Source organism: Dreissena polymorpha, chromosome 4 (assembly GCF_020536995.1).
Source record: "Dreissena polymorpha isolate Duluth1 chromosome 4, UMN_Dpol_1.0, whole genome shotgun sequence".
NCBI classification, from domain to species: Eukaryota; Metazoa; Mollusca; class Bivalvia; order Myida; family Dreissenidae; genus Dreissena; species Dreissena polymorpha.
Genome location: NC_068358.1, coordinates 26,791,197 through 26,863,285, shown reverse-complemented (window position 1 = coordinate 26,863,285; position 72,089 = coordinate 26,791,197). Strand labels below are relative to the sequence as shown.

General features: G+C 36.0%; 1 protein-coding gene and 2 long non-coding RNA genes across 5 annotated transcripts in view; 1 reads left to right on the top strand and 2 right to left on the bottom strand.

Annotated features, from left to right (window-relative positions):
• Positions 1–17,841: 17,841 nt before the first annotated feature.
• Positions 17,842–53,411, top strand: LOC127878038 (asparagine synthetase domain-containing protein 1-like). Of its 3 annotated transcripts, none has more exons than XR_008048720.1 (16): positions 17,842–17,959; positions 19,295–19,495; positions 19,993–20,115; positions 20,466–20,585; positions 25,584–25,740; positions 26,270–26,418; positions 32,559–32,588; positions 33,060–33,183; positions 42,910–43,057; positions 44,084–44,167; positions 45,128–45,268; positions 47,763–47,907; positions 50,096–50,163; positions 51,587–51,670; positions 51,891–51,995; positions 52,808–52,865. XR_008048720.1 is itself a non-coding variant. In XM_052424431.1 (16 exons), the coding sequence occupies exons 1-16, from the start codon at positions 17,912–17,914 to the stop codon at positions 52,982–52,984; spliced, it is 1,890 nt and encodes a 629-aa protein (XP_052280391.1). In that variant the 5' UTR covers positions 17,842–17,911; the 3' UTR covers positions 52,985–53,411. The 3 variants fall into 3 exon arrangements, 2 of the variants coding, with proteins under 2 accessions (XP_052280391.1, XP_052280392.1); XM_052424431.1 differs by having other exon boundaries at positions 51,905–51,995; positions 52,808–53,411; XM_052424432.1 differs by lacking the exon at positions 32,559–32,588 and having other exon boundaries at positions 51,905–51,995; positions 52,808–53,411.
• LOC127878039 (uncharacterized) lies at positions 45,106–57,451 on the bottom strand. The gene is made up of 3 exons (XR_008048721.1): positions 57,045–57,451; positions 47,736–47,917; positions 45,106–45,254 (listed from the first exon to the last, which is right to left on the bottom strand). It is a non-coding gene; the product is annotated as an uncharacterized LOC127878039 (long non-coding RNA).
• A 14,298-nt stretch (positions 57,452–71,749) lies between these two features.
• The window catches only part of LOC127876063 (uncharacterized), a 2,678-nt gene continuing 2,338 nt past the window's right edge, over positions 71,750–72,089 (bottom strand). The window contains exons 3-4 of the long non-coding RNA XR_008047630.1: positions 72,039–72,089; positions 71,750–71,943 (exon numbers count right to left, since the gene is read on the bottom strand). The exon at positions 72,039–72,089 is cut by the window's right edge and continues 94 nt beyond it. This is a non-coding gene — a long non-coding RNA (uncharacterized LOC127876063). The remainder of the gene's footprint in view (positions 71,944–72,038) is intronic.

The window sequence follows — 72,089 nt, the reverse complement described above, 5'->3', positions numbered from 1 at the left end:
TAGTGTGAATATTAAGACTCTTAAGTATTAGCATAATTAAATTTCCGGGCTCAAAATGAAGCCGTATGTTTTACAGAAAGCAGAAAATACTTAATTCGCCCAATTATTTCCAATTTTCAGTGTTTGTGATTATAGACTCGTAGCAGAGACTTTATAAATTGTTGGTGCTTATTAGGTTTTAAATACTGTTTAAACGCTCATTGGCTTTGACACCAGTTTTTTTAATGAGTGTTTATGCATGTCAAGTTCTTTCATGCTTTTTCCATTGAATGGCAATCGATCACAGCAAACAATAAACATCTGTAGCACACGTTTACGTCAATATGTTTAAGCTCATGGAATCGAACGGCTTGTGATAATCCGGAATCGTTTGTTTGGTTTTGCGGATGGAAGACGTGGGCTTCATGGGTATCTCTCTGACCATGGTTTTTTAGCAGTTTTGCATTTTTCTGATCGCTGTATTTATTGCAAGATTTTATGCATTTCTATTAATCTTGCGATTATCATGCCTTTGTATGGATAGTTGTTAACGAACATTGCACATTTTTACGTAGAGAGCCCGCGGACAAAAATCATACTAATGATAACATAACACTCGTCGAATTTTCGCGCGACTGGTCTGATTTACGCATTAATCTGTCTGAAGCCACACTAATTCCGTGCGACATAATTCTGTAGGAATGGAGACGTTTGCCACACGATCATCCCACGATATTCCTATTTAACGCGATCGCACATGGACAATGTTACTCAAGATATGCTTACTGGTTACAAATCCAAGATTGTTTTATGGAGATATATATGTACAACTTTTTGTAAAAGGCGCCAAAAGACGTAAGTGCATACAATACATGTATGTTCGTAAGGTCTTGTTTGCAAACGCATGACAGTCTTAAGTTTGTTTTAACACCACTGTAAAGACTACATGATTTGTGTTGATTGATGGAAAATTCCAATTGTTCAGTAATTCCGGTAATTATCACTATTTGGTATCTCAAAATCATTGAAACGCATGTTTTAGTTAAATGCGAGCTACCATGAAATAAGTACGGCATTGCTCTACATCAGGACGGAAAACATGAAATGTAATTAAGGCATCATCCGAGGAAAATGTTGTAACATCAGATCAGATTAAAAGCCCCAAGACAATACACACATCATAAAAGTTAAAATACTTTCTTTTTAGCTTTATGCTTTTATTACCTTTAAGTCACTGTGCGCAAATACTGCACTTTAATTTAAAGTAGGGAACGGTTGGTTTGGTGGTCTTATTTAGCAAAACAACAAAATGTGCACGAGGTATATCGCTTCTATCGTTACTATTGTATTATTCTTCTTGCATAACTAAATTAAATCAATATATATAAAGTTTAACGAAGTTTAATAGACAAACAATACAAAGTTAGATCCAGAGGCGTTTCGTGATTTTTTTAATTTTTTTATATACAAGGTATAAGTTAACAGCAAATGTTTTTCTATATTTCATCTCCTCTTAAAGATGTTTTAATTGAGTATAATCGAGTAAACAGATGCTTTTATAGTTTGTAATCGAATTACAAACACGTAACTATTTGTGTGTACTTAGACCTTTTATCTTGGAAAATGGATAAGTTGTCATGGACTGGTTACTCGTATAACGGCTGATGATATTAGTATTGTTTTTATGTTTTCGACATCCATTAAAAAACCTCCGTCTCTCGATAACAAAAATCTGCAAAGGTCAGTGTCGCAATGGATGATCTATGGTCATAAGAAAAACCAATTGTAACATTAAGTTGTTAAAGCAAAAAGAAATTATTGACTGTCATTTTAGGTAAACAAGTCCGTAAGCAAAACAATACACAAATATATACAGGCATTGTGTTTATTTTCCGCCAAACATTATAACCTCGTCAGGGCGTTTTTATATGTAAAAAGTCACAAAAAGGTAATGATTACTCTAAATCATTATTTGACGAAATGCAGGTTTGGTCCGTACAGTTATTTAATTTATTACGAAGAACTTATATTATTATTAATTTTCAAATAAAAGAAACCATTACACATTGTCTGTGTTGCAGATGGATATGTACATGTTACTTCATCTTAAAAGTTTTTTAAAAATCAGTACAATAGCGTTTCTTGCAAAAGCCAAGTAAAATAATCACGCGACTCATGTTAATGAAGGTTTACGCAATCGGGTGATGTAAAATGTATCGGGTCCGAATCAAGACCGCAACATAAGTAACAATATTTGTGCAACTATTAGTACATATGTGCATTTAAGACACAAAAATATTGATTGTTTAAAATATAACAATTATGATCGAATTGAAATATTTGAGTGAATTGAAGAAGAAAATGAATCAAGCCTATAAAAAGACGAAGACATGTCACAAATATGTCGTTCACCTTAAAAACGATAATTTTATGTATATGTAGACATGAAATGGTTTGGTTCCTTGACAGCAGTCTCAACATCGCTACTGATCGGCACTAACAAATAAGTTGTATGCGGTTGTAATTTATTATTTTTATCGGTGCTAAGGCTTCGAGTCATTTGGAGAACCCGTTCAAGTTGCATGATTAAGTATATTGCCCTTTTCTGACGAAGACTTTCGCGATTCAAGTTACTTTTTAAGTTTTCCTTACTTTGGTAGACACAACACGATGTTAATTCACTAATTTGACAAACGGGATACAAAACCTAACCGAAAAACTAGGATTAATAATAATTTGAAAGTGATTTAAATCTAAAAACACTCAGGCGTTAAGTATAGATGTAGTAAAGATGGGGGTCATCATTCGAAGAGAAACTGCATCTACGAACTGTTTGTCCTTTAATTGAAGATAGTAAACAATGTTCTATACAAGACATGACAAAATAAATTACACACAAGAATAAATGTAAGTACCAATAACAATTGAGTTTATACCATAGAATATATTTATTTATTGAATTAATGAGCTTATTTATAATAATTACGCGGCATTTGTCGATTTATTATTTTACTTGCCATATATTATTCTATAACATATTCAGAGAGGTCTCCTTAATGAGTATTTAAAATAAATAATCCCAACGTCAAGCGTAACTGTATATGTAACTTTATTAGAGATATTGTAATCTTTTTTTAAAGTATAGGTAATCAAAATGCATTGGTAAAACGTGCAATCAACAATGACAGTACTTTCACAGCGTTTAAAAAAAACGGATTTGCTTGAAAACTGCACACAACCGGTCAACAATGAGAGCCCAAAACTGAAATTGATGTTTTTCAATGTAATGGTGTGTTATGTGGAAGGCTTGGGAGTAAAGTGACTAATCTTGACCTGCAGCATATCTTATTCTTTTTTTGTGGTAGCACCTTGAGCAACACGTGTTTTCATTTGATATTTTGTTAATGTCTTTGACAGAACATGGTGAAGGTAATACTGTGCCAATGTTAGATTATGTTTTCTGTTTTGCCCTATTCACACATTGTGTGCAATTTCAATTGTTCGAATAATAGCTGTCCAGTTCAACCCCCAAAACATGATATGTTTGTGCTCTGTTTAAACTTTCTACACAGTGAAACACTGATATCGTATTGCTGTGCAACAAGGAAACGGTTAGGTCAATCGTAATTTTAATTTCTTACTTTTGCATGCTCGCTTGTAACATCAGCGAACCGACCGGCGATGTGATGATAATACAAATACATGTTGGAATCACTTATCTTTTTCGATATATTGTATGTTTTATTCCAGCAACACTAACAGTTCCATGTGTTTCGTTAAAGTCAATGTCTTAGACGCTTACAACGTGAGAAAAGTGCACATTAATTACACATGACTTAAAGCCGTGTTTCGACATACTATAACTTTGTAATATTCCATAGGACTTAACATAAGAGAAAACAGTTTTTATAATAAAGCGTTATACGCATCATCTTTATTAGAACTCAATTGCATTAACATCGACAGTGATGTCAATGAATACTGTTTATAGATATGAAACGCACACTGCAATATATTACAAACATACGCAGAGGAAATGCATGTCAAGAACGCTTGATAGAACAGTTTTGTCACAAGCAGACGTCTGATTCTATTAAATACAAGCCTTATGCCTCTCTAACTGAACATGCAATATATTTCATGTTCCAAACATGTGTAAGCAAATGTCGACGCGGAAGTACTGTGAGAATTCATGTCGTTCCATTGGATTCTTATTTAGATGTTATTTCTATGTTGTCATATTAAAAGTCTTGAAGTGCTTCTATTGCATCGCTAGAGCTGCATTGTTCTCGGATATTACCAATTTAGTTGAACAACACAATTCACTGTGTCTGAAATACAAAGAATATGAGCTTGATAGTACAACTGGCGCATTTGGTTATCGGACAAAGGCATATCCGAACATTATTCCGGATGACGGAGAAATCTTTGTCACCGGCAACAACAAAGTTGGTATATTTAGAAAGCAAAATCTAATTTAAAAAGACGAAAATGAACACTCCAATTAAAGGTGATTCGTTTATACCACACGCAGCATGTACTGATAAGGAAAACACACAGATCAGTTAACAAACCTTCAAGAAATGGAAATGGAGCGCATTGAACGTGAGGACGACGACAATGAGGACTTTTCTATATTTATTGAATGTATGCCCGAAGTTTGACCAATTGAAAACGTTTTAAAAAATGTGATTTGGTTGTTAATAAAACATTTCCATTTACTAATATAGAATATACACAATCTTTGGGTAACAGTTAGTCTATATGTAGATAGTTAATATTACCAATTGAACAGTTCTGAGCAGGAAATAACGTCCACATCTCAGCATGCCATTTTCCATTGTCTAAGCCGAATACATGAGCATAATTTTATTTTCTTAGCCGTTATCATGACAATCTAATAATTAGTCACGGCCGTCAATATGAGGCGTTTTTCAAAACCCACTCGAATGTAAACGTTGTTAAAAAATGTAGTTTGTTCATGTGGGATACTGTAATTTGGAATATCCGAAGAAAAATGATTAAAGATTTCAATAAACTGTTTTTCATATATATATTTGGCCTTAATCTTGTAAAATTAGAGTTTGACTGAGAGAGTTGTGAATTTTGTTTTATTTTTGACCACGCTCTAACGGACTTCTTGAATAGTAAGCAACTAGGAAGGGAGGGAGGGATTACTAAGGCTCTCAAAGAACATTCAAACTTTACAACTTCAATCCACTTTATTTCTACACTTAACAGCTCTATTTCCAAACAATCAATCAAAATGCAATTGTATGTCTTGATTTGGGAAGGAAATATACTGTTTGCAATATCGAGATGACCAAATAACTAATATGAAATTAGCAAATAAAAAAAATATTACGTAGCCTTCGTAAGTCAAGTCAATTGTTTCTGATAAACGCCGGCCACTCATATTTTCCCCTATAAACCACATTAATTTCAAGTTTAAGGGCACCAGCTCAATCTGATCACTATACCCGATTGGTTTTTCTAACTTTGTATTTTTTTCTTTTTCCAGCTTCCTTCGCGTGCATGAAATGAATCTTTCTCAACAAAGGTCACCATAACATCCATAAATGCGAGGATCTCTTATTTATAAAAGGACAGTGTAATAAGATCTCTTATTCCAATCAACCGATTGGTATATGGCATCAATATCCATCATAGTGCAACGTCCCAAACACTTATTAGAAAAATCTGCCACAATTCCTTTCAAATATCATTTAAAAGAACGGCCTTGTGAAATATTTCAAGGTTTCTTCTCTTACTTTATGTCATCTGATGCGGGACATACATAATCCCCCAATAACAACAATTTAAAACTTGTTCAATATTTTCTAATTAAATGCGCGTCTTTCGCAGCTATTTGTTTACTACCGAAAAAGCGATTACAGTGCAGGTTATCTAGAAACCAAACTTAAATATATTTTAAAGGCGTTTTTTTGCCTAGCACTGTTCATTAAATAAAATAATTGAATTCCTAGTGTATTACTTAAACAAAAGAAATGTTTCTGGAATTAATTTACTCATTAACAAGCCGTTACAGAACGAATAAACATGCAAATGTCATAAGATAGACTCCTTTGAATAAATAAACACTTTGTTAACATGTATAGTTCAAACATAAAACTAGCGATAAAAAACAACCACACAATCAATCGGCCCAGATGAAATTAAATAACAAATAATTGTCATCCCAACGTTAAAATATGACTGTATAATTTAGTATTTACATATGTAAGCGCGCGTGTATAATTCGTAGCTAATAATTTATAAACAATAGATTTACAGACGATAAAATATTATTAAACTGTAAATAGACTGTAATATTACACATTACATGTCCGAGGTAATTGTAGTGTTGTCCCTTCATTACACCTGAAGCTGGGGAGAAGACAACAAAAACCAACACGTCTCGGATAGCAAATTTATTTTAAAGCAGTTCTTGATAGTATTCAAATAACCTAGACTTCCAGAAGCCGTTACAGACAAGATTTTCACAATATCTTAACATGACCACAGCTTAAAACTAGGCCAAGTATATCCCATGGTATAAATAGTTCCGCAAGGCAATGGCCAATTATATCCCATGGTATGAATAGTTCCGCAAGACAATATTTTGGATGCAAAACAAAAATAATTCGTTTGTCTTCCAAATTGTTTCCTGTTTTAGTCTTATTGCAAACCAAAGCAGGACAAAGATCTATTGTCTGGTAGCAAACAATAACTCACGAACGTCATGGCGATGAGGCGTATCTTTGTCCCAGATAACGTTTGATTATTGAGACTCCAAAGAATGATCATGAATAGATGGCAGTAACCCAATCGAAAAAAAAAACATATTTAATTGTCGGTATTTCAGTGAAGTCGTATGTTGTAAGTAAACCCAATGAAAAACTTACTTTGCCAAATTATCTCCTGTGTTTAGTATATGTGATAGTATACTTGTAACAGAGTTTCTAGAAATTGATGCTGCTAATTTTGTTCAAAATGCTTCTCAACTCTCATTTGTTTTGAAACCATTTTATTCAATAATGTATGAGCGTCTCATGTTGTTTCGTTCTTAGTCCAAGTGTGTTGCAATCGCACTGCCAATTAATAAACGACCTCGTAGTCATGACTTTAGGGATCTTGGAACTTCGCTGATGCCTTTCGTGGCTTACTTTGTGTATGTATAAAATATTATCCATTTTATTTATAACAAAATATGAAAAAATAAACAATTTCTTCATATTTAAACTGATATTTAAAACATGTATTTACAAAAAATGCTTTATGCAATACAAGCGACTAAATAACCCAATTATATGAATAATTAAACACAATAAACATTATCAGCAGATACAGTTCTGACTCAATCATCTAGTGTCTGATTTCAGAAAAGTAACGAATTGTCCATACACGTACAATACATGGGCATCACTTCGCAGAACATACGTCTGAATCACATTTCTTTTCGATCTTATTGGCAAATACACTGAAGTAATTTGCTGCCTATTTCATAAAATGAAATCACTTCGCAGAACACACGTCTGAATCACATTTCTTTTCGAACCCGTAGGCAAATACACTGAAGTAATTTGCTGCCTATTTCATAAAATGAAATCACTTCGCATAACACACGTCTGAATCACATTTCTTTTCGATCCCGTGGGCAAATACACTGAAGTAATTTGCTGCCTAATTATTGAATATACTATTGAGTTGTATTCGTTTCAAAATGCAGTGCGTTTTTAATATATATTGTAAATAATCAATTGTAGCACACTTTTACTTCAATAGTTGTTTGTCTATAAAGTTTCTGTGCAATAACCGTACTTGTGCGGCACTAAGAAAGCGTTACTTGGTATCTGAAAGACAAGGCGGAAAGCTTATCCGCTCTTACATTGAAATTAAACTGTGCATGAGGCACGAGAGTAAAAAAATGCCGACACTCATTGACAATTACAGGAGTATGAATATATTTTTTCAAAATTCACGCAATACTTACAATCAGGCTATTTCAGTTGTATTTGTAGGCGTCTAAAAGTTTGATTCAACAGAGCCCGTATATGCAGAGATTTGACATCCAAGTGTGTACTTTACATGCAATAATAAGAAATAATCGTGATTGTTTTATTGTAAGCGATTGTGATAATTTTGCAGCCGATTGTTTGATTGCTTCCAGATATAAGCACAATAACATTATTGGCAACGTATATTTATTTATTTATTTATTTATTTATTTTATTTTTTTATAATGTTTAATAGAGGTATAATGAATTAATTTAATAAAGAGGCGTTTTATGATGTTTTCTTTTTTAAATACACAGTGTTTGTTATCATCAGATGTTTTTAACCAAGTTTATGTCCGCTTTAAGATGTTTTAATAGCTAATAATCGAGTAAACGGACGCTTTAATAGTTTCTATTCAAATGACAAATACGCAATGACATTTGTTTACTCACGATTTCCTAGGAAAACTAATATAAAATGGAATCTGACAAATATCCATTCTAGATATCACGATAACGAAAAGCTGCTAAGGTCAGTGTCTCAGTTGGTTATCAATTGACAAACGAATTAGCGATTATAAAAGTTAATTTTTTCTGGATAATATATTATTGACACTCCATTACAAGTAAAACAGCCAGATAAAACTCAGATACGTAAGGGAAATTCGTGTGATAGTCAGAATTCGCGCTAGAAATGATGTGTTACTCGTTAAAGTCTGACTTCTCGAAATACAAGCATTGAAAATGAAATTACTTCAAATATATATAATGTTCCAGACATTTTTAAGCGAACAATGACACAGAAGCACTTTGAAATTGAATGTCGTACCATTATTGTCTATATAACTTGACACTTTAATATGGTTACATTTCAGAATTCAGAGGATGTAAGCTGAAAAGCTAGTGTTTGTTATTAGGAGACATAATCACGATCGTTCGTTATCCCTGTTTGTGTGACAAATCGTTGCTTGATTGCTATAGTGCTCTAACTACCAATTTCATTTCTTGGAGAAAAAAACATTAAAAGGTTTAACCTTTATTTTCACACTTATTTATGCACGTATGTGGACAAAAATATACCGGAGTGTTTATCAGCAAACAGACAATATGAATATAATTAAATATTTACTTTAGTAAATTATATGTTAATGCTATTTGCAATTTGATGTATGGAGATAGAGCATTCTGCTATAAAAAATATAAAAGATCATTAATTACTTTGCTCTTAGTCCCGGAGATGGTGCAGTACAGCATTCACCCGTTTGTGAAAAATGTGGGAGATGGAGCAAAATAAAATCGGAAAACTTATTCTGTATTCTATACAAAATGTGGGAGATAGAGCAAATGGAATCGAACAACTTCTTCTGTGACGACTGAATCTTGAATCCGATTACGTCATATTAAAGATCTCGTTCTCACGAACACAGCGATATAAAAAAAAAACTCATTTTTGAAAAAAATTGAGATAGAGCACTATAGAAATAAAGCGACGAAATTTCGGTACATTAATCGCTTACTAGGCAGTTTAATATCTTTTGTAAGTTTACCATATTTCATTGCAACATATTACTTGAAAACAAATACCTTTTTCATTTTAAAAGATCCTATACTTACCGCACTGGGTCAGTTAAATAGGTAATATTCGATTCGGGCAGAACGTTTTGGAGTTCATGTTTTCTTTCATCTTCTGTCTGTACAGGTGTCTTTAATTAAAATCGTTTTACACTGCTCATGGTTTGTGATTAATGTTGAGGTAAGTGTGAGGTTCGGCTAGTCCCCAAACCGGTTGAACACCGCCCCCTCCACCCTCATGCTTTTAATTGATCGTTATAAGAGGGTGATCCCCTTTGTCATCTTTATATATTTATAGCTTGTGTTCTCTGATAAAAGTAGTGGATAAAACGAGAATTGATGTCAGGTATTATTTTCTTCAGTTTCTTTTTTTCATATATTATATTTCAGAATTCAGATTATGTATGCAGAAAAGCTAGTGATTGTTATTAGTAGCCATAATTACGATATTTTGTCATCCTAGTTTGTTTGACAAATTTCTGAAGATTAATCGCTAACTAGACAGTTAAATATCTTTTGTAAGTTGACCATATTTCATTGCATAATATAACTTGAAAACAAATACCTTATTCATTTTAATAGATCCTGTACTTACAGCAATGGGTCAGTTAAATAGGTAATATTCGATTCGGGCAGAACGTTTTTGAGTTCATGTTTTCATCTTCTGTCTGTACAGGCATCTTTGATTAAAATCGTTTAACACTGCTCTTGGTTTGTGATTAATGTTGAGGTTAGTGTGAGCTTCGGCTAGTCCCCAAACCTGTTGAACACTCTCCCCACCCCTCTACCCTCATGCTTTTAATTGATCGCTATAAGGGGTGATGCCCATTGTGATCATTATATACTTTAGCTAGTGTTCTCTAATAAACGTAGTGGATAAAGCGAAAATTTATGTTAGGTATAATTTCTTGAGTTTCATTTTTTCATATATTATAGCAGATTGTTATGATGTTAAATTGTTCATCCTATCTTCAGTCAAAGTGTTTGGCAAGACCTTCCATGGTGCACATGCTCATTTGTGTCGTTCTTATTAAATAAAGTCATTTCCAGATTATGCCAGGATATTTTAATGTTCGGTTATGACGGCCTGCAAACAAAAATAGCTTCAACAAATATATTCGAATATTAGTTTTCTATAACGAAATCTTAAATGCGTACGACATTTATAATTGTTTTGGGAAATTATGTGTAATTTTATATTGAGGTGAATTGTAAAGTCAGTTTGACACTAGCCTTAAAATAGTCTAGCGGTTGGTACAAGAATTAACGTTTGAAAATGTGTCTGTATTCCTATATTGCATATTAGGCCTTTAAATAATAAACTTATATTTTCAGTTATGTAAAGAATAAAATATAGCCATGATCTTGTACGAAATTTTTAAAATATACTTTTATACTTAAGAATACTGATTTATTTTATACTTAATGATAAAATATGACATTTCTGTAGTGAAATAAAAGCAGTGAAGAGAAACAAATTGTTATTTTCACCGGTGAAAAAAACATATTTTCGGAACTACTTTTCTATTTTTAGATTATCAAATCAAGATTTTCTATGATAACGAGTGAATTTAAAACGATATTCCACCGATTCTTACACATTTTCTTTTCATTTTATGCCTTTTTTCACCGTTTATTTACATTGTTAAAGAGTTTAACTAAGGAATTTCGCTGAGATAATATATATATTAATGACGTCGCTGTGTGCATTGAAATGTATTGAGGCACGCCAAGGGAGAAAAGGTAACTTTTCAGCGAAAGGGAAACAGCTGTTAATTGTTTTCTAGAAAAAGGGGCATAAAAGAAACAAAAAGTGTGTTCATGTCAGTGTAGGATCGAGCGCCACTCGTGAAAATATAATTTATGTGATCACTCGTGAAATAACAAACGATCTTACGCCGACATGAACAAATATCCTCTATTTCTTCCACCATTGTTTGATTCTATTATTTAATGAGTGTTTGTGTGTTACAGTTTATGATATAGGAATAAATTTGACGTCAATTTCCGACACAGATAAATTCGTAATCTAGATATACAAATGATTTATTATCTCGTAATACGATTTCCGCAAACATTGGATTTGTCACTCTTATATATATGAGATTAACACTGTCTCGCATTGTCTTAGAATAACGACATTCATTTCCGATGCAGATTGTTCCGAAATCTTCGTCGAATATTCTAACGAAGCACCTAAGTATCATTATATTACATTTATATACGCCTCAAACATCTATCATCGATTGCGAACTCGCTTGCTTCAATAAAATTATGTGTTCTAAGTATGAGTAACGTGACAGCTTACTATGATGCGATTGTTAGAACTGTATCGGTTCGGTTTAAAGTCTCTATAACGCTCAAAATCAACGAAAATTTCGTGAAGTATTTCGTAAAATAAAGTTAAAACCTAAACAATCAGTGTTCCTTATAGCAATAGCCACAATTTCAACGCTAGATGTGGTATGATTACATAGATTTTTGTAAATACAAAATGCTCGTTTTTATTTATTTGTGAGCACAATAAATTCAATGTTAATTTCCTGCGAATATATCTATTGATACGACACACGAACACTAAAATGGTACCATGTTAAAAGCATAATAAAAACGAGCATTTTGTATCCACAAACATCTATTTTACCAGACCACATCTGGCGTTGAAATTTCGACAATGGCCATAAGGGACAATGATTTTTAATTGTTCAGCTTTATTTAACGAAATATTGTTCGAAGTTTTCGTTGATTTTGAGTAGTAATGTTACTTTAATGTATGCCTGTAACTTTCTTCAAAATACTGTATTAATGGTGATCGATATTTCCAACCGATACATTATCATTGATATATATAGTACTTTCATGCGAATATTTGTTTTATCAAGCAATCTTCTTAAGCGATCAGCGTGTCCACAAAACTTCAGTATAGGATTACACTCTACAGTGTACGAAGTATGGAAGGGAATATCTGCCTGTACATGCATGCTAACAATTACATTTTGCTGTGTTGCATTTGTTCCAAAATAACTGCCTCTTCCTTTCGTCTTTTTTTTCATCAGTTAGAACAATATTGCTTGCATGGTTCGTTATGATGTTTGCTCGAAATATATGTGAACCCTATATTATTGAGAGTTCATGTGGCTCTCTTGTTGTACCTATGCACAAACTATTCAAGGGAAAACAATAAGAATGTTGCTTTTAGCGCAAATTATTATACAGGGAGGCAACCGTGGTAAGAGTATAATAATGTCCTTGGTGTTGACTACTTTTGTCGAAACAGTAATATTTGCGACCAAGCTAGTTTAGCTGAGATATGTACGTTAAGAGATGTATTCGTGTACAATGAATAATATTATCTATTAATGTGTAACTTGCAAAACATCGGTACGCTTTGAATACGACCACGTTGTAAGTATGCGATATGTGTGAATGTGTGTGTGCGCGTGTGTGTGTGCGAGAGTTTGCGGTGTTAGTTGTTATATACATGTGTTATTTTCGTTCATGGAAATGTATTGCATCTGAAGAGCTGTTGATGACAAAAGCACCAGATCAGAAAGCGAACGGACTTATGTGTATGTCCTAGTTTATGAGGTACTTCAGCATCTGAGAATTTATTATGTTAGGATCCAGATTGTGTCCAAGCACGACCTTTTTAACTAACTAGACTCACGAAAGTTGGGACGAATATGAATATGAATTATAGCTCATATTTTAGCTATACATATTTACTAGAATATTTTGTGTTTTGGTGTATTCATGTGCTGTGTGTGGGGTGAGTACCCGGAAACAAAACCTTTTTGGTGTTGCGACCATCAACCATGCTCACATGCTCAGTAAGTGGGCATTTAACCCGGTCGCCGAGGAGATAATCGCGGGTTTAAACCGCTGCAGATCATAAATGTTTCAATTATTTTTCTAGTGGAGCATAACAATGTTCATATCATTGTTAAGAGTCCTCTGCTGATTTTTTTTTCAGTAATACTTGCGTTTATTCTTTCCATATATGTGTGTTTGTAAAGAACGTGTGTGACTAACGTCCATCGCATGTTTTATTGTCACTGCTTCGGTCCGCTTGACATTCAAACGTTCGCTCGACCAGCGGTGATTGAAGATTGTTTTCCAATAAGCCTCTATAAATAGTGCGCACACCGTCATAATGCAGTCAATATTTCTTAATAGATCTTGGAAAACATTTAAGTGCAACACACTATCTGTTTGCGATTCCAATTCGCTCATCTGTGTAAATAAATAACGTGATTTGTGACTGACAAGTTAAGGCGGACGGAGACGAAAGTACTGACATATGCATCGATTTGCTTGTGCACACAAAACAAGCCTGCTTCAGGCGTTTTATTGACTCGCATAGAAGGGTTTTTTCGACAAAAATAGCAAGTGTAATAATAGTTTTTAAAAGTTTGATGATCCCGACTTTTCCGGTTCCGCGTTTTTTATTAATCTTAGATTAGAAAGTGTCATGTCGCATTTGATTAACTTTAAGTTACGTCTTGCCTTTCAACATGCTTAGTGCTTATTGCTTGCGTCTTGTTGATTTGCTAGCGTAATTACGAGTACAATGCTAATGTACCGTAATTACTATTCTAAAATTGTAAGGTACTAACGATAATGCGATATAAACTCCAATAAAGATGTTACTTAATGATGCATTTTTAATACGCAAGATTTGATTTACGAGTATAAAAAACGACCGTTGCATTAATGTTTCATGTATATGCAACGAAGTGATGCAAAGAAGCACAACATAAGAATTAAAAAAACTCCAGACGCATCATGTTTTATCTTGAAACCATAAACTTGTAGTTTATTGAAGGAACGTAGCCATCAGCCAATACAATAAAACACAACACATAATACACAATAAACACAAACAAAGATTAGAACTGGGGTCAACGCTATAGAGAGGTCAATAGCATAAGTGAATGGCAAGAAATCATTAAGGGAATGCCCTGAGGCTCTATACTTGGTCCCCTGGTCTTTAACATCTTTATAAATGATATTATTTTATTTTATAGATTGAGATTAGTCAACCCTGTTTAACTATGCAGATGACAATACCATCTCATTCAGTCACAGAAACTTAAATACTTTTAAGGAAACTATTGAATCAGAGAGTAAATCCCTGATACACTGGTTTAATATTAACCAAATGCAAGTAAACCATGATAAGTTCCAGGCAATATGTGTAGGTAATAAGACTAATACAGAAGTAAAATCATTTACTACAGGTCAAAATGAAATTGAATGCGAACAAGAAGTAAAACTCTTAGGTGTGGAACTTGATTACCAGCTAAACTTTGATCTCCAGGTTACAAAATTTGTGCAAATAGGCAGCCAAACAATTAAATGTACTCCAAAGACTCAGCAGACTCCTAAATGTAAGCACTAGGTAAGTCATCTTTAAATCATTTATCCGGTAAAAACTTTAACTACTGTCCCTTATCTGGCATTTTTGTAGTAAATCCAACACAGAGAAACTAGAAAAGATGCAGTTTAGAGCCCTTAAAATAGTTTTTAATGATTATGAATCCACTTACGATACTCTACTAAAAGGTTAACCTTACTAGCCTTCACTTAAACACGTTGCGCTTCATTGCGTCAGAAACATTTACATGTATCTACAATCTTTCCTCAGAATATCTTCAATCTATGGTTCAAGTTAAATCCTCTACTTATAATTTTATGTATTCAATCATCCTAGAGACCCCACAAGTAAGGACAACAAGGTATGGCAAAAATTCCTTTCGTTTTGAAGCTGTCCGGATGTGGAACAGCCTCCCAGAGGACTTACGCACAGTCGACAAATATAATGACTTCGTCCGGCTGATCCGCACCTGGACAGGTCCAAAATGCAAATGCGCCATGTGTGAGTAATCTGCTTCTCACGTTTTTGCTTGTTCTTGTTGTCCTGCTTATATACATGTATATTTTTTCAGTTATATATATATATATATATATATATTTATATATATATATATGTATATATATATATATATATATATATATATATCAGTTATATATACTTTTTCAGTTAAACCCTAGTTTTGCTTGTTCTCCTTGGTTACTCTTTCCATGTTATATATTTATGCAAGCTTTTTCTTTGGTGCTGCCTGCCTATATGTTTCAGTTGAGTAGTAGCAGGTACTACGACACTTATGCTTTGTTCTAGTAACAGCAATTACTAGAGAAGCATATCTGTTGTAAAATTTGATTTGTTCACCTTTTTTGGACAGATTTAGACATTCTAACGTCAGTAAGAACCTAGTGCTCAACTTACTGCCAATACCTGCTTTATTGTTTGTTTGTGTTTTGCACTATTGTCTTATGTTCCTTATTATGCTTTAAATCAGTCATATCTATGCGCTAAAATGGTTCGTTTCTTGTGTGCTTTAAAATGTTTTAAACATGTATATATGTGCTATGTAGTTGTTATTCATGTGCTTAAATATGCTTTTGACATTTATTTATGCAAATGCATGTTGTTGTGTTATTTTGCACTGCTTGTTTTATGTTCATTATTATGCTTTGAATCAGTAGGTTGAATTAAACGTTTGAAAGATGCGCCGAACCCCATATCTTATGGCAGAATTAATATCTAAACACATACCCTTACAATTAAATACACAGCAGGGCCGTACCCAGGATTTTTTTACTGGGGGGACCCAACCGGGGAGGCTTTGGGAGGGGTCCCCCCTCCCTATATATATACTTTTTTAATTTGGCACTTTGCAGGTGAATTTTAATGCTTATAAAAAACGTATTTTATGATATGAATTAATGGAATATAACAAGTAAATCAGCACATTTCGGAAGTCTTAAACTTTAAACATTGGTGTGAATTCACAACAATATTAAAAGCTTTAGATTTCCGAAACTTACAGGTTTAAACTGACGATTATCCACATCAACTCTCGTATTGCTTCCAACATTTTTTTCACAAATCAATAACGTCACAGGTTTTTTTAAATCTGATTTTTTGGGAAAGACCTTGCCATTTTTGAGGAAAAAAATTGCGCGAAACGCCTAATTTTGGGGGAAATAATGAAAGTCTTAAATAATCAATTTAACATATTTTACTGTTTTCCAACAAATTCAAGGAAAGAGATAATTTAATTATACAATATTTTTCTACACCGGATCAGGTTAACTTATATAATGAGATCGATTTGTTGTTTCAATTTTCATTTTTTACCAATGAGCCATTAATAGGTTGATATTACTCAATTCTCGGTACTCAATTATTTTAAATACTGAATTCTGCCAAATTCTTATCTGTTGCTCGGCAAATTTATGAATCCGTTTTTCTTTTAAACAAACATGTTAACTATCTTATCGTAGTCTTTTTCAGTAAATTTCCTTTAAAAATGATAAATACTCAGTTTTAATACCTTTGTCAGTGTTTTTGTTCCGGTTCAAATTCAGGGCCCTATTCTCAATGCAAAAAGATTGGGACCTAAAAATTCCCCCAAAAAGGTTTTTTTTTTTTAAACAATCAAACTTTAAGAAGGGAAAAATACGTCTATGGCCTTCTCAAAGAAGGAAAAAACTTGCGACGGCAAACATCAGACCATAGTCTACGAACTCCTATAGCATTTGCTTCCATTCGCTGCACGTATCAAAATACATGTTACACCAACCATCGATAGATGAGGCATTCATGATCACAATGGGGGACTGATCGGGGATGTGTGTACAAGGCGATAAGAAAATATTGCCTAGAGGCTTATCTCGATTGGCGAGCATTAATCCCCTTGTTTATCAGGGACAACAAAACATAGCTGCTCTTTTGTTTTGAGAGAAAGTGTACTGTGGGCATTTGCACGAGAGAAAAATTGCAGTTGGCCGATTTTAAAAAAAAATCATAGTTCGACAGCCAGCTGGGGGGCCCGGGCCCCTGGGCCCATCAGTAACATCATATTATTGAAATTCTAATGACAAATTTGCAAAAAAAAAATAATTTAATGACTAAACTGTCATGCCGAGCAATTTTAGAAAAGATATCAAGATCAATGTATGCAATACATAACTTTGGTAAACCGTGTTTGCGGAGCTAGAATCTTTGCGTTCTATAAATAATATATGTTATATAAATAGATGACGACCTTTAAGTAAGACTTGTGTGCATACGTTGTGAGAAAAAAGTAAAACCATTTAAAAGGAACCCATACTATAAAGGGCAAACAAATGTCATTAATATTGACAAAGTATATTAACCACTGCTTCCCAAATGTGCTCGTTTGTCCATGGGCCTTTATTAGACCGAACTGACTTATGTAGTAGTGGTTAAACAATGACAATTTTATGATTGGGTTACACTACAACAAGCTTCTGGTTAAATCATCGAGACTAAAATGTGTGGCATTTGCTGTGTTTTCTCTTCAGTTGACGGATCAGATCAGGTTTATAATTGATGTCTTGTACAATTTGATTATCTGTGTTGTTTTCACATCTATTCAGGGCTTTTTATGTCCATTTTGGGTAATACAATACATGTACAATGTATGACCAACCTGTCAAATTTCTTTGATTTGCATTTACCCGCATTTTACCATCAATTTATTTCACATTAATGTAATTTGAAAAATGTACAAATGTGGGGTTTATATATACCTTTTGCCTATTGCATTATCAGACATTACCGAATAACAGTTATACAATCAGCCAATATATGTGCCTTTAGGGCCTCTTACATAATATTACATTACTTGAAAAAAGTTGTCAAATTTTCATATTTTCAGTATATTCAGTAATAAATTTTACTGGGTATGTCTACCAGGTAACTTCCAGTTAACTTTAAATAACGCCAGTAGATTGATCATCATCGCCACGTGGTAAATCCAGGAATGCAAATTGTGCATGCGTAGTGAATTGTTTATATTTTATATATTAAATGATCAATCTACTTGCGTTATTTATAGTGTGTATACCGTTATGTCACCTATTTGCGCAATGTACTTTGATTTCACATCGCAAAAGTTTATTACCAAATATACTTAAAATATTATTGTAATATACCAGTCATGATATTTTAATCAATATAAACTTATAATTGTAAACAAATACGGTATTTTACAACTTTTCTTTTCTTTGTCGTCGTGGTTGACAGTCCCTTTAATTTACTTATTTTACTGAATTAATTAATATTAGTATTACCGAAACAATCCATCACAATCACAATATTAAATTAGTTCATTTGATAAAGAAAGAAAAACATCTCAAATAGGTTCATCATACTCTTGGATAGTGAAATTATTTATCACAATCTATGTCTGAATATTAAATAGGTGCCGTGTTTTTTTTCATTAAAATCGGATCGATTTCAAATAATCCCGAAATTCCCAATAGAAAAAAGTATATATTTTCTCTACATGGGAGCTAAATATTCCTAATGGAAGTTTTCAAAAAAAAATGTTCATCTCCAATCCATATTATTTCAACCTTAGTAAATATAATTCTGAAAACACTTGTATTCAATTTTGAAGCATTTTTTAGAAAAACAACAACTACATTAATTTCCCAATTTTAGTAAAAAACACCACACATTTTCCCAATCCAAAGGGATTCAATTATTAACATTTGTGTGTTTGATTTGTACCTGCAAGTTAATGTATGTTCAAGCACAATTCATGCTGAAATACAAATTCTGTTATGCAGTATTCATTTCAGGAAACACACAATCTATGATGATTCTGTATTCATTATCATACTAAAGATCAGATGCTTCAATATTTCAGCATACCCATGAACAGAGCAGGCTGGCACACAGAGGTCCGGACAGAAGTCACCAGTGCAGTCTCAATCTAGCCTGCGGTTTAAAGGCCACCTTCATTGGGCATGTGCTACATCTCCGTGGCAACTGCCTGGCAACACAACCTGCTGAAGATGCATATGGAAACTTGTTGCTTTGGAATGGGGAAATATTTGATGGAATCGAGGTTACCTTATTTGTGTTTGAGTTGTTTAGTAATAGCTTAAATATAATTACCTATCTATTTGAATGTATACACACAGTTTTTCCACTGCTGAATTTCCCGTTCTATTTAAAATAATATAATTACAATAGAAGGTCTTTACAATTACATGGTGTATTTGAGCAATGAGCATAGCCCATTGGGTCATTGTCGACCTGAAATGGCTTGAAGTCACCCGGGACTAGAAGCCAATTCTTGTCACCGTAGGGTGACTTCAAGCCCATTCATGTCACTCTGGGGTGACCTCAAGCCGACCGGGTGACTAGAATCAGCTTGAAGTCACCCCAGGGTGAAATGAATTGGCTTCTAGTCACCCCAGGGTGACTTCAAGCCATTTCAGGTCGACAATGACCCAATGAGCAATATTAATTAATATTAATATGTGAATTTGCAAAACCAATGATAGGAAACATTTTTTCCTATATTCACAGAAATACTGAAATGTGTAGAGTTGGTTATAGGTACCTGATGGTGAAAGTGACACCGATGTCTTGTTGGCAAAGCTTGGATGTTGCAAAAATGAGGATGAAATACTGGCAACAATGGCACAAGTTCATGGCCCTTGGTCCTTTATTTACTGGCAGGTAAGGTTTGAGCTTTAGTGTATTTGTATGTTTATAAAAAGACTTATGAAACAAAAATTACTTATTGTCATGATGATTAAAGGTCAGCGTTACTTATAGATGTATATTAAGTTTTCACTATTTACAATGTACAGTCTAACCTGACCAAGTGGTTACCTGGTTTAAGCTGTCAATATGTATTCCTTGAAACTAGTTTGAGTGGTAATTACACCTGTACTTAATAGTCACTGGCTGTCTGCTACTAAAAGGCAGCATATTTTGTAACAACATTGACTTTTTCAATCTATTAAGCATTCAAGAGTTCAATTATGCTGCCCAATTATGGTCTTGTTCTATTTCCCTGAACAAAGAAAGACAATCAGAGCCTGTGGTTTGGGCGAGACATGTTTGGTAGGCGTAGTCTTCTGTGGCATCTACCATCTGATTGGAAGGATGAATTCTACCTTTCCTCTGTGAAACTTGACAACAAGGTAAGTAAATGAGAGCCTGCGCAGAGTCTTCTATTTTGATGTGAATATTCAAAAAGGGATCCTCCTCTGGGGTCACTTGAGGTATAGAGACTTATTGAGAAACAAACTTTAAACATTTTTAGCTCATCTATTTTTTGAAAAAAAAATATGAGCTATTGTCATCACCTTGACGTCGGCGTCTGCGTCGGCGTCGGCGTCCGGTTAAGTTTTGCGTTTAGGTCCACTTTTCTCAGAAAGTATCAATGCTATTGCATTCAAACTTGGTACACTTACTTACTATCATGAGGGGACTGGACAGGCAAAGTTAGATAACTCTGGCGTGCATTTTGACTGAATTATGTGCCCTTTTTATACTTAGAAAATTGAAAATTTTGGTTAAGTTTTGCGTTTAGGTCCACTTTTTTCAGAAAGTATCAATGCTATTGCATTCAAACTTGGTACACTTACTTACTATCATGAGGGGACTGGGCAGGCAAAGTTAGATAACTCTGGCATGCATTTTGACAGAATTATGTGCCCTTTTTATACTTAAAAAATTGAAAATTTTGGTTAAGTTTTGTGTTTAGGTCCATTTTATTCCTTAAGTATCAAAGCTATTGCTTTCATACTTGAAACACTTACTAACTATCATAATGGGCCTGTGCAGGCAAAGTAATGTAACTCTGACTGGCATTTTGACAGAATTATGTGCCCTTTTTATACTTAAAAAATTGAAAATTTGGTTATGTTTTGTGTTTAGGTCCACTTTATTCCTACAGTATCAAAGCTATTGCTTTCATACTTGCAACCATTATTAACTATCCTAAGGGGACTGTGCAGGCAAAGTTATGTAACTCTGACTGGCATTTGGACGGAATTATGGGCCCTTTATACTTAGAAAATTGAAAGTTTGGTTAAGTTTTGTGTTTTGGTCCACTTTACCCCTAAAGTATTATAGATATTGCTTTCATACTTGGAACACTCGCAAACTATCATAAGGGTACAGTAAAAGGACAAGTTGCATAACTCTGGATGTCATTTTTACGGAATTTTGGCCCTTTTTTGACTTAGTAACTTTGAATATATGGTTAAATTTTGTGTTTCGATCCACTTTACTTCTTAAGTATCAAGGCTATTGCTTTCAAACTTCAAATACTTTCATGCTATCATGAGGTTACTGTACCTGGCAAGTTGAATTTTACCTTGACCTTTGAATGACCTTGACTCTCAAGGTCAAATTATTAAATTTTGCTAAAAATGCAGACGTCTGATTCTATTAAATAGAAGCCTTATGCCTCTCTAACTGAACATGCAATATATTTCATGTTCCAAACATGTGTAAGCGAATGCCGACGCGGAAGTACTGTAAGAATGCATGTCGTTCCATTTGGATTCTTATTTAGATGTCATTTCTATGTTGTCATATTAAAAGTCTTGAAGTGCTTCTATTGCATCGCTAGAGCTGCATTGTTCCCGGATATTACCAATTTAGTTGAACAACACAATTCACTGTGTCTGAAATACAACTTCTTTGTTTATGATTAGATTTGATTGATACTTTGACAAAACTACTCTTACCTGACATACCATAATAGACTCCACCCAAACCATCGCCCGTGCCCCCCCCCCCCCCTCCCCCCCTTTTTTTTTTTAACGGTTAAAAAACTAAACTATTTATTTTTGATTATTTTATGTTTGAAATACCATCCAACCATCGCACCCAAGAAACACCCCCCCCCCACCCCCCCCACCCCCCCACCCGAATCCCCCCCCCCCCCCCAAAATTTTTTTTTTTTTTTTTTTTTTTTAAGATCATCTCACAAATTACCGCCACACCCTCACACTATAACCCCCCCCCCCCCCCCACCTCACCCCCCCCCCCCCCCCCCCAATTTATGTTTTTTGAAACGGTTACAAAACACAAATATTTATTTTTATTATTTTATGTTTTAAATACCGTCCAACCATCGCACCCAAGAATCCCCACCCCCCCCCCCCCCCACCACCCCCCCCTCCCCGATTTTTTTTTTCCTTTTTTTCGCATTTTTGGAAGATAATGTAATAAATGTCCACACCCCCACACAATGCACCCCTCTTCTATCCACCCCTCCCTCCTTTGTGATTGAAAATGATAGTCCCTTCACCTTTAAAAAGAAAATAGATGAGCGGTCTGCACCCGCAAGGCGGTGCTCTTGTTTTTCTCTGAAATCACAAAGATCAGTGTTAAAATATAAAGTGCATGAAATCATGGTGTACTTATTATGCTCCAATCATGTCCCAGGGTTCAGAACAGGCCCTGTCCCTTCTAGGACTTGTAGAGGTGTCTCCTGTGCAGGGTTGGCACCAATCGACCGCCCCCGGTTTTAACCCGCGGTTTTTACCGGTTAAAATCGCCCCGGTCAATACTCCAAAAGTGGTCTTACTGGTCAATACTGGTCGATTGAACTTAGCCCCTTAATTTTGATTAATATTCCATGCTTAATTAAACAATATTGATAATATAAATTAAACAGACATGTTGCCAATAATGTCTTAAGCTATTAATACCCACTATTTTATACCTGTTCATACAATTTGTAGGCCGAACTCTTAAAATTTTGCAAATGAGTCAAGTTGGTCAATTGGATTTTTCTGGTCGATTGAATTTTTTTTCAATTCTAACGAATTATGAATGCTCAGAAAGTTTTGTGCTTGATTCAACAAGAACCTGTCAATTACTGTGTATTAGTTGTTCCTCATGCCCCACTGTCTCCACAGTCTTTCACAGTCTTCTCGCCTATACAGGTTAGGGCACCCAAAACTGATAGTAGAGCCTTACATGTCACCTTTGACACAACCCTTACTTGTCATGTATTCTTGCCTGGATTTCTTTAACAAAATAGTGAAAAAATATTTTATTTTCCACTGATATAAAAAAAACATAATAAGAAATGATTATTAAAAGGAAGAAATAATTGAAAAGAAAAGTCTAGAGTAGACCCACAATTGGTAAACATTATATGTTGCCAAAATCAAGAACTTTGATTGCTTATTCATTTGACGACCAATTGAACTTTAAAACATGAAAACCCTCTTAATATAGAAAGGAGACAAGTTAGAAGTAACTATTAAATTAATAACATTAATAGCAAGTTATCGTATTTCTTTTGAGTGAAATGAAATAGCCTAAGGGCAGATTTGCTTCATTGTCACTATCAGAGACATGCCAGTGCATGCATTTTATTACCAATTAAGGCTTAGGGGCCAGATTTCTAATGACCCTAGAAACCACAAGAGTTCTGTTTGTCCATCAGCTTATCAACTAGATATATCAATAGATCAGTGAAATACTATGGTAACTGCAATAGTAATAATACTTCAGTAACAGATGTGATACACTGAGATAAAGATATTGCCTTAGTTCTTTTGTATTTGAGACCGTTTCCATAAATAATAAAGAAGTATTTTTTACAGCTTTAAAGATTTTTTTACAATAGATAACTCAATTTTTTTTATCAATTACAGAATAATGATTGATTTAATATAGAATAGCTGAAATTCTTCCTTTGTCATGTTTAAATGCTACAATTTTCGACCAGTATTGACCAATAATGACCAGTATTGACCGGTTTTAACCGGGTATGGACCGCCGGCCAGGTTAATACTCAATTGACCGGTCAATATGCCAACCCTGCTCCTGTGAGGGTGAGGGTAAAATGGTATTTTTAACCTTTGCATGCTGGGAAATTTGTCGTCTGTTAAAATGTCGTCTGCTGAATTTCTAAAATTAGCATTTTCTTCCATTTTTTTCAAAGAATACTATCAGAATAGCAAACAGTTTGGATCCTGATGAGACACCATGTTCTGTGGCGTCTCATCTGGACTTGTAGCCATGTTCTGTGACATCTCATCTGGATCCAAACTGTTTGCAAAGGCCTTCAAAATTTGGTTCCAGCACTGAAAGAGTTAAATTGTGTAGCAAAGTAACTTCTTTGAAACCACACAAAACACATTTTCCTTAGCCCACTTTTAGTATGATTCTTTATCATAAAACAAGTGCACTATTCTTTGTCATTTGAATGCATAGGCATTCAACCAAATGTTATAAGAATTTCAAATAGATGTTTATTTAGTTGATACGCAATAATTAATCAAACAGTATTTTCAAAGTACTTCAAGTTTTTATGCCCCCGGTAGGGTGGCATATAGCAGTTGAACTGTCCGTCAGTGTGTCAGTATGTGTGTATGTCAGTCAGGCTGTCCGTTCGAATACTTTAATGGCCATAACTTTTTCAATATTGAAGATAGCAACTTGATATTTGGCATGCATGTGCATCTCAGGGGGCTGCACATTTTGAGTGGTGAAAGGTGAAGGTCAAGGTCATCCTTTAAGGTCAAATGTCTAATATAATGGCATCTGTACGTCCGTCCAAAAACTTTAACATTGGCCATAACTTTTTCACTATTGAAGATAGCAACTTCATATTTGGCATGCATGTGTATCTCATGGAGCTGAACATTTTGAGTGGTGAAAGGTCAAGGTCAAGGTCTTCCTGCAAGGTCAAATGTCAAATATAGGCGTCTGTCTGTCTGAAAACTTTAACATTGGCCATAACTTTTTCAATATTGAAGATAGCAACTTGATATTTGGCATGCATGTGTTTCTCATGAAGCTGCATATTTTGAGTGGTGGAACTAGGTCAAGGTCATCCTTCAAGGTCAAAGGTCAAAAAAAATAATTCAAAGCGGCGTTCTCATGAAGCTGCACATTTTGAGTGGTGGAAGTTCAAGGTCAAGGTCATCCTTCAAGGTCAAAGGTCAAACAATTTTTTTATTTTTTTCAAAGCGGCGTTCTCACGAAGCTGCACATTTTGAGTGGTGGAAGTTCAAGGTCAAGGTCATCCTTCAAGGTCAAAGGTCAAAAAAAAATCAAAGCGCGCAATGGGGGGCATTGTGTTTCTGACGAACACATCTCTTGTTTCAAGTAATTCTAGGAAAGCAATTGAAAGTTTTGTACCTGCTTATCATTTTTATTAACAGGTTCACACAGAGGTTCCTGCAATAGGCATCTTTAAGTTGACTCCCCCAGCCTCACAGACTGGTTGCTATAGCATCACAGTGTTTCCATGGAGACTTGCAGTGTGGCCAGGGACACTAGAACCCGTGCAACAGGATTTCAGCAATAGGCTTTCTGCTGGTTAGATTTAGAAGCTTTCCTTATTGAATTGTTTTTGTACGATGTTTACACAAAAGTCTATGACTATTGAATATTCAAAGTCAGTTTAATTCAAGATTTTCAGTCATAAGCTAAAGTCAAAATTCTCACCTTTTCTTCTCCTAGTATTTTGATGGCTTAGCTTCCAATTCCCTTACTTCTTTGTCTGAAGAACATGTAGCATGCGAACAACAAACACAACTTTTATTTATAACTATTCAAAGGTTGAGTTTAAAACAATGGTATAAGTGTCATCGATAAAAAAATGAGTCTTATACTTATGCCATATGCAGCCAGGGTAGCTCCGGACAAGGCTGTGCTGTAATGCAGTCTGGTCCAGAACATCCCTTTCTTCTATACGTTCACACAAGATTTCGTGGTCTCATTAGCCGACAGGTTAACTATTGTGGACTCATATGGCATATGACCCATTTTGCACGCCATGCTGCTCGTATTCAATAAGCAGACACAACAGTTTATCACTGAACTCTCAAAATGTACATATCTGTAGGTCAGAGCCTGTCAGAAGGTTATGTTCAGGTAACACTTTCGTCGAATGAGGTTCCTTCACACCGACCTACTATCAACAGAACCTTTCCACCTGATGGACTGTCCCGGCCACCTGCTCTTCCAGGACAGAGTCACCTAGAATACCTGCAGGTGAGGACAGGGCATTGATAAGAATTTGCATTTAAAAAAACACTAAAATCAGCAATACCCTTCTAAAAAATCTGATATGCCATTACTTGTTCTGGCCCCAATAGGTTATTTGTCAGAAAATAATAATCAAAATGAAATAAGTTGAACACTTACCGTTACAAATTCTGATGGGAGTCAACTTCAAATAACAAATTTTACTTTATAAGACCATATTGCAGACAGGTTTCAGTTATTTGTCACACGGAATGCAGATTTTCTCATTCTATACATGTACCATATTACAACATTTCTATAAACTGTGCTTTAAATGATGATGCTCATTTGCATACGCATTCTGATTGGCTGACTAGTTGGATGTAGAAAAACTTATTCTGCCACCTGTAGATTTTGGCAATGATTTTCACACAGATTTAAAATGGGTGCAATTCTTGTGATTTTGCAATGATGTTAACAATATTGCAGAAAATGATTAAACAATATTCACAACATTTTTTGTCGAACTTTCCATGATTAATTAAAAACTGGCTACCAGAGGCGTCAAAGTTCAGGATTATGCCTGAAATCAGGATTTTGGCCCGTAAGGACCAATTTTCATTTTGATTGAAATCAGAGGATTTTTTTCTGTAATTTTAAGATTATTGTCACAAAATGTCATCTTAAACACAAATTATTTTACTTTGAAATAATGTAAACAAAGTTATATACAATAGTAAACAAAGATATATGAATTATTAACCCTTTTTTGCTCTGGCCCCAAAACGATAGGCCTATTTTCAGGATTTTAGATTTTGGCCAATTGACACCCCTGGCTACACATGTATTCACTTTTTCAATGTAAAATTCACATTATATGATTTTTACACAGCTTGCTAAATATAAATGCATGTTTTCTTGTTTGGTTTGTCTAAGTCTGATTGTCATCTGGTTGATGGGGAATGAATCATGCTGAACCCATTTTTTTTGTAATATTGAAACAGCAGAAGCAATTCTAAGGTTTCAGTTAATATGCCTTACAGTGTGCAATCTTGAAGGAAATTCAAATATAATGTCTGGTACACTGCAACAATGAAATTAAAACAAATCAGTTTCAAATATAATATAGTACCATGTGCATATATTTTACATGAAGAACATTAAATGATAACATACAAAATCCAAAACAGAAACACTTATAAAGTTTCATTACATTTGCGTTAATTGCAAAACAAATCAGATTTATTGAGAAAATATCATGCGTTTTATGCCCCAGAAGGAGGGCATATAGTGATGGGACGGCCTGTCTGTCTGTCCGTCTGTCCTTCCGTCACACTTTGCATTTAGGTTTCACGTTTAGGTTTTGAAAAATGATCATAACTTCTATGTCCCTTCACATAGCAACTTGATATTTGGTATGCATGTGTATCTCATGGAGCTGCACATTTTGAGTGGTGAAAGGTCAATGTCAAGGTCATCCTTCAAGGTCAAAGAACATGTATCAAAGCGGTGCAGTAGGGGGCATTGTGTTTCTGACAAAAATATCTCTTGTTTTTTTAATGCTTATTTCTAAACTGGTAAATAAAAAGCATACTTGTATTCTGTGAAACTAAAATTAAAAGTAACTTATTATATTTTAATATCCAAGCATCCATTCTGGAAAATCAAGTCCACCATATTGTGTACCCAACAAGGCAATTATTGTCTGCCTTATATTAAAATATCATATTAATGATTAATGAAATTATAATCTGACTTATTAAGAGATATCCCATCTTGGAAAAATATGTTTTTTTTAGAGATATTTTCAGGTAAATCAAACCATCCTTGTATATAAATTTCTCAATCAGGAAATGATAATCTACATTATTTTGAGATATCTCCTTAACAAATCATAGTCCACTTTAGAACATGTTTCAAACCATGTAACTATTGTTGCCAATTCTCTCTCTGTCTTCTCAGAACATGTTGCAAACCATGTTACTATTGTAACCAATCCCCTCACTGTCTTCTCAGAATGTGTTGCAAACCATGTTACTATTGTTACCAATCCCCACACTGTCTTCTCAGAATGTGTTGCAAATCATGTTACTATTGTTGCCAATTCTCTCTCTGTCTTCTCAGAATGTGTTGCAAACCATGTTACTATTGTTGCCAATTCTCTCTCTGTCTTCTCAGAATGTGTTGCAAATCATGTTACTGTTGTTGCCAATTCTCTCTCTGTCTTCTCAGAACGTGTTGCAAACCATGTTACTATTGTTGCCAATCCTCTCTCTGTCTTCTCAGAATGTGTTGCAAACCATGTTACTATTGTTGCCAATCCTCTATGTCTTCTCAGAATGTGTTGCAAACCATGTTACTATTGTTGCCAATTCTCTCTGTCTTCTCAGAACGTGTTGCAAACCATGTAACTATTGTTGCCAATTCTCTCTCTGTCTTCTCAGAATGTGTTGCAAATCATGTTACTATTGTTGCCAATTCTCTCTCTGTCTTCTCAGAATGTGTTGCAAACCATGTTACTATTGTTGCCAATCCTCTCTCTGTCTTCTCAGAACGTGTTGCAAACCATGTTACTATTGTTACTAATCCCCTCACTGTCTTCTCAAAATGTGTTGCAAACCATGTTACTATTGTTGCCAATTAGGGCTGTAACGATACATTCGAATTACTTGAATACGGCTGTGGACGAATCGTATTTGTTATTTGCCACCTCCCACACCGAATATTTGACGAATACAAACAACGTGGATTCGAGTTTGAAAGTTTAATCATCTCATCTTACCTTACAAATGAAGATTCATAAATAAACCCCTATATTTAAATGTTCTTTCCCTTATTCCGGCGTTTTTCATCATGTTTATCCCACCCACTATGTTACCCAGTGAGAATATCAAAAAAAATGGCGGGCACCGGTTGAATATTTGAGTTGTGGTCAGTATTTATGGGGTAATGAAAACTATTTCTTGTTCAATACTTTTTCTATTGTCACACTGTTTCTATTCAATATATCAACATACATGTATGTCAGATAGGACTGATAGGTGACATTGAAATATCATCTACATCACCTATCTGGCATATGCTCATTAAAAAAATGTGAATAGGGTACTGTCACTAATGTGTCAACTGTTGACTCATAATTGTTTTACTCAAGGATTTTATTGGTACTAGTCATGTTTTCAAAACGGTGTTCAAAGTTTAAGCAGTTCTAGTCAGTGTTTTGTGCTTTCAAAGTGTTATATTTCATATTTTCAGTATGCAATGATACTCAATCAAAATTTTGACAAAAACTCATAGTTTGAACTTTCATACTATATAATGTCATGTCAAGTTGTCAGTATTACTTTTGTTCATTGAAATTCATATTTGCAAATAAATATTTGTATTCGCAACCCTGTATTCGTGATGCGTATCGTATTCATCACCTAGTGTATTCGTTACAGCCCTATTGCCAATCCTCTCTCTGTCTTCTGTGAATGTGTTGCAAACCATGTTACTATTGTTGCCAATTCTCTCTGTCTTCTCAGAATGTGTTGCAAACCATGTTACTATTGTTGCCAATCCTCTTTCTGTCTTCTCAGAATGTGTTGCAAACCATGTTACTATTGTTGCCAATCCTCTCTCTGTCTTCTCAGAATGTGTTGCAAACTGTTACTATTGTTGCCAATCCTCTCCGTCTTCTTATAATGTGTTGCAAACCATGTTACTATTGTTGCCAATCCTCTCTCTGTCTTCTCAGAACGTGTTGCAAACCATGTTACTATTGTTGCCAATCCTCTCTCTGTCTTCTCAGAACGTGTTGCAAACCATTTTACTATTGTAACAAATCCCCTCACTGTCTTCTCAGAATGTGTTGCAAACCATGTTACTATTGTTACCAATCCTCTCACTTTCTTCTCAGAATGTGTTGCAAGCCATGTAACTATTGTTACTAATCCCCTAACTGTCTTCTCAGAACGTGTTGAAAACCATGTAACTATTGTTACCAATCCCCAGTGTTACAAATCCCCTCATTGTCCTCTCACAACGTGTTGCAAACCATGATACTAGTGTTACAAATCCCCTCACTATCTTCTAAGAAAGTGTTGCAAACCATTTTACTATTGTTACCAATCCCCTCACTGTCTTCTCAGAAAGTGTTGCAAACCATGTATTTAGTGTTACCAATCCCCTCACTGTATTCTCAGAACGTGTTGCAAACCATGTAACTATTATTACCAATCCCCTCACTGTTTTCTCAGAATGTGTTACAAACCATGTTACTATTGTTACTAATCCCCTCACTGTCTTCTCAGAATGTGTTGCAAACCATGTTACTATTGTTATGCCCCCCTTCGAAGAAGAGGGGGTATATTGCTTTGCTAATGTCGGTCTGTTGGTATGTCGGTCTGTCTGTCCGTCCACCAGGTGGTTGTCAGATGATAACTCAAGAACGCTTGGGCCTAGGATCATGAAACTTCATAGGTACATTGATCATGACGCGCAGATGACCCCTATTGATTTTGAGGTCACTAGGTCAAAGGTCAAGGTCACGGTGACTCGAAATAGTAAAATGGTTTTTGAATGATAACTCAAGAATGCATACACGGCCAACAGGGCACACTCTGAACAATATAACTGAAGCAACTGGTCTGTAATCCTAAATCTATAATTATCAGTCCAATGAAACATCATCCTTTTAGTAAAATACAGTGGATCAGTAAAAATATTATCAGAATATGAGATTTTTTGTATATTTTGTATATTTATGCCCCCCTTCGAAGAAGAGGGGGTATATTGCTTTGCTCATGTCGGTTGGTCGGTTGGTCGGTCGGTCAGTCCATCAGGTGGTTTCCGGATGATAACTCAAGAACGCTTGGGGCTAGGATCATGAAACTTCATAGGTACATTGATCATGACTCGCAGATGACCCCTATTGATTTTGAGGTCACTAGGTCAAAGGTCAAGGTCACAGGTGAAGGTCACAGTTACTGGAAATTGGCATTTTAAGGATTTAGCATGGTTCAAACAAGGGAAACAACTACCGTTTATGCATGTCCTTTTTATTACAGCATTTGCCTCCCTTTAATTCATTTAAAATCTCATTTTACAGCAGAGATTCCAAATCTGACCTGTAAATGAGCCCCATATTTACTGCCAGTGCTAGGTTACCTTTTCCCATTTGATCATTCTTAAGTATTGGTATTGTAATGCTGCTGCTACTGCTACTGCTACTTCTGCTTCTACTTCTACTTCTACTACTACTACTACTACTACTACTACTACTACTACTACTACTACTACCACTACTACTACTACTCCTCCTCCTCCTCCTCCTCCACCACCTCCTCCTCCACCACCACCACCGCCGCCACCGCCGCCGCCACCACCACCACCATCATGACTCGCAGATGACCCCTATTGATTTTCAGGTCACTATTTCAAAGGTCAAGGTCACAGTGACCCGAAATAGTAAAATGGTTTCCGGATGAAAATCCAAACACGCTTATGCCTAGGATCATAAAACTTCGTAGGTAGATTGATAATGGCTGGCAGATGACCCCTATTGATTTTCAGGTCACTAGGTCAAAGGTCACGGTCACAGTCGTCGAAATTCGCACTAGTCCGACAGCAAAACACTAGTATTTTTTCTTTCGGGCTTGTAGGAAATCCAATATTACAAGCCTGACGTACTTGTACAATTCATTAAACAGAAAATGAGTTCCACTTTCATTTTCAATATTTGTAAACAAAGTTTTGAGCCGCTTAAATCAACAGCCGCTTATGTTTTAACACACTGCGCACACGTGCTGGGCAATCAGCCGATAATTGGATTACTGCGCATAAAGCACATGGTTTTGTGGCTCCCGGATGACTATTATGTAAAATAAATGTTTTGCGTTGCGTTCGGGACACAGAGAGTAATGGCCTAACAGTTGTCATTCAAGTATGTCGTTGAGGAATGCGAATCTGAGGTAACTGTGATTGAAGCATTTGTCAACTGGCTTTTTGTAGAATAACCTGGCACTTAATTGCTTATATATCTTCTGGTGGTTCAGGTTTGCTCTCTCTTTCACATGGATATATGGGATACATTTCTGCTAATTTTTTACCTAAACTTTATGTATATATTTATAATTGTGATTTGATTGAAATCCGTGTGTGAAATTAATTTCTTCTTATTTCAGGATCCGAAAGAGGCTGGCTCAGATGACGAGGTAGCTCACTTGGATGAGGATGAAATTAAAAAGAGATTTGTATTGTATTCTAAAGATTGAATAAATGAATGCTTCTTTGGATGTTTTATGTTATGTTTATCTGCATTTTGTACAAAAATGTTTGGGCTAGTAAAATCTGACTGGGGCTTGTTCAAATTCCCATAGTACTAGCCCGACTTGCTTGTAGATTTAAATCTGAATTTCAATGACTTCGGTCACCCGAAATATTAAAATGGTTTCCGGATGATAACTCAAGAACGCTTATGGCTAGGATCATGAAACTTCATAGGTACATTTATCATGACTGGCAGATGACCCCTATTGATTTTCAGGTCACTAGGTCAAAGGTCAAGGTCACAGTGACAAAAAACATATTCACACAATGGCTGTCACTACAACGGAGAGCCCATATGGGGGGCATGCATGTTTTACAAACAGCCCTTGTTATAAATCCTCTCTCTGTCTTCTCAGAACGTGTTGCAAACCAGCGAGCAGTACAGGAAGCTTTCTGACCAGCTGCTTTCTGTGCTGTTGATGGCTGTTAAGACTCGAGTCCATAATCATGTACCGTTGAAGCGTCAAACGGTAATTAATGGTAAGTTGGTACCGAGTTATTTTTATTTATAGTTAATGGTTAGTTTCTAATAAATACTTTTAGTTTGTATTAAATTGTCAGTTGCTACTTATTCTTTTGATGCTTCTCTTAACATTAAGGATTTCTTTAGTGTTTTGTATAAGAATCTTTATAAGGTATAGTATATAATTCAGTGTGTTTCTACTTAAATGTCCTTTGGCCATGATACATTGTATTTATACCCCCATTACCATTGGTAATGGGGCCTATATAGGAGTCACTTTGTCGGTCTGTCCCGAAATCTTGTCTGGGCAATAACTATGTTGTTCATTATGAGATTTTAAAATCATTTTGCGCATTTGTTCACCATCATTGGAAGGTGTGTCGCGCGAAAGAATTACGTCGATATCTCAAAGGTAAAGGTCACACTTTGAGTTCAAAGGTCAAAAATAACCTTAAATGAGCTTGTCTGGGCCAGTACTTTGTCATTTATGTTGAGATTTTAAAATCATTTGGCAAATTTGTTCACCATCATTGGACGGTGTGCCGCGCGAAAGAATTACGTCAATATCTCCAAGGTCAATGTCACACTTTGAGTTCAAAGGTCAAAAATGGCCATAAATGAGCTTGTCTGGGCCATAACTATGTTGTTCATGGTGAGATTTTAAAATTATTTGGCACATTTGTTCACCATCATTGGATGGTGTGTCCTGCAAAAGAATTATGTTGATATCTCCAAGGTCAAGGTCGCACTTTGAGTTCAAAGGTCAAAAAAAGGCCATAAATGAGCTTGTCTGGGCCATTACTATGTGGTTCATCGTGAGATTTTAAAATCATTTGGCACATTCGTTCACCATCACTGGACAGTGTGTTGCGCGAAAGAATTAAGTTGATATCTCCAAGGTCAAGGTCACACTTTGAGTTCAAAGGTAAAAATTGGCCATAAATGAGCTTGTCCGGGCCATAACTATGTCGTTCATTGTGAGATTTTTAAATCATTTGGCACATTTGTTAATCATCATTGGATGGTGTGTCGCGCGAAAGAATTACGTCGATATCTCCAAGGTCACGGTCACACTGAGTTCAAAGGTCAAAAATGGCCATAAATGAGCATGTCTGGGCCATAAATATGTCGTTCATTGTGAGATTTTAAAATCATTGTTCACCATCATTGGACGGTGTGTCACACGAAAGAATTATGACGATATCTCCAAGGCCAAAGTCACACTTTGAGTTCAAAGGTCAAAAATGGCCATAAATGATAATGGCATAATAATTCTTAAAAATCGCCATAAATTAGATTATCTTGTTTTGTGAAGTAGTCTGTGTCAATGCATCATGTGGGGGTATACATCATGTCTGTGACAAAGCTTTAGTTTTGCCGTGTTTGTGTGTTGTTTTTTTGTGTGTGGGATATTTAATGTCAGACTCTCTTGTTTGTACATGATGGAATTTCGAAATAAATTGCTAAAATCGTCATAATAAGATGACATGTTGCATGCAAAAACTATGTTGCTCTTGTAAAAATCAACGTTACAGTGGAAGTTTTTTGCTAATTCATTGTATTTGTATCATCAAAGTATGTTTGCTCTAATGATATCTCAGCCCAGTTTGAAAATGGCTCTGGTCCATTGAAACATTTTGCTGCCATGACGCATAAGGCGTGGTAGTTGCTGTATATTCAAGTGTTACAGTGCATTTTGTCAAGGTTTTACTATTTTTTTATTGTCTAAGGTTTGATTGTCCTTTGTTTTAAGCTACATATCCTTTAGGCACCTGGTTGATTTTTGCAGCGAAACGCTGTAGCGTATTGAAACGTATACAATTTTTCTCTTATAAGAACCGGGGCTTTTTAAAAGGTAACACCTACAGCATTGTTAAACGTGCACGTTTTAAAAAAATTTCAATACTGTAACGGATTTTCTCGTTTTTTAGCTCTCCTGAGCACAACGTGCTCATGGTGAGCTTTTGTTATCGCCTTTTGTCTGTCGTGCGTTGTGCGACGTCAACATTTGCCTTGTGAACACTTTAGAGGCCACATTTATTGTCCGATTCTCATGAAACTTGGTCAGAACATTTGTCCCATTGATACCTCAACAGAGTTCGAAACTGGGTCAAAAACTATGTCAACAAAATTAAAAACCTTGTGAACACTGTAAAAGTCACATTTGATGCCCAATCTTCATGTAACTTTGTCAAAATGTTTGTCTCAATAATATGTTGGTCGAGTTCAAAAATGGTTCCGGTCCGTTGAAAAACATGGCCGTCGGGGGTGGGGCAGTATTCCTAATATGGCTATAGAGAAACCTTGTGAACACTCAGTCACAATTATTGCCCAATCATCATGAAACTTTGTCAAAACATTGGTTTAATTGATATTTCGGACGAGTGCGAAAATGGTCCAGATTGGTAAAAAAACATGGCCGCCAGGGGGCGGGGCAGTTTTCTCTTTATGTACATGTGAACACTCTTTAAGTCACATTTTTGGTCCAATGTTCATAAAATTTGGTCAGAACATGTTTTTTCTGGATATGACGCTTGAGTTTGAAAATGGTTCGGATCGGTAAAAAAGCATGGCCGCTGAGGGGAGGGGGTAATTTTCCTTATATTTAAATATTAAAAACAGCTTGTGAACTCTCCAGTTTAGCATGTCAAGGGAAGTAACTGCAAAATGGCTTTTGAAAAATTATGTTCCATTGACAGAGTTGTCTCCCTTTTTAAATTTTTTTGTTTTAAGCACAAGAAGATTAAGTGGAATTAATTATAAATGATAGTTTTACATTCTGGAAGATAGCAAGCTTTTGAATATGTTTTTTATTGGTTGATGATTCTGTACAATGTGGCATTCTTTTGTCAAATGATTAAACTTAAAACTTGCTTGAAACTTGCCAATTTGATGAAACGCCTATTTATATAATTATATTCAATGGCGTTGTACAAAACATATAAATATACGTACAATTGATAAAAAAAGAGTGATTGATACTATTATGCAGCATTAATTAAAGAATTAATAATCTAAAAATGTGTGACATGAATAAAAAATGCTGTAAGCAATAAAACAATACCGGCTACAATATTAAAACACAGGAAAAATAAATCATTGTGTAATAAATTGATATAACTAGGGTTAAGACAATAATTATAATGATACTATGAGCAAAGTTTTGGCAACATAAAGACACTGTTTATCATTAACTAAAAGGATACGTGAAAGGATATTTCTGCACTCTGGCTGTCGGATCCCACAGCTACCGGTCGCCTGTCACCCTTACGGACACTTCTTTTGGGTTTTTACCTTATTTGAACTATTGTGACTTCAAGTCATGAATAGACTGACCAAGTGTGACTACAAGTCATGACTTGAAAGTTAAAATTTCAGTGTGACTATAAGACACAACAAGAGGGACTAAGCGTGACTAAAAGACCGCTGGATGATGTCATTCAATCATTGAGCAAAGAAGTCCTAATGATTTTTGGTTGCAAGTCACTTGTACAAGAAATATCCTTTTCGAGCAAAGAAGCCTGCACAATTCTTTAATTTCTTGGTCCTCCGAGTCATGGTTGTTGAACAAATAAGCCCGTACAACTGAGTCTCGATTGGTTTTGAAATCACAGGTATTCAAATTGAAATAGGTTGTAAAAGTCTCTGAAGAGAAATGTTTTCAAATTCCTTTTGAAAATGTCTTTTGAGACAGAAGTTTGAATGCTTGATGGTAGGTCATTCCACAGTTTCGGACCAACAACTCAGAAACTCCCGTCCATGAAAGTTTTTCTCTTTCTGCGTTTCACATAACATCCGTCATACGAGACGGTAGATCTTGGTACTTTTTCTTTTAAAAGTTCTGTAAGGTATTTTGGCACGTGGCCAACAGAACAATTATACATGAAGGTCAGTAATTTGAATGTTATCCTAGCCTTTACTGGTAGCCAGTGTAGTTCATACAAAGCATCTTTTGAACTGTCATATTTCTATCGGCCGAGTACCAATTTGGCACACATGTTTTGGATACGTTGCATTTTGTTTATTTTGCATTGAGCTGTTCCATACAAGATGAGATTACAATAATCCAGATGGGAAATTACCAAAGACAAAACGAGTATTTCTGTTGCTTCTTTTGTTAAGAATTTCTTTATGTTTTTTATTTTAAGGTAGTTATACATGGCTGTACGGCACTTAATTGTGATGTGTTCTTAAAAAATTTAGTGTTTCGTGTTTCGATTAAAGCGAGACTATACAATTTTTATATGTGTTAAATTGTAATATTTTGATAAATACATGTTACAATAACACAAAATAGGCAAGACATTGAAGACGAATTTCATAAAATGCAGCAAAGACAAATTAGCGCCCGAGCCGATGGTGACAAAAAGATATTTCGTACATATTTTCCTACAATAACCGAAGAATTCATCTTTTTATTAGGATCGGAGTTAGTGTTCATGTGTCGTATGAATTAAGATTCACATCGTACATGCATGATATACATTCTGGCGAATTCGACTGTACAGACATTTTCGATTTCAGAATTAAATATCTGGCTTATTTTGCATTTTTCGACACATGTTCTTCTTAACTTTTATTTTAAATTATATTGAAATGTATGACCTTGTTAACACTCTAGAGGTTACATTTATTTTCCGATCATCATGAAACTTGGTCTGAAGATTTGTCCCAATGATATCTTGGATGAGTTTGAAAATGGTTTTTGTTGCTTTAAAAACATGGCTACCAGGGGCGGGGCATTTTTCCTTATATGGCTATATATGGCTTTAGTAAAACCTTGTTAACACTCTAGAGGCCACATTTATTGTCCAATATTCATGAAATTTTGGTCTAAGATTGAAGATTGGTCTAAATGATATCTTGGGTGAGTTCGAAAATAATTATGTTTGCTTGAAAAACATGGGGCGGGGCATTTTTCCTTATACGGCTATAGTAAAATCTTGTTAACACTCTAGAGGCCACATTTACTGTCCGATTTCAATGAAACTTGGTCAGAAGATTCATCTTGATATTATCTTGGAAGCGTTGGTTGAAAAACATGGCTGCCAGGGGGCGGGGCATTTTTCCTTATAAGGCTAAAGTATTACCTTGTTAATACTCTAGAGGTTTATTTTCTGATCTTCATAAAACTTGGTCAGAAGATTTGTCCCAATAATAACTTGTTATCTCAGGTGAGCGACTTTGGGCCTTTCAGGCCCTCTTGTTTAAATACATTTCACGGTTCACAACGAAAATCAGGCGTAAAATACGTTTTTACCCGTCACAGTTGTTTATCGTCAAAAAATTATCTGCTTGAATACATTATAATTTGTTTTAGAAGGGGATGCCCCATAGCAGTTTCTACCGTTTTTTTTATGCTTTTATACAACTGAAAAATGAAGTGCATGAGAATACTAAGAAGAACTGTATGGTATTTTACAAACTTTGTCAATAGCAAATAAACCTCTGTAACGTATAAAAACGTTTTTTGTAAATATCAATACAGATCAATAAACAATATACTAGTAACACATGATCTGTTGTATGATTTGATCTTTTTTGCCAAAACGTTGTCATATAAACATTCGAAATGCAGAACTTTCTTAAGTTTATACCACAAACATGACAGAAAATCATTCTTTTCAAAATAACACTCATTTGCTTTTTTAAGATGAATTTTGAGGATTTAAATATTTGTTGATTTTAACTCTCAATTATTAACCATAAATGGTCGAAACTTTATTTGACAAGTTTATAGTCAACAGACTGTATATTGAACATTCGAACGTCGCAGTCTTATTTTAATTTTTGTCTTTGATTGAGTTTCAGTTTATTTACAAAGATTGATTATACAGAGGCTTCGGAGCTGGGGCGGAAGGGACGGCAGCCGCCGCCCCAATATTTTTGGAAAAATTGAAATTTCAGCAAAGACCTTTTTTCATTTTTTGAAGATGCTGCGAAGCAACTCGTCTAAGTTATCATACCATGAAAAAATTCTTCAAAAGGGCGACATATGTAAAAGACCGAGCCAGTCCGATTGAGATAGCTCGATTTTTAGCTCGACTATTATATATATTAGCTCGACTATTATATATGAAATATAAATAGTGGAGCTATCCTACTCACCCCGGCGTCTGCGTTAGCGTCTGTGTAGCGTCTGCGTTAGCATTAGTGTGCAAATGTTAAAGTTTTCGTACTACCCCAAATATTTTATTTGTCCCTTGACATATTGCTTTCATATTTTGCATACTTGTTTACCAACATGACCCCAACCTATAAACAAGAGCAGACAACTCTATCAAGCATTTTGTCATAATTATGGCCCCTTTTCCACTTAGAATATGCAGCAAATGTTAAAGTTTGTGTACTACCCCAACTATTTTCAATGTCCCTTGACATATTGCTTTCATATTTTGCATACTTGTTAACCATCATGACCCCAACCTATAAACAAGAGCAGACCAATGTATCAAGCATTTTGACATAATAAGGCCCCCTCTTACACTAAGATAATTGAACATTTTGCTTAAATTGACATAACTTCTTTATTTATGATCACATTTTATTATTACTTTGACAAAACAACACTTACCTGAATACCACAATGGATTCTACCCAAACAATACCTTACGCCTCTACCCAGAATCCCTCCCCCCAACCTCCCACCCCCCCCCCAATTTTTTTTTTAAACATCATCTAATAAATTACCACACCCAACATTATACCCCCTCTCACCCCCCCCCCTACCCCCCACCCCCCCCCCACCCCAAAAATTTATTTTTTTTTAAACATCATCTAATAAATTACCCCACCCCACATTAAACCTCCCTCTCAACCCCCAACCCCCCCCCCCCCCCAAAAAAAAATAAATAATTTTTGTTCCTTTTTTTTTTTTTTAAGATTGTCTTATAAATTATTGAATATGAACAATTTCCCAATGATGGCTTACGTTATACTGTCAAGCACTCGAATAATCGAGTGCGCTGTCCTCTGACATCTCTTGTTCTAATCAGCATACCTCGCTGATCATCATTGATAAAGGGAAAGGAAGCTGAGCTATAAATAGGACGGCATATTCTGGGAAAAAGATTTTATAATAGTTTGAAAACATTAATTTTAAATCAGTTATACATGTATTTAATCCATTATATGTTTATAGATCAATGAAGCAACCATGCATTTTCTGTATTGTTTTTTACATTTGTCGTGATTTTGTAAATAAATTGCAAATGAAAACGTGTATAATTAACATTTTAAACACGATCATGAGTGTAAAGAAAATGAATTATTTAGAACCTGCCATTTGTAAACGTTAAAGCGAATATGGTATATAAACAACATAATAGCGATACGATATCTATGAAACTCGCTTTTATGCGTGCTTTCTCATTTTGCATATTTAATAAACTTTTCAAACAGAAATTTCAGAGCCACATCAGTGCACATACTATGTTTGATAATTCATTCGTTTGTTGGATATTGTTTGCTGCTTTAAACACATATTAGGTCATATCGCGGAGATTTAGTTAACCTTACCATGTGTTCAGGGATTCACGTATTCAAGTGCTCTTATGACTATGTGCTCATACCTACTTTCGGGAATCATCATAAAAGTATTGTCGTACTTAACGAACAAACATGCCCAAGCTTATTGAATTAGAGAAAAAACAATAATCAAAAGAGAAAAAATTATATTTTCATGGGCATGTGAAATCACATCCATACTTAATTATCATTAACTTAGGAAAGGAAACAAGGAAATATAAAGTTTGGTATGATATACTTGTGAAATGTAAGAGCATGGTGTAATTAAAGAGCATGTCAAGTTTTGAATATATCTGCTGAAACGTAATGTTATAACCCACAAATGTTTTACTGTAACAGACGTTTTTAAAGATAAGTTGTACAAAAAATACACGTCGAATATTTTTTAAAGATATTTCTTGTTATATTTGATCAAGAATGTTATCCGCCTCCCAGATTCGCTGAATGGGTCAAGTTCCCCACGAGTACTACTTCCCCGTACCCCCAAATGTTTTTTCGTACCCAAATTTATTTTCATACCCAAATTTATTTTCATACCCAAATTTATTTTCATACCCCTTTTTTTTTCGTAACCAAATTTTTGTTTGTACCCAATATTTTTTTGGGCATAATTTTTGTACCCAAAATTTTTGTACACATTTTTTTTCTTACCCAAAATTTTCGTACTCACATACACAATTGTGGTGATGTAGATAAAATTAAATTGATGCTTTTAAATCCATCCTTTTCAAAAGCATCATCACACCAGTACTGTCAGTACTTTGATTTTAATTCCAGTAACCTTATATTTGTAAATATCTTTACCATGAAGCAATTTAATTACGCTTTCGCGGTTATGACACATGTATTGTTGATTGTCATCACCCGCCCGTGGTAATGTACATGTCAATTATGTTGTTAATTGATTGGTCTCTTGTATAACGATAATCCCTTTATTTTTTGGTAATTAAACCTTGGAATCTTTAGTTGTCGGTATGATCTAATACCTTGCTTCGTTTATTTAATATATAGGAAAGTATGACATGAAACAAATATGCTGATATCCAGTAGTCCTTAATTATCACAAAATTAAAGATACCTCAAGATACCTGAATTAATTGTATTAACTCAAAGTAAATCGATAATTTAAAAAAAACTTATTTAATGTTTTTTTACCACTTTTTTTTTGTTTCATTCCAATAATTATGTCTAGTCCAAACCAACCAACGAATTTCAATTTTCCAAAACGGAATTTCGGGAAAAAATCCAGAAAAACGTTCTTTCAACCCACATGATCCCTATTGTTGTGTCGCCTGCTACAAAGTGCAAACTGCGACTTATAGAGATCACTTCTCCATCGTCTGTCTGTCTGTCACAACTTTTGTCATTCAGAATATGCCTGCAATAGACGTGTATAAGGTCAGGTATCGGGCATAAAAACGCACCAGAATGCGCCATTTGATGCTAAAAAATTTCAAAAAAAATCAATGGGAGGGGGATACACCCTCCCATACCCACCCACTCCACCGCCCCAATGTCAATTTGCATCCGACGCCCCTGTGATAATTGTATTTTTTAAGAAAAAAGTTTCAGGGTTCCTACGGGTAATAGGGGTCAGGTTTTGAAACAACGAAATTTATATGCGTTCTATAACGTTGTAGTCATTCACTGTAAAAATTGCCCTGGTTTTGAGGAGAGAAAAAACGTGTACATTCTTATACATTACAGCTGGGTGTGCAAAGGATATAAAGCTTCTGAACACAACACATTCTACATGTTGCATGCCATTTTTGCCAATCTTTTACAGAATAATTATCTGCAAGTGCCACAGCAAGTTGTCAAGGTTACATGTACATTGTTTAAAATGACATATAACAGCTCCTCCTACATTTTGCATTAGATCTTCATCAAACTTTTACAGAATACTTATCTCATAAGTGTTACAGCATTATTGTCAAGGTTATGCAATTGAGCATTTTTTTAAGGAATTTTTACCCTTTGTTTAATATAACATACAGTGCCATGCCCTTTAAAATACAGTTTTACTACTATGCATCAGTTGAAAAGGCTGACAGCTTGTTATTTTAATACAAAGCTGCAGAATGGAACAATGGAATGTTAAGTTTGGAAGCATATGCATTTAAATAAGAACTGTTTTTACTTCTTGTTACTGTTCTGTTGTGTGTGACAGCAGTTTCAGTGTGTCTCAAATTTAAACAAAACAACATTTGTTTCAGACAGTTCAGTTGACAGCACTGTTGAGCAGAATTCCAATGGCTGCAATTCACTGGACATGCCTGATACCTGCATGAAGTCCGAAGCAAGAATTGCCATACTGTTTTCAGGTGGCATTGATTCCACAGTGATAGCGGCATTGGCAGACAGGTAAGTCTTCTAGCGGTCACTTAATCATACCAACCAAGTAGGAGGTTGCAATGACATAGTTGATATGGTATTCACCTAGGGATCAAGAGGTCCAAGGTTTGAGCACCTCTATGGATAAATTCTTAAGATCATCTCTGAAGATACCAATAACTTGTTCAACCCCCCCCCCCACCTCCAAAATAAAGCTTAAGGTCTAAACATATTAATAGGTATAAACTAATCAATTATGTTTACCTAAAAAAAAGTGTTATAAATGATACTGACAGCTTGGACTCAATTGTTTTTCAGGAATATTTGATTTAAACATTTTAAAGGTTTTACAAAAATCATTTGCATAGTAAAACAAAATTGGCAAAAGTTAAAAAGTGAAAGTTCACCATATTTCATTGATGTTGTTGTTTTTTTGTGTTTTTTTGGGGGGGGGGGGTCTAAGTATGCCTGTTTATAAATATAAAAGAACAATTGAGATAGGGCTTCTTAAATTGCCTAAGAGAATTGGATCGACTACAACCATGTACTGTCTATGTGTCAACGAAAAGTGCTGCCCTTGTTTCTCTCAGACACACTTCAAAATCACCATTTTTGAAGCTGTCCGTGTAAGGAGTTGCAGCTTTATTTCGGGTACACACCTTTTGTAAGCTATATATGTACTGGGAAGTGAACATGTACCCCCAATGATAGAATTTTGTGACTTTGATGCTCATCCTGCCCTCATCACATGTACATTTGGTGGGATGTCATTTCAATGATTTGCTGCGCCATTCTTCCCAACCTGTGTCAAGGTAAGCAATTGTCTCTGACTGACATAAGCATTTAAATTGCTTAGTTTGGTTGGACAGACCAGGAAGTGTAAGTAAACTGAACATCTTTATAAGACTGAATGATGTATTAAATAACCCAAAACTCCCCCCCCCCCCCCCCCCCCCCCCCGATAAAAAATAAGAAAGAAATACTTGTTTGACTTGCAACTAAAAATAATGCTGTAAATAAATACCCTTAAACAACTTGATAGCTTGCTATTTCCAGATGTGTTCCCATCAGAGAGCCTATAGACCTTCTAAACGTGGCTTTTGAACAGATTCCAAAAGAGCAAGATAAGAGAAGAAAAAGGTTTGATCCGGGTTTGTTCAGCATCCCAGTTTAAAAAAAACAACTATTTTTACAGTTTTTAAGTAGCTGTCTTCTTAATATCCCAACGACCAGATTCAATAGAAATTGAATGGAACTGTTAGTTAAAAATGGGCCATGATCTGTGAAAAGTGGGTTTAATGCATGTGTGTAAGTGTCATCCATGATTAGCCTGTGCAGTCCGCACAGGCTAATCAGGGATGACACTTTCTGTCTGTATGGTATTTTTCGTTGAAAGGAAGTCTCTTCTTTGCAAAATCAAGTTTAGGAGGAAAGTGTCCTCCTTGATAAGCTTGTTCAGAATGCACATGCTAATCTGGAACGACTGTTTACGCACATGCATTAAACCCCTTTTTTTCAAAGAAAGGCCCAAATTAATGTTTGGTTTGCATTTGTTCACCAGTCAATAATAAACAATTTGAAGGTTTGATACGCAGAACTACAAGCACGAGGGCATAAGCTAGAATGTTAAATAGAAAAGCATCAGATCAACAACAAATTGTTTGTTTGTTTTTTAGAAAACATCCTATGGCAAAAGTATCGTCAATTTGATCATGCTTTCATACATATTAAAGGGATTAAATTGACTAGTTGTTACCTTGCTGTGCTCAGGCTCAGAATGTTATTTTTCGGTGCTGATTAGGAGTTTTACCGAGCTTATTGTGTTCTATCCATACATTAAATCATCAAGAATCTTGTTAGAATATACAATATGCCATAACAAGTACAGGGACAGTCAAGAGCGACTAAGTCACAGATTTTTGTTTTTAATGACTAGGTCATTTACTGGATTTTAATGGCTTGCTTATTTAGTAAAGCGATAAATAATGATTCTTAATAGTCTAATGGATTGTTTGTTTACTCTAAATATTCCAATTAAATATCAGTTAAGCAGTGTATGTTGTTTTACAAAATACTCGTTCATCAAGACATTTTATATAGATGTGAACATGCATCTGAGTCTAATCGCTGGAGCGTGCCAGACAGACTGACAGGCTACACTGCACTCTCAGAACTCAATCCAGACCGACCTTGGAACTTCATAGAGGTGAATGTGACAGGAGAAGAACTAAAAATAACAAGGTAAAGCTAAACACTGAATTTATGTTTTTCTGCAATGCTTCCAGAGCAAAACGCAAACATAAATACATGGAGTATGTAAACTTTTAATACAGGCAGCTACATATGAGTCATGCTCTGTGAAAAGGGGTGTTCATATTGATATTAGCATTCATAGTGATCGAGAAGCTGCGTAATAGTATATCCTGTTTGTACATTTACTGTATTATAAAAAAAATATATGAGTCGTGCTCATTGAAAAGAGGGTTTTTAGCCGGATTTTTTTCGAAAAAATCTCGGCTTATAGATTGATGTTGTCGGGCGGGCGGGGGGGGGCGGGCGGGCGGGCGGGCGGGGTGGCGGCGTGCTCGAAAATGTTAAAGTTCTTATTTCATGGTATAACTTTGGTATGCTTGGACCTAGAGTCTTCAAACTTGACATGAAGGTTGGCCAGGATTAACAGATGACCACTGGTCATTTCAAGGTCATTCATTTGAAGGTCAAGGTCACTGTGACCTTCAATATAAAAAATGTTAAAGTTCTTATAACTTTGGTATGCTTGGACCTAGAGTCTTGAAACTTGACATGAAGGTTGGCCATAACTAGTTAGTAACCACTGGTCATTTCAAGGTCATTCATTTGAAGGTCAAGGTCACTGTGACCTTGAATGTAAAAATGTTAAAGTTCTTATTTCATGGTATAACTTTGGTATGCTTGGACCTAGAGTCTTCAAACTTGACATGAAGGTTGGCCAGGATTAACAGATGACCACTGGTCATTTCAAGGTCATTCATTTGAAGGTGAAGGTCACTGTGACCTTCAATATAAAAATGTTAAAGTTGTTATAACTTTGGTATGCTTGGACCTAGAGTCTTGAAACTTGACATGAAGGTTGGCCAGAACTAGTAAGTAACCACTGGACATTTCAAGGTCATTCATTTGAAGGTCAAGGTCACTGTGACCTTGAATGTAAAAATGTTAAAGTTGTTATAACTTTGGTATGCTTGGACCTAGAGTCTTGAAACTTGACATGAAGGTTGGCCAGAACTAGTAAGTAACCACTGGACATTTCAAGGTCATTCATTTGAAGGTCAAGGTCACTGTGACCTTGAATGTAAAAATGTTAAAGTTCTTATTTCATGTTATAACTTTGGTATGCTTGTACCTAGAGTCTTCAAACTTGAAATAAAGATTGGCCAGTACTAGAAGATGACCACTGGTCATTTCAATGTCATTCATTTGAAGGTCAAGGTCACTGTGACCTTCAATGTTAAAATGTTAAAATTGTTATAACTTTGGTATGCTTGGACCTAGAATCTCAAACTTGACGTAAAGGTTTGCAAGCACACTTAGATGACCACTGGTCATTTCAAGGTCATTCATTTCAATGTCATTCATTTGAAGGTCAAGGTCACTGTGAACTTAAATGTTAAAATGTTAAAATTGTTGTAACTTTGGTATGCTTGGACCTAGAATCTCAAACTTTGCTCATGCCTTGAAAAGTACTTACATTTCATTTTGACCTTTGAACAATATTTCAGTAATTTAAGTATTGCATTGACAAAAACACGAAAGGTACTTTCCTGTCATTTAAATAAAAAATCCGGCTTCAATGCGGTCATCTCCGACCGCGGAACTCTTGTTATACATTTGCGTTAATTGTCATACCAAATTAGCCTGTGCAGTTGCACACGCTTTTCAGGGATGACACTTTCTGCTTTTATGGTATTTTCTGTCTAAAGTAAGTATCTTATTAGCAAAAATCTAGTTTATGCTGAAAGGGTTGTCCCTTATTAGCCTGTGCAGTGAGCACAGGCTAATCTGGGCTGACACTTTATGTGCATGCTGTAAACCCCCTTTTCACAGAGCTTGGCTCATATATTGTAATAAAGAGAAATAAATGTTTTTATTGTTTTCAAATAGAATAGTTGTGTTTGTTGCTTCATACAGTTAAAAAAATGTTCTAAGGGTGTGTGCATGTGGATAAATTTATTGTTCAACTGCTTGCTTGCAATTTATTGTGAACATTCATGGGCATGCAACATTAGCCATAAGTTCAGTTTACATGCTTAAAGAATTTGTTGCTTAATATTGTTACACAGTATTTTGATAGGTTCAAATGATTTGTAAGAATAGGGCATTTTTTTTAAGCTATTCAAGATTTGGACTTGAAACAATTTGTATTAGGACAAACAAGGTAAAGACAAGACAGGAGGGACTGTATACTTATATGGATGTATGTTTAAAGATGCAATACACACATTTTGTGGTGTATTTTATTGACCTTGAATTTATGGTATTGACATTTTATTGGATTCCTGCAGTGACTACATAATTCAGCAGAGGAAGTAACACCCAAGCACCAATTAAATGAACCAAATTATTTCATTGTGTGATAATACTAGACTGATTATTGAAATCAAAAGACATTTAAATTTGAGTATTTAAACAGTTTCATTTACCTTTGTAATGATATGAATATTTTACGTACTGATTCCAATCTATAAATGCCTTCCAGAGAGGCCCACATAAAGGAGCTGGTGTACCCGCTCGTGACGGTACTAGACGACAGCATCGGCTGTGCAGTGTGGTTTGCCACCCGTGGTTGTGGGACACTGGGTAACGGTCCTCACCAGGGCGCCAGGATAGTCAGCACTGCAAGGGTTGGTATGCCTGACGAGAAAACTGGGCTTAATGCATGTGCGTAAAGTGTCATCCCAGATTAGCCTGTGCAGTCCGCACAGGCTAATCAGGGATGACACTTTATGCTTTTATGGTAGTTTTAGTTTCAAGGAAGTCCCTCCTTACCAAAAATCAAGTTTAGGCGGAAAGTGTCGTCCCTGATTAGCCTGTGCGGACTGCAAAGGCAGGCTGTCAAGCGGTCATACTTTTTCCTACTATTTCCTACTTTTCCTACTTTTTCATCAGGATCCTACTTTTTCCTATTTTTTTACCATATCTTCCTACTATTCCTACTTTTTCATTTTCAATGGATAAAAAAAATATTTTTGAAGAGTTTATTTAGTAAACTTGCATGATGAATGAATCTATGGCATGACTGTATCCCTGTTAAGGTGCATTCATCTAGATGAGACCTGACAACCCATGCTGACTGTCTGCTAGCACCTCTTCAGGAAGCATAGATATTTATTTGTTATGTAACTTTTGAAATTATTGACAAAAGTTGTTTTTTTAAGTAACAACAGTGCCTTGTTTACTTCCTTAGCATTTGTACACAGTTCCCAGTGATGCAAGAGCTGAGGGAACCCATTGTTTATTCCAGTTTTATTTTGTTTCCATTGACAACAATTTGACCAAACCTTATGCATGTTTACATGATATTGCTGTTTGGAATGTAGAGATATAGAGATACATATATTGTATGAGTGGTTATGTAATATGGAATTTATTACACAAGTTATTTGAAAAAGATAAAACTGATGATTTGCCGAGTTTTTATTATTTACAAATATAATGTAATAAATTCTGTATTACATGTCAACAGATATGATGTTATATTGATATCATAGGTACATCATGTTTAGTGATTCAAGATAAATGCACAGAGCCTAAATGCCCTGATTCATTATCTGATGATGCCATAGCTAGTGAGGTAACTTCAAGGTGTTACAGCATAGTATTAAAATATTAAACGGCATTATTACACTCCCGCGACGCCATCAATGATATAAAAACTATTATTTGAAACTGGAATAAACAATGTTGCGCAACTGTTTCATTGACCAATCAATGATGTCATAAAAGATGTCAAGTGATAAGGTCGTATGGTCAGTTGCATAATCTGCTCTGCAATGATCAGTCATTTTGAATTTAACTTTAGTCATTATAACTGCACCCTATTGTCAATTTAAAGGTTTCAAAATGTAGCTGTAGCAGAGCATTGACAATGCTTTATAAACTAATATTAATCTTGTACAACAAGTTGGTGTATCACTAAATAAATTTTGTCTTCTGCTTAAGGATATAACATGCACAATATATTACCATTTTTATATCCATACACAGAAGACCTCTTGCCACTTATTTGATGATACACCAAAATGAACATCTAATTACTCCTGCTCTGTTTCAAGCTATGTTTCCGGACCTGTGTCTAAAGAAATAGTATCACGTATTCCTACTTTTGAGGGAAAAGTTTCTTCTTTTTCCTACTTTTTTCCTACTTTTTTTGCAAAAGTAGTTCCTATTTTTTCCTACTTTTTGAAAAAAGGTCACTTGACAGCCTGCAAAGGCTTATCTGGGATGACACTTTATGCATTATGCCCAGTTTTCTCAGAACCCGACACATATAATGCCAGAGGTTTATTGAGGCTGTTGAGTTTCTTATAGCGTGGAGCCATGTTGTACTTGGTAGTTTATACTAAATGTATATATTTCTGGAATGAACGCTCATTAAATTTGGATCACACTTTAGTCCATATCATGCAAAGGCAAACACTGCATCAATAACACCACAGTGACTTGAACGTACAAAAGTCATTGAAGATACATGTATGTTGATCTAAAGCTATTGTTTCTTGTTGAAGCTAGTTGTATGCAAATTAATTAGACCAGCTAAAGATGTGCTGAACAGTTTTTAGTAAATCCTGAAAAAAATGATTACCCAAAACCATATTTCTTACGCATTCATTTCTGAAGTGTTTTAAGGATAATACAGTCATCAAAATAATTGCTTTAATGGAATTGTCCACAAGAGTCAGTTTATACATAATTTCATAAGTTATTGGTGGCGAGTATTTCAGACTGAAGCCACCTCTGGAACTGAATTATTATTGAGCCACAATTATAAAATGCAGTATTTGTCTGATTGAATCCTCTGTTGGATTGCAGGTGGTGTTGTGTGGTATGGGGGCTGATGAGCAGCTGGCTGGGTACTCCAGACATAGGAATGTATACCAGTAAGTAGCAGTATTATATAGGAGTCTGTGGCGTTGGACATTTTAGTTAATATAAAGCAGTATGTAGTAGTGGACATTTTAGTAAACATAGGGCAGTATGAAGCAGTGGACATTTCAGTTAAAATTAAACAGTGTGTAGCATTGAACATTTAAGTTCACATTTAGCAGTATGCAGCAAAGAACATTTGAGTTTACATAAAGCAGTATATAGAAGTGGACATGGTAGTCAACAGAAAACAGAAAGCAGTATGTTGCAGTGGACATTTAGGTTAACAAAAAGCAGTATATAGCAGTGGACATTTTTGTAAACAAAAAGCAGTATGTAGCAGTGAACATTTTAGTTCACTTAAAGCAGTATGTAGCAGTGAACATTTTAGTAAACAAGAAGCAGTATGTAGCAGTCAACATTCTAGTTCACATAAAGCAGTATGTAGCAGTGAACATTTTAGTTAACATATTGCACTATATAGCAGTGGACATTTTTGTAAACAAAAAACAGTATGTAGTAGTGGGCATTTCAGTTAACATAAGGCAGTATGTAGCAGTGGACATTGTAGTTAACATAAAGCAGTATGTAGCAGTGGACATATGAGTAAACAAACAGCAGTATGTAGCAGTGGACATTTTAGTAGACATAAAACAGTATGTAGCAGTGAACATTTTAGTTGACATAAAGTAGTTTGAGCCATGAACATTTTAGTTGACATAAAAACAGTATAGAGCAGTGAACATTTTAGTTCACACAAAGCATTATGTAGCAGTGGACATTTTAGTTAACATAAAGCAGTATGTAGCAGTGAACATTTTAGTCGACATAAAGCAGTTTGTACCAGTGAACATTTTAGTTCACACAAAGCAGTATGAAGCAGTGAAAATTTTAGTGTAGCAGTGACAAGTTTAGTTTGCATAAAGCAGTATGTAGCAGTGAACATTTAGTTGACATTTATCAGCGGGTAATAGTTAATATTTTGGTTTACATAATCATTATTTATTTTTTTTATCAGATTGTAAAATTGACATTTTAGTTGACAAATATAAGTATGTTGACAGTTAAGTAAACATATACAGGGGTGAGAATTTTCCACACTCATGTACACAAAGAATTCTATGTAGGGTTTATGTATCCAGATCCTTTTTAAGATGTAAATTCGAAGATAAATTTTTTGTGAGGTAACTCTAAAGATGATAACAATCATCAATCATTGTAAATTCGTTATAAGTTCTACATTTCTCTCCGCTTAAGATTTAATATTTTGGTTTGATTCTTTGTATATATCAATTATAGGCCTCAATCAGTATGAAATAAAATAGCCTCAGAGGTTAACATGATTGTGCCTTTTTATCTTTTTATTGTTAAGAATTTAAAAAATGCAAGTTTAATTTATTATAACTTGTTGAAGTTGTCAACATTTCTGTTTTGTAGAGCTGGTGGATTAGAAGCACTTAATGAAGAGCTGGAGTTGGAACTGAGTCGTATATCGGCGCGAAACTTGGGCAGGGATGACAGGTCAGTGTTACAGTGGTCATGGTCAATACATGTATCTATACAGGTGACTGGGCTTTGATGTTGTCTACTTGTTACCCAAATGTAGCAAACCACATTTGACTAGCTTCAAGGTTTCTGTACATACTTTTTGTTATATTGTGTTTAAACGTGTAATAGTACTTTAATACAAAATTTCGATGAAAGTATGGTTGATTTTAATAGCCTCATTACATCATTTTAGTTTGTGTCCTGTAGAGTGATCACCGACCATGGAAAGGAGTCCAGATTTCCGTTCCTAGATGAAAAAGTGGTCCAGTATTTAGCAGGTCTCCCCACACACCAGAAGGTGAGTCTAGAGAGATAACTGGGAATTTCTGTTTAATATTACCTAATTATTTTCAATTTGTAGCTGTTTAATAGACAATAAACCATTTGTAGTTTATTTGTGCAGGAATTGAAACAGTGGACATTACCCTATGTGGCATCAAAGTTTAAATAAATTGAAACTTTTCTTGTATTCTTTAGTGGTACCTTTTTTACAAAAAATAATTGTATTTGTAATCTATAAACTAAAGAGGTGTCATACTCTAGGACAAGGCTTGCTCCACTTTCCACGTTTGTTTTAAAACTCATCTTAGGTCGTAAAATAGAAACAAAATATTTCGAAGTGCACACATTCACTTGAAGTTTTACATGAATATGCAGTCAAACAAGACAATAAATTTCTCTTCAAATTAGTATTAACACATTAAAAGAAAATTATAACTGTAAAATCGTAATATTATGAAAATTAATTTCAATAATCCATGTCAAAAGAAAATTATAACTGTAAAATCGTAATATTATGAAAATTAATTTCAATAACCCATGTCATTCATGTTGCTTAAAAATCCAATTATAAAAGATGCATTCTACAAAAGATGTGATATTACAAAAGATAATTTTAATGACCAGTGATGCTTTTACATGTTTTTGTTAAATATTATTGCAGTAAGTCTTAAGATTTTGATACAATGCAAGGAAGGAAACTCGTCACTTCGTGGGTTTTTAATTACAACTCATGAACAGAATATCATTTAGTATTGGTAAAATACAGTTTGAATTTGTAAAACTGCTCATATAAATGTGAAAGCATTTTTTTGTTAATTTTTTTTTCAGGCCTGTTTAGATTTATCTCGGGGTCTAGGTGAGAAATTTCTGCTGCGTTTGTGTGCCGTGCAGCTACAGTTAATGTCGACCTCCACTCTGGCAAAACGGGCTATACAGTTCGGCTCCAGGATTGCTAAGCTCGAGAACTCAAAGGAGAAGGCAACAGATGTGTGTGATAGACTATGATGAGAATGTATGTTGTGAGGCGCATCGTGCGAAAATGGGTATTTTTGTGGCCAGTGAAGCTTCGAAATAGGCTGCGGAACCGCGCTGTCTCAACAAACCATGTCTGATTAAAGTCTCACATGGTTTAGTGGTCTAATGAGCGGGCATTAGACACGCCAGAGAATACGGACGCATCGGCTATTGTGGGGTTACACTAGAATATGTCCTAAGGCCCATTTTGGCACGGTGTGGCTGATGTTGCTTGAATGTAATAAAATTCAAAATGCATGTACATTAAGATGTATTCTTGACCATTATTTTACGTCCACGTCTATGCTGATGTTTCTAAATCCAAGCTAAATGTTACGGACACATTTAATTCAAACTGGGAAAAATGCATTGTAGAATTGTGAAACCATTACATTTATATTAAACACGAGTAAAAATGCATCGTCTATTTTTTAAACGCAGTAAGTTCAGCTTAAAGCAATGTAATAGACCATGCATGGGAAACTGGTCCATGAGAAATGTGATTTCTTGCTTTAGAAGGGGTTATCACCTGATAGTCAAGATGGTGACATCCATGCCGAGATAGGTATTTTTTGCCATGTTAGACCCAATATTACTTCAGCCATATCAGCCATAACTACGGAATGCCGTTAGGGCCATCGTGGATACACATTTAAATCCAGAGGGCTATAGTACGATGGCAACGATGCAATAGTACAATGGCGACATGGCGATAGCACGATGGCGACAAGGCGATAGTACGATGGCGACAATGCCATAGTACGATGGCAACAACGCATTAGTACTATGGCAACTGTGCAATAGTACAATGTCGACAGTGCAACAATACGATGGCGATAATACAATAATACAATGACGACAGCGCGACAATGCGATAGTGCAATAATATGATGACAGTGCGACAACGCGATAGAACGATGGCGACAATGCGATAGAACGATGGCAATGATACCATGGCGACTATTGCATTGTCGCCATCATACAATTGCATTGTTGCCATCATACTGTTGCATTGTCGCCATCGTACTATCGCATTGTCGCCATCGTACTATCGAGTTGTCGTATTGTTGCCATCGTACTATCTCATTGTCACCATCGTACTATTGCATTGTCCCCTCTGGATTTTAATGTGCAGTGCTCCAGCTAGGCCTAAATCGAAGGGCGCCGCGCCCTGCCCTCCCGAACCTCCGCCCTGCCCCCCCCGAACCACCGCCCTGCCCCCCCCCTCTCAAAAAAAAAAAATTTTTTTTTTTTTTTTTTTTTTTTTTTACATATGATAATTCATAAATCTCTTATTTCATTGTGATTATTTTAATCCTCATTGTAGACATTATATTTGAATGGTTTAATAATAATGGGAATAATACAATTATTTATAACATATAAATTAACATGCAATAGGAAGCATTTCAGAAACACCCGCGCGCTCGAACGTGCCCTTTTCACAAATACTGCGCGTCAAAAGTGCCCTTTTGACAATATACTGCGCGTCGAAAGTGCCCTTTTGACAAAAAAGCCCCCCTGCCCTTTTCAAATCCTAGCTGGAGCACTGAATGTGTAACCACGATGTCCTTAACGGTATTCGGTAGTAAACAGTGATTATATATCGACTCTATTTGCTGCGAACATTTTATTGGGGCTGTTATTAGGGCTTGATTGGTCATTGTCGGCTGGGGTACTACTTAAATGTACCCCGGGTACGGAAAATATACTAAAACGTACCCCCAAGACTAAATTGGACGTTGTCGGCTTTTTTTCTTCAAACTATCTGTTCATATTTATGTCAAGATTTTATAATCAAAGCACTGAAGGCACTGAATTTGTTCGCTGTTGTAAAATCTTATATGCAACTCAGTTTTCAAAATTATGTTACAGCTTTTTATATCGCAAGTTTTAAATGACCACAACCCATTCAAATTTATAAAGAGTGTGTCTTAAAGCACAGGTTTAGATGTTGTTTTTTTTTCAAATCATAAATAACAAGAAATATCTTTAAAAAAGATATACGGCGTAAATAGTTTAATGAATGAGATCAAGTATAGCGAATGTCTTTTTCTGTGCAGTTCTTAGCTGCATCACACGCAGTACGGGATGTTACGGGGAGTTTTCGCGGCTTATTTTACATTATAACATATTGCTGGTCATAAACCTATAGATACAAAACAGAAAACCAAAAGAAGAATGGAAGTGAAATTTAAACATATGAGTCAACCGGCCACACGAGAAGTATCCGTATTTATAGGCGCGTTCTTCGAACAAACCTGTTTTAGTGGTTTGTCGGGCATTGCTATTTGATTCGATTATTAACAGTATCAATTATCATCGTGCTAATGCTTAAAGTGATATGGGCATTTTGCACTGTTGAATTGAGCTGAAAAGAATTAACGGGTCAAAATAGTTAGTTAAAATGTGGTTACTGATTAATTATCTGCAACTCACCTTGCTACCAGTTGTTTATAAAAATATATTTTATAATCGATATTCTTACGTGACCCACCCAGTCCTGTAAGCTGAAATGATCCGTAAAAAAATTTCGTGTCTTTGTGTCGTATGAACAAATCTGCACTAAAACTTAATTTAGGTTCAACTCGTAAACGCATGATCAGTTATCAAACGAAAGTACGGTTGATATTCAAATGCATTATTTTTCTCTTTCTGGTATATTGTTTTAGTATGATGATGCTGCATTAATTAATATAAGTGTATATGAAGTAGAAACATCAAAAATAATCAACGGTTGCGATAGACACCTATAAACTGTTACATGCTCATAATATCACTTTAGTACATTAGGCAATATGGACGAATAATTATTGTTAAATTTATCAACAATAATATTTATCATTGTATTGTTGAAAACACATTAAGAATCTATTATTTACATACCATAATTATATTGCTGAATATCTTCATTTAACATATTTCTGGTCTAAAGAAAATTCCAGGTCACCTAGTTCACGGATAGTGTCTTTATTATATAACGATTATTTTACTGGCCGCCAACTCCGGTGATGACCTGTATATAAACTCTGAATGTCCGCGAATTGACCCGATATACCTCGCGGGTTGAAATGCAATGCTTTAAAGTGAGGCCTCGCTTCCGCTGCTCTTTATACTTTTACATGTTAACATGTTGACAGGAATAAGGAAGTAAGTACTAAATATGAGAACATAGCCTTTTAAGTATAAACGCTCTTGCGCTGGTAATACTCTGAAAATAAAAGGTGTACGCACAAACTGTATTGATGTCGAGAATTGAGTGTAAAACTGTTCTATCTATTAAGCCTTTTCATTCGAGATAAAATTGTTTCATACAGTAAAACAGTGTTACAAAGACGCGGATATGTTTCCAATGTTCTGGTGGTATACTCAAATCAGCCAATGGAATAAATGAAGTGTATTCATTCGTACCTAGCCGCGGGAAATTTTATTGGAATTTTATTGGACAATTACAAAGGTCAGGCTAAGGTGAAAAGCTGGCTTATGCAGCTTACGCCGAAAAAAGATAATTTAAGCTTCATTATAGGAAAACAGGGCTTAATGCATATGCATTAATTGTCATCCCAGTACCAGAAACTCTCTTTAAACGAAAAACACTACAATATCAGAAAGTGTCGTCCTTGATTAGCCTGTACTGTAACAAATATAGTTCTCTAATTAACATATTACATTGTATTTATTTAACAGTTGAATAACATTATTCCAATGAACAATGTCATGATATTTATTCTTATTGTATGTTACTGTGGTCAAATGAATGATGTTATTTATTCTTACGTAACTTAGTATTTGCTCAAGTTCAATGAGGCATAATTAAATTATTTATAAAACAGTTATATCATAACCAATATTGAAATGTGATTTTATTACTGGGACAAACGTTTTTATTTACATGCTGTTATTCAAGATTTTGCTTATATTAGTTATATAAGTTGGAACAGGCCACCCTTTATTAATATAATATGTTTTTGTTTAAGCCTGATGGCTAAATGGGGTTGTTTTTGTAAATGCATTTAATGCAGTTTTTCTCATTTTATTGAACTCAACTTACTTGTCAAGTGTAATTCGCATCCGCCATCTTGTTTGGAAGCTGTCACTGTCCATTTTGTAAACCGGCGTTTGATATCATATTTTGGTCTATTTAAACCATATGTGGTGCCATTTTATTCCTTAAATATTGTTCTTTCTAAATATCAAGTAAACGCAACATTATAAATTGTAATTAATTATAGTTTCCCATCAAAAGCTAAATTTTCTCTGAAATGTTTATTTTAGAACGCCAATGTTACTTTGTAACAATTGTTTTCATTGGTCCAGATTTTGTTATGTGCAACCTGATTGGCTGATACTGTCTATATAAAGGCGAGCCTCAGAAGGCGGTGTCATTCAAATTTCCAACTCTGAATCAACAACATCAAAAAGTAAAAAATAAGATAAATAAAATATAATCTAAATAAATCGTAAATTTAAACTCCAAGTATATCCAACTTGAAATTAACTGTCAAAGGGTGAGCCTTAGATGTACTTTATATTTACAAATGTTGTTAAACTTGTTTAGTGTGCCTGGTGATCCAGACTTTTAAAGACGGAAAAATAGAACTTTTAGTGAACCGTCAAAAGTTTTCGTTTATCTTTTCAACGACCCAAAACATAATTAACAACTCGCCATAATGACGTCTATTACAAGTGGTGTCAGAACTGGGGATCTCTGTCCAGAAATAACGTTGTAAATCAACGGGACAGTTTACCTACGCCTGCAGACGTCATTGAAAGCTATTTATGCATGAAGCGTTCTAAAAATAGCTTTACGTGGGAAACCAGTTTGAGGAGCGGTTAAAGGGACAATCGACGCAAATAGAATAAAAAGTGCAAACGTGATAATTTAACGTTACCGTATTTACATGTAATAAAATTGATATAATTGAGTACCATTACAATTAAAGAAACATAATAATTATTAGTAAGGGTTAAGCTTACCTTGTTCTTAAGAATAAAAATTTTGCTATTGAAACTTTAACCCATAATTACAACTTTATTTTTAATTCAGCGGATTTAGAAGTAAATGAAGTAGAACAATGAATAATTTGATAGAATATTAGGCATTATTTTAAACAAAGGTGAACACAACACAATATAATTCTTTATTAAAGATAGTCATTTTGTGTATAGAATTTAATTAGCAAATCGTAATTTAACAATATCATGGCCGAATCAGATGATGAAGAGGTCTTCATAATGAATCGTGGACAAGGAGACGACATTCGTGAGCTACCGAAATCGTCATCCGACGATGAGAGGTCAATCTTGTCTGGTGAAGACGTTCCTCGTCTGTTTCGTCGCCGACCTGCTCGTCAACGCTCAACAGTGTCCATGAAGCCGGAAGTGTACAACGGCGATGGTGATTGGGAGGTTTACCTCAATCATTTTGAGTTGTGTGCTGAGCTGGGTAACTGGGGTCCCCGAGAGAAAGTTTTAACCCTTGCTGCCAGCCTACGCGGTCAAGCGCAATTCTTCTATGTGACGATCAGCAAGGAAGAGCGTGGCTCATACCTGGGGCTTACACATAAGCTGGGCCAAAGGTTTGGTCGAGCACGTCAACAACCAATGTGGATGTCTCGCTTGGAGTCCCGTAAGAGATCTCCTGAAGAATCTGTAGCTAACCTGGCTGATGACCTTAAATGCATGACTCAGCGTGCATACCCAGGCCTCGATCATCAGGCGCATGAGATGCTTGCGCTAAACCAGTTGTACAAATCGATCAGCCCAGAACTTAAGTTCAAGTGTATCAGCGAGGGTTGCCAGTCTGTTACGCAGGCGGTTGCTCTAGTGGAGATGTACGAGAGCATCGAGGACGGCGGTGCTAGACGTAAAGCATCCATTTATATGGTGGAAAATGTGCCGGAACAGCAAGCGAAAGTCGACAAGTCGAGTCAGCCACTCGAGAAGGCGGTACAAGACCTACAAGAATGTGTGCGGAAGCTGATGATGGGTCAATACACAAACAACAAGCCTCCATACAGTAATGCAAGGTCTGGTCCCAGACTGTGCTATAACTGTCAGTCGCCACAACATATGATTCGAGACTGCCCCACGCGTCAGCGACCAGCCTACAACAGCCAGCGTTCAATGGGTTATCAGGCACCACAGAGGATGGGGTATCCAGCACCTCACCAGGCACCGTACACACAGCCGACTGTCGTAGGTTTACCGGAAAACGGCAGGCCGTCAACCCAGTAGGGTCTTCGTTGATGGCACCAAAAAAGGCCCAGCAGCAGCCATCAAGCAACTCAACTACAACAGAAAGTACAAGCAATTACGACAATGGATTTTATACCTCTTGTCAAATAGGAAAGATAAAATTAGATCTTTTAGTTGACAGTGGGTCATCCTGTACCTTACTTTCATTTAGCAAATTTAATGATATTAACGACAATATACGACCCAAATTAACAAAAGCAGACTTTTCAATAAAAGACGTTAAAGGATCTAACATTTTAATTCATGGGGTGGCAACGGTAAATTTTAAACTTGGGGAGGGGGAATATCAACAAAACGTTATAGTTTGTGACATAACACCAGATGGTATTCTGGGTCAAGACTTTATGTTAAAATATGTTAAACAAGTAGATTATGAAAGATATATAATTCAAACTAGGCATGATCAAATTCACTGCTGGGTGGGAAGAAAATCATCAATGGTGTGTAGAGTCCTGGTAACCACAAAAGTAGACATACCGGCACATAGCAGCATGTGGGTGTCTGTAAAAATCCCTAGTCAGGAACACTTGTCACCAGTAGCCTTAGTTGAACCAGTCGCCCAAAATCAGCCTGTGCAGCTCGTCTCGGGTGTAATCCAGACTGAAACAATGAACGATGTCAAATTAAATATCGTCAATTACAGTGATGAAAGTGTAACATTATATCCTAAAACAGTTTTAGGTACTTGCATGTCAGTGACTGAAGACAATTCAGAAAACTTTGAACAATGTCGCAGCATAACTAAGGACACAGTAGACAAACAAAATAACGTATTGCCAGACTTTCTTAATGATTTACTTCAAAGAAGTTCTAACAATTTAAACGAAAATGAAAGTGAACAATTAAAATTATTATTAATACAATATCAGGATGTTTTTGCGAAGGACTCTTCAGATTTGGGTCTCACAGACCTGTTAGAGCATAAAATTGTTCTTAAAGAAGGCACCCAACCTATTCGACAACAAGTTACGACGAATACCGGCCATCTGAAAGGGCCGAAATCCAACAAATGTTATCTGACGGGATCATAGAGCCATCTATAAGTCCATGGTGCAGTAATCTGGTCATAGTAAATAAAAAGAATGGAAAACCGAGGATCTGTGTAGATTACAGAAAAGTCAACGAAGTACTAAAACGAGACTCCTACCCATTACCCAGGATGGACGAGTGCCTGGATGCATTGGCTGGTAACTGTCTATTTAGCACAATGGACATGGCCCAAGGCTACTGGCAGATTGCCATAGCCAAAGAAGACAGAGAAATTAGTGCCTTTGCTTCCAGTCTTGGCTTGTTTCAGTTTGTGCGGATGCCCTTTGGGATGTCTGTGGGACCCAGCACGTTTTGCCGTTTAATCGGAGAAGTTTTAAGAGGTCTCCAATGGATTGAGTGTGTGGCGTATATGGATGACATTACTGTACCAAGTAAAACAGTAACAGAAAATATTACAAGGCTTGAACATGTGTTCCAACGATTAAGAGCAGCCAAATTAAAATTAAAGCCATCAAAATGTGCATTCTTACAAACCTCAGTTCCGTTCCTGGGCCATGTGGTCACAGCAGAGGGAGTAAGAACAGACCCAGAAAAAGTAAAAGCTGTTAAAGAGTGGCCGGTTCCTAGGACAGTCAAACAAGTCCGCAGTTTTGTAGGGTTGGGAGCTTATTATAAACGGTGTGTTGAAGGATTCAGCGAGATTTGTAAACCGCTCTTTAAGCTTTGTGAAAAGAATCGTAAATTTGAATGGACCAACTTGTGTCAATGTGCATTCGAAACTTTAAAAGATAAACTAACCTCAGCTCCTGTTCTGGCTTATCCTATAACTGGTCAATCTTATATCTTGGACACAGATGCATCCCAAACATGTGTGGGAGGTGTTTTATCGCAAATCCATGAGGGTAATGAAAAAGTTATTGCCTACATGAGTAAGACCATGAACACCCATGAAGTAAAATATTGCACAATGCGGAAAGAACTATTGGCCGTAGTAACTGCAGTAAAACACTGGAGACCGTACATCCTGGGGCACAAAGTCTTGTTAAGAACAGACAATGCAGCAGTCAGCTGGATGAAGAGTCTAAAGAACCCAACTGGACAGGTTGCTCGGTGGCTCGAGGCAATCGAGTGTTTCGAACTCGAAGTTCAACACCGACCAGGACGCCTCCATACCAAATGCGATGCTTTGTCTCGTGTGCCATGCAAAGTTTGTGCTCGGCAAGAAGCACAGTCTGAGCTCCATTCATGTAACAGCTCAGACCCAACATGCATGGTTGCCAGCAAGAAAAGCACCGAACAAGCATCCAGTAGCAAAGCTGATAATGACCAGACAACTGCTACAGATTGGGAACCAGATATGCTCCGTCAAAAGCAACTATTAGACCCTGATATCATGCCCATCCTTAGTAGTGTTGAGTCAGGCATAAAGCCAGACTGGGCGGATATCACTGCACTCTCCAGCAAAGGAAAAACGCTTTGGCGCCAGTGGGAAAGACTTAAAATTGTTTCTGGGTTTTTTTACCGTAAATTTTATGATGAAGAAGATACTGTAACATTACAAGTAATCGTGCCAGATAGTTTGCAAGAACGAACCATGCACAATTATCATGACATACCTTCAGCGGGCCACCTTGGTTTAGAAAAATGCCTCTTTCGTATTCTGCAGTGTTGTTATTGGCCAGCGTTGAAAGATGACCTTCAAAAGTACATCCACCAATGTGATGTTTGTGCTGCTCGGAAACCAGCACCCAAGGTCAGGGCTCCACTAGGGCAAAATCCAGTATACAACGCAATGGAGAAGGTCTGCGTGGATGTTACTGGACCACTTCCTGAAACCAAAGCTGGTTTTAAGTATATCCTAGTAATAAGTGATTGGTTCACAAAATGGGTAGAGGCTGTGCCAATTAAAGACCAGTCTGCCAAAACAGTGGCCATGGCATTGGTGGACAACTTCATTGTGCGGTTTGGAGTACCTCTTTCTGTCTTGTCTGATTGTGGAACCTGCTTTGAATCAAAGCTTTTTGGAGAGATATGTTCTCTTTTAGGAATCACTAAATTAAGAACTTCAATACGCCGACCACAAGCAAACGCTGTGGTCGAGCGATTTAACAGAACTTTAAAATGCATGCTGTCTAGTTTCTGCAGGGAAAACCAAACTGAATGGAATTTATATTTACAACAAGTCTTAATGGCTTACAGGTCTTCACCTCACGCCAGCACTGGGCTCACACCAAACAAAATGGTTTTTGGAAAAGAGGTCCTGTTGCCCATGGCTGTTGTCATCGGCACACCGGAAGAAGAATCAACTTCCCAAGAAGACACACATGAATATGTGCAACACCTTTAAAATAAAATACAGTCAGCACACAATATTTCAAGAATTAACTTAAAAAGGGCCGCAATTTATCGGAAAAAGCATTAGGATTTAAAGTCGGAAACAAGAAAGTTAGAAGCAGGGCAGGCAGTATGGTTGTATGATCCCTCGAAACGTACAAGAGTGAACACTAAGCTTACACCAAAATGGAAGGGGCCATTTCTTGTAATTAAACGTATTGACGATCTTACATATTATGTTAAGAAGGGAAAACTGAAAAAGTCAAGAGTTTATCACATCGACCATTTAATGAAATATAAAGGCTCGCACTTGCCAAAATGGTTTTCCACAGTAGGAATATAAATAAGTAACATTAAATGGACAGTCTTACGTAACGGAAGACATTTGGTTGTATATTGAATTTATATTGATAACATTAGTACTACAAGTTTACGTTTAACATTATAGTACAGTAAATGTATTCAATATAAGAAGTGAAACTCCAGCTGCTGGAGCAGTATTGAATTTTCATTAAAAACAATTAGTTGGTCCTTTATTTAAGGCAAGTGACCGATTGCCCAAACAGTACAAAACAGCACAATACAGCACAATACAAACCAACATAAACACAAAATACGAATAAAGCTGGGGTTTAATGAAAATGACAACTTAAATATTAACAGTGTTATGTGAAATGTAAACTGTGAACATAGCTTTTGTGTGTGTTGACATAGGGTTATAATTCATGTTCATTGAACAGTTATTCTAATGTTATTTATGAAATTTTAAAATTTAAATGATAATAAGAGGAAATCACTTGTGGAAGGAAAGGAAATCAGTTGTGGAATTAAGAGGAAGTGAATGTACACATAAGTAATGGGGAGAAGTATGAAGTAGGTACCAATGGCATATTAGGATGGAATTATTTTATTTTATTAGGTTGGCCAACCGACTCTTTGCTCTAGTCTGTATTGGATTAGCTACCCATAATGACTATGAGACTTTTTAGTTCCTTACTTGTAGTTAAGACGGCCATCGTGGTTCAAGGAGAAAATATTACTTGAGGAAGTGTATAATTCCATCAGATGAAGGATTTCCTGAAAAATCGAAATTATTATATTATGAACAGTGATCACCAGGCAAAACTATTATAACTATGCAATGTACAATGACTTTTTGAATTGACCTTATGCTAAATATACAAACATTTTAGCATTTAAACATTATAATATAATGAAACGGATTGCAATGACCAATATTTAAAAGAAAACTAGTCTTTTAATGGAAAAAAACAAGACTAACATTTATATGTATAATATTTACAACATTACAGATGCTACAGCAACTTTGCTGGTTATGCCCTGCGGCTCTACATTCAAGAAAAGAGCTTAAAAGCCATGCTGGGACGGAACACCAACGTTTAGACATAATTTGCCCATGGTGTGTAGAGGATGTGCCAACCATTATGAGTCGCCCATATGATTTGAAGCGACATGTTGGGCGCTGGCACGAGGCCATTGCTGATGGCTTAAATCAGGACATCTTCACGGAGGCCGGAGCATTTTATCTAGCTCTATATCCCAAGGACTACAGCAAGGTTGTAAAACCTCTCGTATTCACAATCCAGGCGGCGAAGGAGGCAAGAGAAGCAGTAAATGTGTGGCGGGAGACTTCACAGGCCCCAAAACTTAAGAAAATGGAAGACTGGGAGGCGGGCTGGAAGTTAGCAGAGGGGAAAACAGCAGACACCCCAACCATACAAGAATCAGGGAGTCCAACTCCTGGGGTTGAAGCTTATAGCCCTACCAAGCCGGCCATGCTCCCCACAGGAGGAAGACTCCCTGTACCATTCCCAAAAATGGAAGAGACCACAGTATACACTGCTACGCCAATCGAGGGACCGGCCCTCCCATTCAACTCAGCCACGACAAGGCCACCCGTGGAGACATTTCTCCTAGAGACGCCTCTGCTGGAGGAACAGAACAAACACATGCAGGAGGAAATGACCCTACAGCAGAGGGCTCTTCACCTCCTGACATGGGGTTGCATGCCACTTGTTCCTTCGGCAAGGCGGAACTGGGACCGGTTGCCAACCGTCCAATTCAAGGGCCCCTCTTTCACTATGGACTGGCCCCCAAAAGACTGGCGGCTGATGAGCCCGTCAAAAAGGTTGGCGGTTGCCCAACATGTGGCCAACATGTTGGACTCAGTAGAAGGGATTCCAGTTACAGATCCTGATCAAATCATGGACAAGTACAATTTCCTTATATTACCTGGCAGCATTCCCCAACCAAGGTCCACCTCCGAAAGAAGGATGAGGATAGCCAACTACGTCCTTCTTTCAGATATGGTAAAAGGGCGTTCCACCAACATTCTCATCCTTCAAATGCTGGAACAGACGTTTGGGCATCGGGACACATCTACAGACGAATTCCTGACTGTGATAGAGGGGATGGGAATATTATTTTAACATGCATAATAAACTATTCAAGTTCAACCAATAACAAGACATGAATCAAATTTTAAAATGTTTCATTTCCATAGATATAAGTAAACAAGTTTCTTTAAGGTACAGGGGGGTGAATGTAGCAAGTGTAACTTGTCACAAATATAGTTCTCTAATTAACATATTACATTGTATTTATTTAACAGTTGAATAACATTATTCCAATGAATAATGTCATGATATTTATTCTTATTGTATGTTACTGTGGTCAAATGAATGATGTTATTTATTCTTACGTAACTTAGTATTTGCTCAAGTTCAATGAGGCATAATTCAATTATTTATATAACAGTTATATCATAACCAATATTGAAATGTGATTTTATTACTGGGACAAACGTATTTATTTACATGCTGTTATTCAAGATTTTGCTTATATTAGTTATATAAGTTGGAACAGGCCACCCTTTATTAATATAATATGTTTTTGTTTAAGCCTGATGGGTAAATGGGGTTGTTTTTGTGAATGCATTTAATGCAGTTTTTCTCATTTTATTGAACTCAACTTACTTGTCAAGTGTAATTCGCATCCGCCATCTTGTTTGGAAGCTGTCACTGTCCATTTTGTAAACCGGCGTTTGATATCATATTTTGGTCTATTTAAACCATATGTGGTGCCATTTTATTCCTTAAATATTGTTCTTTCTAAATATCAAGTAAACGCCACATTATAAATTGTAATTAATTATAGTTTCCCATCAAAAGCTAAATTTTCTCTGAAATGTTTATTTTAGAACGCCAATGTTACTTTGTAACAATTGTTTTCATTGGTCCAGATTTTGTTATGTGCAACTTGATTGGCTGATACTGTCTATATAAAGGCGAGCCTCAGAAGGCGGTGTCATTCAAATTTCCAACTCAGAATCAACAACATCAAAAAGTAAAAAATAAGATAAATAAAATATAATCTAAATAAATCGTAAATTTAAACTCCAAGTATATCCAAATTAAAACAACTTGAAATTAACTGTCAAAGGGTGAGCCTTAGATGTACTTTATATTTACAAATGTTGTTAAACTTGTTTAGTGTGCCTGGTGATCCAGACTTTTAAAGACGGAAAAATAGAACTTTTAGTGAACCGTCAAAAGTTTACGTTTATCTTTTCAACGACCCAAAACATAATTAACAACTCGCCATCATGACGTCTATTACAGTACGCATTGTACAGGCTAATCAGTGTGCACAGGCTAATCTTATTTGACATGCATTAAGCCCCGTTTTCCCTGAAAGCACCCAATATGTACAGATTTCAATGATAAACACTAGACTGGCCAACGTTGTCTTACAAGCTGTTAAATACTTTTGAATACATACTTTGTAGTGTACCAGTGGGAACTGTAAACAGGCAGATGCGGTGGTTAGAGCAGACGCTCCTAGCATTCGTCGTCTGCTTAATTTTACTGCAGTTATCCATACAGGCAGTGGTTACGGTTCCTAGGGTACTTAACGCAGACTGACTTGCAAAATTGCCTCTGCTCACAAATAAAAATGGCATCTGTATGATAGAAACTCAAACTCAGAAGTTTGTTGAGGCAGGTTTTGTTCAAGGAAAATTTTGTTTCGTATTCCATATCGCATTGTACTTCGTCGGATTTGGGGCGGTTATAAAACTCTGGGTACAGTCTAAATTGAACGGGTACGTTTTAGGTGTTTTCCGTATCCGGGGTATATTTAAAAAAAAACTTGAGAGTACCAGGGTACATTTAAGAAGTACGGAAGCCGACAATGACCAATCGAGCGTAATTTACATCTGGCCGACGGATTCATATCTCAATATCGATCGACCAATCTGCAATCAATAAATCGGGCATGTCGGTTGCTTACGACCTATCCGCCATTTTCCAGACAAGCCGAATGCCTAGTTCTCTTTTTTAGCTCGGCGTTTTCGGAGAAAACCCAAGGTATTGTCATAGCCAGCTCGTCGTGTTGTCCACCAACTGACGTCCGCCGTCCGCGTCGTGCAAAAACCTTACCATTAGCTCTTAAATCAAAGTGCTTCCAACTTTGCTTTTAAACTTCATATGTAGATGCACCTTGATGAGTTCTACACGCCACACCCATTTTGGGGTCACTAGGTTTGATGAGTTCTACACGCCACACCCATTTTGGGGTCACTAGGTCAAAGGTCAAGGTCACTGTGACCTCTAAAAAAAATAATCTGACAAGCTTTCATTTATTATGCCCCCCTTCGAAGAAGAGGGGGTATATCGCTTTGCTCATGTCGGTCGGTCGGTATGTCGGTCCGTCCACCAGGTGGTTTCCGGATGATAACTCAAGAACGCTTGGGGCTAGGATCATGAAACTTCGTAGGTACATTGATCATGACTTGCAGATGACCCCTATTGATTTTGAGGTCACTAGGTCAAAGGTCAAGGTCACAGGTGAAGGTCACAAAAACTGGAAATAGGCATTATAAGGATTTAGCATGGTTCAAACAAGGGAAACAACTATGGTTTATGCATGTTCTTTTTATTACAGATTTGCCTCCCTTTAATTCATTCAAAATCTCATTTTACAGCAGAGATTCCAAATCTGACCTGTAAATGAGCCCCATATTTACTGCCAGTGCTAGGTTACCTTTTCCCATTTGATCATTCTTAAGTATTGGTATTGTAATGCTGCTACTGCTGCTGCTACTGCTACTGCTACTACTACTACTACTTCTACTTCTACTACTACTTCTTCTTCTACTACTACTACTACTACTCCTCCTCCTCCTCCTCCTCCTCCTCCTCCTCCTCCTCCTCCTCCACCACCACCACCACCGCCACCGCCGCCGCCACCGCCGCCGCCACCACCACCACCACCGTTCACAGCGACAAAAAACGTATTCACACAATGGCTGCTACTACAACTTATAGCCCATATAGGGGGGCATGCATGTTTTACAAACAACCCTTGTTCAAAACTGCACACGTAGCCGAGCGTGGCACCCGTTATGCGGTGCTCAAGTGTTTTGAACGAGTTTTGTCAATTTTGTTGGAAAAAAACACGGACATAAAATAAGGTCAAACTGTGTAAATAGGGTTTATTTTACTAGGACAGTCGATATCCAGAAAGATGTGTTTTGGGGAAAATTGGGGCGGGTGGGTGGGTTTTATTTATTATTTTTTGTTTTTCATTGTATGTGTCGGACCTATATATAGGTAATGAAATGTTAACGAACTTGTTGGTTTATATGCATAACGCCTATATGTATGTATGTATGTAAAATTAAATAGAATAAAAGAAATACAGTATCAAAACTTGACTAAGAAAATACAAAACTGTAAAAGTACGGAATACAATTTCCTGGGCAGACGACAGCTTGACTAACTGTAACATCGGGTGACACCTGTGTCAACTCTAATTTATTTCGGCTGACGAAGGCACAGGCGATTTTCGGGTGGTCAACTTTCAATGATGGGGCTTCGAACCACAAATGAACTCATTGTACAGGTCCGCGAAGGTTAAAGTTTCTGCACATTTTGACACCCCGTACCAATCTTTTACAGTTGTAACGCCGTTTTTACACCCCAGAAAAATTTTGTTGTTGTTTGCGCTCGATCACTAAAATTTCAGACGACGCTCGTGCGCCGTTAAAAATCAATAAGCGTCTCGGAGACATTGAGTTGCCGATTCGAACTTCGCTGTTTTCGTACTTTCAGCCGTTTCGTCCTCAGTATTTTGCGGCTCGATTTTTTGTACGGATTTTTTTTCAAATAAAATACGTTCGGGCGGGACGATTTTCGAGGGGCCGGCAGGGATGATAATATAGGAATTTATTTTCTATGGCCTAAAATAGTCTAAACCACATTAGTTTATTTCAGAAACTGAATGTCATATTAGAAATATAAAGTATGAATTATATCACGTGTATATGTAAAGTAATAAGGAATATTTGTATTCGCTTTGGGTAATTGCCTTTTTGTGTACGAAACAAGTGAAAACAATTTCTGTTCATTGTGTACACACCGGTCTTACTGACCTGTGTACTAACGCGAAAGGAATTGTGGGAAGCACTTCTTTTACGAGTGAAAAGTGAAAGCGAAAATTGGTCAGGTAATCGTGCTGCTGATAATCGCTATCATTCTTAATAGAGATTCAAAATCACATTTAAACATAATTAAATAACATTTCTTTAAACAACATTCCGTTTAAACACACAATAAAAAACGATTTTTCTTTCATTATTAACATTTTCATTCCTACGCAGAACTAATTTGGCGGAAGCATAATTCCCCAAACCAGGAGAATGTGATGCGTCTTAGTGTAGAGGTGACAATAACGTAGTGACGTCACCATCTATGTATAGAATGATTTCTGTTACTATGTGTATGCCCCCCCCCCCCTCAAAGAAGAGGGGGTATATTGTTTTGCACATGTCGGTCGGTCGGTCGGTCCGTCCGCCAGATGGTTTCCGGATGATAACTCAAGAACGCTTAGGCATAGGATCATGAAACTTCATAGGTTTTTTGATCATGACTGGCAGATGACCTCTATTGATTTTCAGGTCACTAGGTAAAAGGTCAAGGTCACAGTGACTCGAAATAGTAAAATGGTTTCGGGATGATAACTCAAGAATGCTTACGCCTAGGATCATGAAACTTCATAGGTACATTGATCATAACTGGCAGATTACCCCTATTAATGTTCAGGTCACTAGGTCAAAGTCAAGGTCACAGTGACTCGAAACAGTAAAATGGCTTTTTGATGATAACTCAAAAATAATTAGGCTTATGATCATGAAACTTAAAAGGTACATTGATCATGACTGGCAGATGACCCCTATTTATTTTCAGGTCACTAGGTCAAAGGTCAAGGTCACAGTGACAAAAAACGTATTCACACAATGGCTGCCACTACAACAGACAGCCCATATGGGGGGCATCCATGTTTTACATACAGTCCTTGTAATAAAACGTTTTGATAAATGCAATTGTAGAAAAGTTTTTGTATTACTGAAATCACCAATACATGCGGTAACTTGTGGAAAGTCGGTACCTGTGCTAGCGTCTGATACAAGTAGCTTTATTAAGTAGCCTGACCGAAATCCCCTTCTATTCATAAAACGCTAATTAATATCAGAAAATGACAAAACTAATTTTGTTGTTTTAACTTTCAATTACAGTGATTGATTAATGTCTCATAAGCAATGTTCAATATTATTTATACCACTTTTATACGTAATAACATGGGAAATTTCGGTACCCGATCGGCGTAAGAAAGCGTGAAAAACTTAACCGAAAACGCGGATTTAAAGCGCTACTGGTATTTCGTGTTAAATACATGTGGAGAAATGTTTCGTTAATATTTTCATTATAAAACGGGTAAATACCAGTGTAGAGTTGTTAATAATACTAATACCAACATTACACGTAGTAACAGGTTATATTTCGGAAAGCGCAAGCGTTTTGGAGCGTGTTGAACGTACCGAAATACCCGTTAAAGATAGCTAATGTTCTTTATAAACTAATTTTATTTTGCATTTGCATAAAAAAATGACGCAAACAATGTTCTACCAGTGTTATTGGCCATAACAGGGGGTGAAAAAAATCCATAAAAATCATCCGGAATATAGTGTAAACTCAGTGTTATCTAAAGACAAAAAAGCCACTTTTGCTCGCTTGGTCATTGTCGACTCGGGTACTACTTACAAATGTATATGTACCCCGGGTACTCTTAAGTATACTTTAATGAACCCTGGATACGGAAAATCTACTGAAACGTACCCGGGAATTCTGACGCGTAATTGGTCGTTGTTCATATTTATGTCAATATTCTTTATGTCAACTGGCCTCTACATAATCAAAACTCCTACTCAAAAAGCATATTAAGGCAGGTTTTGTTCAAAGAAAATTGTGTTTTGTATTCATAAGCGTGTTTAACGACATCGGGTTTGGGGCGGAAATACAATCGGGTTCAGTCTTAATTGGCAGGATGCAAGTAAGTATATTTTCCGTACCCAGGGTACATTTAATTATACTTTGGAGAACCCGGGGTACATTTAAGTACTACCCGAGCCGAAAATGAGCAATCGTGCACCACTTTGACGTTAGCTTTTCTAGGTTTTCTAACCGCTAAGCCACGTGATTTAGTGGGCGGAGCGATCATCGTCCAGAGATGTAAATTAGGTCATCCCGCTAAGAAATTTCGTAGCGAGTAAAGTCGAGATATAGGGCCAATATTAATACGAGATAAACGCTAGTATATTTCTTGTTGATATGGTTGGAAAGTAAGCGTCATTTAACAAATTAGTACAATAAATAAAGGGTATAAAACGGCGAAAAAACCCTGTCTCGGCAAGGATATCGCCATCTTGACTATCACGTGATTACCCCCTCTGTTGCTTAGCCTCAAAAGGGGCCGAAAGGATATGAAACCATTGATTGATTGTGAGCAAATGATAGTTTACTGGGTTTAGGTCCAAAAAGGCCGAAAACCAAAAAGGCCGCATACCAAAAAGGCCGAATACCAAAAAGGCCTTACCAAAAAGGCCTCAAAGCGAACCAAAAAGGCCGAAAATTGAACTAAAAAGGCCTTAAAGCAATTATTGTTTTTTTAGGCTTCAAATTGTGATTCTAAAGAAATACACATAAATTAACATGGAATAAGACCTAAAACAGGTATGATTTTTTTATTTTCTTAATTTGTTGATTATGTTTAAATATATATTTACGATTTATACAGTCAATGAACATGCACAGTCACACAATTTATATAACAAAATTTACATATTCAAGCAAACATTAACAGACAATATACAGTCACACTGACAAAACAAAACATCATAACATCATATTATTCTTAAAAATGTTTTTTTTTTGTCTTTATTACGTAAGATCGTTCTCGGCAATTTTGCGGGCCGGAACGAAGACGCCGGTTTTCGCTGCTGCTCGGGCCTGAGGAGTAAACACAGGTTATACAATACTAATATATAACATCAAAACGTTAAGCGCACTTGATCTGATAAACACATTAAAACAGGATAGCATACCTTTGAGTACGCATGGTGTCTCAGTTCCTGATCTGGCACTGCAGCATGCAT

What these genes read in the sequence shown, in the direction of transcription:
- LOC127878038 (XM_052424431.1), top strand. Translation starts at nt 17,912, where the DNA reads ATGTGTGGCATTTGCTGTGTTTTCTCTTCAGTTGACGGATCAGATCAG. An exon ending in CTGTGAAACTTGACAACAAG is followed by an intron (nt 20,586 to 25,583) that starts GTAAGTAAATGA and finishes TTTTATTAACAG; the next exon opens with GTTCACACAGAGGTTCCTGC. An exon ending in GAAGAACTAAAAATAACAAG is followed by an intron (nt 45,269 to 47,762) that starts GTAAAGCTAAAC and finishes AATGCCTTCCAG; the next exon opens with AGAGGCCCACATAAAGGAGC.